Source organism: Saccopteryx leptura, chromosome 8 (assembly GCF_036850995.1).
Source record: "Saccopteryx leptura isolate mSacLep1 chromosome 8, mSacLep1_pri_phased_curated, whole genome shotgun sequence".
NCBI classification, from domain to species: Eukaryota; Metazoa; Chordata; class Mammalia; order Chiroptera; family Emballonuridae; genus Saccopteryx; species Saccopteryx leptura.
This window is the reverse complement of record NC_089510.1, coordinates 16,024,401-16,096,489: the sequence shown is the minus strand read 5'-3', so window position 1 is coordinate 16,096,489 and position 72,089 is coordinate 16,024,401.

Below are 72,089 nucleotides of genomic sequence, written 5' to 3'. Positions count from 1 at the left end.
TGCCAGCCCTGCTGATGAGCAGGAGTATCCCACTGCACAGGGAAGTCGAGTCAGGGACGCCTGATCGACGTAGAGCTTGGGCTTTACTGGGACATTACTAATTTTTGCTTTTGTTGCTTGGCTTTTGGAGTCAAATGCAAATAATCATTGCAAAGATCAATGTCAAGTAACATTTCCCCCCTTTTTTTTCTCAAAGAGTGTTTGTTATCGTTTCAGGTCTTACATTTAAGATTTAAATCCATTTCAAGTTAATTTTTGTGGAGTGATATAAGATAGAGGTCTAGTTTCTTTCTTTTTCATGTGAATATCTATTTCTCCAAACATCATTTATTGAAAAGACTATCTTTTTCTCATTGAGTATTCTTGTCTCCCTTATCAAACATTAGTTCGTTGTACACATGTAGGTTTATTTCTGAGATTTCTATTCTATTCCATTGGTCTATGTGTTTGTTTTTGTACCAACACCATACTGTTCTGAATACTATAGATATTTATGATGTCGATTGAAATCAGGACGTGTGATTGTAAGGCTGGGTGCTGTGGCCAAGCAGGTTCCCATTGGATTCAGGCAGACAGTGAAGGAACTGTAGAGCCAGAAAATGGTGGGCCATTTCGTTTATTAGAGTCTCACAACAGTAGATGAGCAAACAGGCAGGGAAAACTACTTTCCTCTCAGAACTCACTAGCCAAAAACAGGCGGGGTTAGGAGAATCCTTCCCCAGCAAACAATAGCAAACAATGGCCCCTCTGAAGCAGGCAGGCAATCTGCAATCTACAGTGTGCCACCCTGTAGACGAGCACATGCAGCCTTACACAGACTGTACACACAAGGCGCTGCCCCCTGCTCATGCACCAATCAGGAAAAATATAAGAGAGCAAGCCTAACACACTTGTTACACACTTGTTTGCCCAACAGTGATGCCATCAGCGTTGTTCTTTTTCTTTTCTTTCCCTCGATTGTTTTGGCTATTTGGGGGTTTGTTGTGGTTCCATAAGAATTTCAGGATTTTTTTTTCTATTTTTGTGAAAAATGCCATTGAAATTTTGATAGAGATTGCACTCTATCTATACATGGCTTTGTGTAGTATGGATATTTTTAACAATATTAATTCTGCTAATTGTGAGGCCATCTTATTTTATATCAAGTACCCAAATATACATCTTTTTCTTTCCATTTATTTATTTACTTGGTCTTTACTGGAGTGTATCCATGCTTTGTGCTAAGCTTTTTATTCTTTATCAACATTAAGCTCATTTTATATTTAAAATGAATATTACAATTAGTTTTTTAAGTTTAAAACGGTTCATTTTAAATAAGAATATTATTGAATTTGTAGATTTTGAGATACATTTATATATGTACATAAAATTTTTTATATATTAAATTTTTGTTTGTCGTTTAATAGCACTTATACATTTCCTCCAGAGAGATGTTTTAAAATTTTTGACTAAATTGATTTCTAAATGCTTATTCTGTTGATAACAAAATTGTGCCTTATTTTCTAACATAATTTCTATGGCTATTGCTGGTGAGAAAAATATCAATAACTTCAAGGTGATGATATGACCAGAAAACTTAGTGATCACTTTTAATAGTTTCGGTATTTTTGTTTCTGCTGAATATTTTTTGTATGTCTTATTGCATTATCTGAGGTTAGATTCATTGACCAGATAGTTATCATTTCTCTCTTCAGATCAACTCTTATTCTTTACCTTCCTATGTTCCCTGAGAGGCTATATCATAGGATCCAATAACAGGCTTCTTTGTCTTCTGCCTTCTAATTGGATTCAATCAATTAGAGTTTCTGGCAGGAGATCGAAAGGTAACAGTCAAGTCGGTTTATGGAAATGGTTCTCAAACTTTTTAAAGTTGGGGCGCATTTAAAATTCTACAAATAATTGTAGGCACACTATATACAAATTTCTGAAAAATGTGTTATAATAGTTAAGTCAAATATTAAAGGAAAAAAATATAAAATCCGAGAGTGCATTTATGGAAATTAAACAAAATAAATATGACAAAATTAAAATTTATTCTGACATTAAAAAACATTTTTATGTTATAGTTTTTGAGTTATGCTTTTTAGAATTCATAAAAAGAGGGGTTAAAAATAAAAACACAACAAAAAAGTTATCTTTTTATATAAATATATATAGATACGTTCTTAGTAAGATTTAATAAATTTGGCAGGTCACAGCACGAATGTGTTAAGATTTTCATTCTTGTGTTTATGAGAAACACGAGCTTGATGTGTTTTAGTGATTTCTTCAATGTTTGGGCATATATTTGAAAGGAAAACTCTCATTTCCTTATTAATACATTGAAGAATTCGTCTCTTTTAACGCTTAACTGTGTTTAGTGCAGAAAACCCCCATATCATCTTAACTTGACACCAAACAAAGGATAGAAGAAACTTGCCTCCAGTCTTTCTGGGGAACATGGAGGGTAGTGTAAACAATCCAGCACCACAGCTTAACAGCCTTTAGCAACCTAATCAGGCAAGTGAGGTGGGGGGTTGGGCAGACTGTCAGCTTACAGCCAATTCCTCATACCTCTGTGCCCCAAAAATCTAAACTCCAAAAACCCTGTTGGTCTTTTGGTCCCCAACAGGCACATATTTCTCTGGAATACCATAGGGCACACCTGGAAATCTTCTAGGGCGCCCCAGTGCGCCCTGGCACACACTTTGAGAACCACTGGTTTATGGTGTATTTTCTCCTGGTCCTCTCTCAGGCTTTCAGTGGTGGTTGAATTCCTCTACTAATGATTACAGCTCTTTTGGATAGCTCTCTCTCTTATAGCTGTAATTCTTTCTTTGGCTCTTGTAAACATTTATTTTTCTGTTCAGGCTTAGGGGTGGTAATACCTTCCATTATGGCTGGCTCTGAGCTACTGTCCCATCATTTGTTAGTTTCCACTAACCCTGTTTCCAAACAGGAGGGAAAGATTTAGCTTTGGGCAATGTGCCACATTCAGAGGGAATTAATGCCAATTCCAACCAGGCCAGAAAACTCTTACCTCTACTTCTTGCCCCTAATTCAATGTCAGAGATTCTCCAGGCATCCAAGTATAAAGAGGATAAGAAGTAAAAGAACAAGGCATAGGAGAGAGAGGAAGAGGCAAACTTACCATCCTACCCAGTCCTGACTTTAGTGTTAAAAGAAGTAAAGGGTTGGGTGAGAGAGAAGCTTTAAATTATTTGGATGTTTTATCATTTTATTGAGACCGTTGTTATAAATGGGAATGATTAGAATTTAAAAAATTGTCTAAATATATCCAGGAAAATCTGAGCTTGTCTTAAATTGAACATGTAGGCAAAGAAGAATAAAGAACAAATCTGCAGATTGTTTTCTTTGTATCTCATTGAGTCAAGCTCATTTAATGAAAGCGTTACTCATATTTTACAAAGTGTGGATGTTTATTTGCATAGATATTTCTCACGTGTATGTCTAGTCAGAATGAAGGTAATACAATATAACATTTTGGGAAGCATGTTAGGAAGTTGTCATAGGCAAAATTATAATTTATATAAGATTCAGTAAAATTATAAAAGTTAAATATATATAGTTAAAATAGAAAGAAATAAGTGAAACTCTTTCAATAACAATGAACAAAATTTCAGAACCTGGTTATTGTAGACCCAGTGGGACTTATATTTGACCTTTCAATATTTTTAAGTCAAAGACAATCAAGGATAACCGTGTAGTTGAACAAATTTAGTTCATTGCTTCTTGCAATGACAGACAACACAACCCAGGGGATTCATGGGCGCTTTTCAGTAAAAGGGTATCAGAAAGCACTTAGAAGATTTAGGCTTGTATTAGATAATTTTAGAGAGGTCAAGAAAACTAGAGTTTGAGGTCCTGGCTAGTTGGTAGTGTGGTGGCCCGGCTTGTGGAAGTCCTGTGTTCAATTCCCAGTCAGGGCACACAGGTGCTTACCCATCTGCTTCTCCACCCTTCCCCCCTCCTTTCTCTCTGTCTCTCTCTTCCCCTCCTACAGCCCTCCTTCATTGGAGCAAAGTTTGCCTGGGCTTTGAGGACGGATCCATGGCCTCCAACTCATGTGCTAGAATGGCTCCGGCCACAACAGAGCAACACCACAGATAGGCAGAGTATCACCTCCTGGTGGGCATGCTTGTAGAATCCTGGTCGGGTGCATGCGGGAGTCTGTTTGACTGCTTCCCTGTTTCTAACTTTGGAAAATAAAAAAAAAAAAAAAAGTTTGATTTGCATTGACTCAGTATGTCAATAAATCTTACCTAGAAGAAGACAGGATTAGAATGAAGCTAATGCCATAATTAGTAAAGAATAAAGTTGATATATTAAGTATATGTAGAAGTTAGACAAAGGGTGAGGCTGGGTCACCCCTTTAATTAGACTAAGTTCATTTGTCAATACCCAGTGCCCAAACTTGTATTGTCACCACTGTAGTATGATTGTTCAGTTGGCTTTTTTTTAGATTTTATTTATTCATTTTTAGAGAGACAGGAGAGAGAGAGTGAGAGAGACGAGGGGAAGAGCAGAAAGCATCAACTTCTCTATGTGCCTTGGTCAGGCAAGCCCAGGATTTTGAACCAGTGACCTCAGTGATCCAGGTCGATGCTTTAACCCACTGCGCCACCATAGGTCAGGCATCTGATGTTATTAGTATTTGAGCTGGCAGTAGGGTTGGACCAGCAGTTGAGATAGTTTTGTTTTACTACTATATTTAACTAAACTGTACCCTCAAATCCAAGCATGATCTGATACATGTTTTCTCTTCTTTTTAGATCTTTCTCAAGTGCCCTCCTCTTAGCAAATGTCTGGAAGTGGGAGAGTGAGTGAAACAAAATTGACTTTAGTAATTATTACGTTTGCATTTGGTGATTTTCCAATTTCAAATCTATTGCACTTGACAATAGTGTTGACAACACCAAAATGAGTTCTTTTAGCCCACCTTGGTTATTCAGCCTAGTTGCTTGTTATTGTTATAAAACCTACCATTATTCATTATTCATCTGTTCATTGAGCAACTTCTCAGTCTTCCCGCATTTAGTTCCCTAAGGTAGCCTTGCATTTATCACTCTTCAATAATCCATATTAAAGTATACATTTTATTTAATCCATTGATTTTTTCCTCTTGTTATTTCCATAGTAACAGAGGTCTGTGGCCTTCCTCTTCAGCCAAAAATAGAATTTTTTTTTTTTTTTGGTGACAGAGAGTGAGGGACAGATAGGGACAGATAGGAAAGGAGAGAGAAGAGAAGCATCAATTCTTTGTTGGGTGCGGCTTCTTAGTTGTTCATTGATTGCTTTCTCATATGTGCCTTGATTGAGGGGCTACAGCAGACCGAGTAACCCCTTGCTTGAGCCAGTGACCTTGGGCTTCAAGCTGGTGAGCCTTGCTCAAACCAAATGAATCCACAGTCAAGCTGGAGACCTCAGGGTTTCAAACCTGGGTCCTCCGTGTCCCAATCCGACACCCAATACACGACACCACTACCTGGTTAGGCTCCACTGAAAACTTTTATGCAGGTAAGCTACATGTTTATTTTGATTAAACTCTCTCTAGATATGTGAAAATTGAATAAAAAGAAGGAAGACAGCTAGCTGGCAGAAAAGTTAGGAGATGTGGCAGTAAATGTGGAAAGATGTTACTTCAGTTTAGGATTGGTTAGTAGCAAATATAGAATACAGATGTATTTGAGAGAATTATTTCACGGGTAACATAAAAAACACTTGGTTACTCATTAAGTGTTAGGTTGAGACAATAGCAGAATTTTGACTTATTTTTGGATTTGGGTTAGTGGAATGATCTCTAAAATGTAAATTCCATGAAGTCAGGGATTTTTACCTGTTTCATTCACTGATGTTTCACAAGTACTCAGAATAATACCTGACAAATAAATTGTAATCAAAAAGTATCTATTCATGATACTGCAAGAAGAGCAGGTTGGACTTGTAGGGGGCAAGTTGAGTTCATTTATCTTGACTTCGAAGTGAAGTAAGCATTTATGTAAAAATATATGGTAGCTATGTCAATCTGTAATGTAGAAGAGAAAACCCAACTGAATACATTTATGTTGTATAATTTTTACTCAAGCCTTTTTAGATAACTAGCAATGGCTAACAGTTAGATATTAGAAAGTAATGAAAGTATTGCATTTACATGTTTTTTAATAGGTAAGAAAAGGCTATTAATAAAACTTTGGAGTAGGTATGTAATTACTGCTAGTTTTGTTATTCATAAGATATACTTGATTATATTCACAGAACTATTACATTTTTATAATAAACTCAAATGCCTTTTTAAAATCAGTATTATTGTATATCCTTTTGTTATCAGTTCCTGTAAAGATTCCAGTAATGCCTTGAAATGTACTTTAAAGTTTTGATGAGTCATACATATTCATGAAATCAAATATCAAAAGTTGCAGAAGTTGTAGCATTAACTGGTATTTTGTGAAAGTATATGTTTTATAAGTGTATTACTTTTGATTAGATAGTCTAAAAATATGCTGCTGGCTTTAGTGAATATTGAATATTGGAACATAAATCTACATTTTTTGTAATAAAAGATAAAAATAAAGTTGAATTTTTAACTTAATTTGGAGTTTGTCAAGAATTTCATTCTCACTTATCATTCTTTAAAATAACCAGGGATATTATACTGGTTTCTATTCAACTGTCCTAGATTTAAAACTATAAAGCCAAAGATGTATTGAAAATATAAAAATCTTTCAAGTGACCTTAATATTAATTAGAAGGCTTTGTCACTTATTTACTCCTGCTTAAATAAAGTTTCCAAAGTTTCTAGAGTTAATAATGGGTCTGATGAATAGTTTCGTTAATCTTTTGTTTTCAGGAAAAAAAAAATTGTATCACATTATTTTTTCTGTATTTTATTTGCACTACATGTTGGTCATAACACTTCATTATTTACCATTTAAATCCAAGTCTTAATAGTGATAATTAACCGCTTGCATATAGAGGCATTTTTTCCAAGGGATTTTTAGTGTTTTGAATGTTATTAAACTGTAGCTAAATGTGTGTATCTATAGACAGAAAGATTTATTTTTAAATATCCATATTTTATTGATCATTATAAATATAATCTGGAAAATTGTATTTATTTTTGGACAAACAGAACAACAAATTATAGAATAATATTTCTTACTTTTATTTGGTCCCTTGCATGAGTGATGTTTATTTTAATATGGAATAGACACTACAATTATTTGTAGCTGTTGAAATTATCCTTCAACAGATATTCATTGCTGCTATATCTTAAATTTTCCTTTTATTGCTGAAATAAAGTTCTCTTTCTTTTATTTGTAGTGGCAAATAGATTGTATTTACCTGTTTAAATAGAGTTATGTTTTATATTATGTCTAGTTCTAAAAATTATAATTTTATAAAATCTATAAAATATATTTTATTTATAGTCAAATAGAAATTTTTCACAAACTATACTAGAGTTCTTACATAAGTGCATAAAACTTCAGTATGCCTAAATCTCTTATTTTACAACCCACATATTTCATATTATTTAATTGAATGACTTACAGAAATAGAATATGTTTCAATCATCAATCAATAACATTCCTTCAAGCCAGCAGTATTTTTATTGGAGAATGATACCCTTGCTGATATATCTTATTTTCGTGCCTTATTTAGAGAGTTTTTTGGTGGAATATTCCCAGTTGAGAGAGCATGAACTTATGTCCCTTTCCAAATATCAAATTTGACAGTGATAAGTTGACTACCTCAGAGATCCTAAATATCACTTTTAGGTCCTGCTCTTTCATATAACTTATCTATTCTCCTCACCAAATGAACAATCTGCCTTTTATTTTTCTTCACTGATTTTAATCATATTATTTTAAAGATAAAATTTTGATAAAATTAGGTGCAAATAATGAATATGTGGTACCTCACTTTTACATCAGAGCAAAGCGAATGTAATAATTATCTTTTGAAAAAATTACTTGGGAAGTACAATGTCTGTTGGCATGTTTGGCTTTATTATTATTTGACCAAAGAATGTTCATAAAGAAAATCCTTATCTGCTACTTAATTACATTCTAGATGATGACACAGAAGATGAACAAGATAAATGAGTAAAATATATGGTATTTTTTAATATTATTACTGCTATGAAGAAACAAAACAGGAAAATGGTAATGGCAATGTACGTGTATTGAAGAGGGTTGTAACTTTTATTTTATTTTATTTATTCAGTGAGAGGAGGGAGGCATAGAGACAGACTCCCGCATGTGCCATGATGGGGATTCATCCAGCATGCCCACTAGAGGGCGATGCTCTGCCCATTTGAGGCATTGTTCTGTTGCTCAGCAACCAAGCTCTTCTTAGCACTTGAGGTGGAGGCCATGGAGCCATTCTTAGTGCCTGAGGCCAACTCACTCTAATCGAGCCATGGCTTCAGGAAGGAAAGAGAGAGAGAGAGAGAGAGAGAGAGAGAGAGAGAGAAGCAAATGGGAGTTTCTTCTGTGTGCTCTGACTGAGAATTGAACCTGGGACATACACACACCTGTCCAACACCCTCCCACTGAGCCAATTGGCCAGGGTTGGGTCATAACTTTTAATAGTGTAATAGATTTTTGTGACTGCTGCAACAAATTATTGCAGATTGGTAGATTAAAACAACAGAAGTGTCTTCTCCCACAGTTCTGGAGGATGAAGTCTGAAATCATAGGGTTGACAAGACCATACTTTTCCCAGAGGCTACTGGGGAGATTGCACTTCTCACCCCTTCCCAGAGGCTGTCTGTGTTCACATGGCTGTGTCACTCCAATCCTGACTCTGTTTCACATTGCCTTCTCTTCTGTGTTTTCTTATCCTCTCTATGTCTTAAATATTAGCTTTTCTCTTATCAGTATACCAGTTATTGGATTTAGGGCCCACATGGATAATCAAGGATTACCTCATTTCAAGATTCCTGACTTAATCACATCTGCCAAGAACCTTCTTCAATTAAGGAAATAGTCACAGATTTTGATGTGGCTGTCTCTTGGGGACCACATTGTTCAGACTACCACAGTGACAAAACCCAAGTAGATTATGTAGACTCTCAAATGGAGCAAGGCAATGCTTGCAATGAAGAAAAAGGGGAAAAAACCACAATCTTGAGATATACTATTGTGTAGGATGCTGCAGAAATAAAAACTTATGCTTGAACTTTTTAAATTAATTGGGAGATTTGAGAAAACCATGGAAACTGTGTATACCAATTTGTATAATACTAAGAATCAGGCTCTCAGGTCACCATTATTAGTTATTCTATTTTCTTAGGTGAATAGCTAACCCGGAGTCACTAGCATTGCAGAATAGAAGATTGCTTCAGGCCCATCCTTTATAACACCATTACATAAACATGAGTGACTAAGCTGTATCTACTGGAAAGCCTTCAAATAAAGATCAAGCCAAAGGCATTTTGAAATATGATGAGGACTCTTTGATGTTACAACTGAGGGTGAAGCACCACACAGAAGGGTGACAGGGGTCAGAGAAGACACAGAGTACGAATGATTATGTTTAATGATAGTACAATATCGTTAGTGCTATGCTTAAGATAACTATACAGTGTGTGTGAGCATCGAGGGGTTTGCCAGTAAAGAGTACACAATACTAAAGTCAAGTGTCAGTCAGTATCCAGTGGTGGTGAGGACGGTGGTGTGGAATGGCATGACTGTCGTGGAGATGGTAGAAGAAGGAAAGATGGTAGAGTCTATAGGTTTTTGGATCTTCTTCCAGAGATTTGTTGCTGTGCCAAGGCTTTGACTGCAGATAAGCCGCCTTAAGTAAGCACAAGTGACAAAATTGCTTTTAATATGCAAATGCAGTTTCAAAAGAGCTCTACTCTCTCCTTTCCATGCAGAGAGAAATGACGGTAGCTTTCTGCTGCTGATCAAAATTTTTGTTTCTGATTGATTATCGTTCATATTCATTCCAGACAGCTCCATATTGTTGAGTCAAACCCCGGAACTGTGTAGCTACAGATAATGTCCAGCCCAAAAGTTTTGACTGTGCCAAAAGTAACAAGACAAATGAGATATATAAGCTCTATTAGAGCTTATAAATATCACTTCTAAAACTAATCAATATATATCAGGAAAAAAATTTGTGACAAGAAAAAATATCCATATATAGATTCTCTAGGTCTCACCATCCCTCACCTAAATCCAAACATCTACAAGTGTGGATTTAAAAAAAAATACATACATTTTGATGACCAGATAAAAAGTAAAGAAATGTGACTGGACAATATCAAGGCAGGTTTAGAACAGAGGAATGAGGAATAGAGCCAGACAGAAGCAAGGCTCTGAGAGCAAGATCTGTAACTTTAGGAAAGAGTAGTTCTGAGAAACTTTCTTATGCTATATTAAATAAATTTATTTTCACATCAGTCTCCCTCACAAACACGTCATTGACTATTACACAGATTGCATCAACAAGAAATTTTAATATAGATCTACAATGCTTTTGGTGACTTTGTAGTCAGATATATCCTTTCAATGAGCAAACATTAAATTTTGTTCTTTTTGTCCTTTCTTTCTTTCTCTCTCTTTCTTTCATTTTTCCTTCCATTTTTTCCTCCTTCCTTCTTTCCTTCCTTCCTTCCTTCCTTCCTTCCTTCCTTCCTTCCTTCCTTCCTTCCTTCCTTCCTTCCTTCCTCCCTCCCTCCCTCTCACTCTTTTTCTTTCTCTCTTTCTTTCTTTCTTTCTTTCTTTCTTTCTTTCTTTCTTTCTTTCTTTCTTCCTTTCCTTTCCTTTCCTTTCCTTTCCTTCTTTTTTTTCTATTTTCCATCTTTATCTTTTCATATAAACCTAAGAATGTTTGTTGTGTCTTCCCTTGAATATTTTGTATTCTGAGACCTTGTTATTTATATATATTTTGGACTTACAATTACTCTCTTTTATAAAATAATGTTATTAGTGAATGAAAATTTTTATTTTCTACCTGAAAACATTTTAAAAAGTGTTATAATTGGTCCTCAGTTAATCTATGTGTTTATATATAATGTGATATTATAAGTTGGGTTATGAGCTGCAAATATTTGCTCAGATGATTAAGAGAATATGTGAAAACAATTAAAAGTACCAAGATGTAATCAGATTTATTTTTTATAAGTGGACAATGCATAAAAAAGAGGCTGAAGAGGTGATGAAGAAATATTTGTGGATCAGCAAATTAATTAAGAGTTTACAATTGGCTTGACCTGTGGTGATGCAGTGGATAAAGTGTCCACCTAGAACGCTGAGGTCGCTGGTTTGAAACCCTGGGTCTCTCTCTCTCTCTTCTCTCTAAAAATAAATAAATAAAATAAAATAAAATAAATAAAACTTAAAAGTAAAATGTTTATAATTAGCCCTGTCCAGATAGCTCAGTTGGTTAGAGCATCGTCCCAGTTCACAAAGGTGTGGGTTTGATCCCCGCTCAGGGCACAGACAGGACTAGATCAGTATTCCTGTTCTTCTGCCTCGTTCACTTCCTCTATATCTAAAATCAATCAATAATTTTATTTTCAATTTTTAAAGCATTTTGTCTTTTCTTTTTTTTTCTTTATTCCTTTCAGAGAAGTGAGAGAAAGAGAAAGAGAGCGAGGGAGAAGTAAAGTGTGGAGCAGGAAGCATCCACTCCCACATATGCCTTGACCAGGCAAGTTCAGGGTTTCAAACTGGCAAACTCAGCATTCCAGGTCGACACCTCACCTACTGTGCCACCATAAGTCAAGCAATCAATATTTTTTTAAAAAATAGAGGTTAGAGAAAGAGTTTATAATTATAGTTTGGAAGAGTGTTGCTATGGACTAAACTGTAAATAGAAGAAAGGAAAATGTGTATTTGAGGGTGAGGTTGCTGTTGATATTTTTATCAGAATAAACCATGTTTGCTTATAAATTAAAAAGGAATGATAAGAAGAGAGAAGTTGGGATGCTCTCCTCTCAATCTTATATGCATGGATGGATGGAATTGCCATAACCTAAAATAAAAGCTAAAAGAGGAATCTACATTTTGAAAAATAATGATTATTTTGGAAGATTATAGGAGTTCTATAAAACCACTCAGAAAACATTTAAAGATTAAGGAAAAGCTCTCAATGACATGAAATTCTTTGAAAAAAAAAAAAAGGAAAAAAAAAAACTCTTTGAAAATGTTATCTAAATAGCCATTTATCTAATTTTGATGCTAAGTTGTGTTGACACAGCCTACATATATATATTCCTGTTCTGTTAAAAGAAGAGTTTCAAGGCCTGGCTGGGTAGCTCAGGTGGTTAGAGCATCATCCTGAAACATCAAGGTTGTAGCTTCAATCCCCGATCAGAGCAATCAATGAATGCATAAATGAGCAGAACAACAATTGACTCTCTCTCTCTCTCTCTCTCTCTCTCTGTCTCCCTTCCTGTCTCTCTAAAATTAAAAATAAATAAATAAATACATTTAAAGAAAGTGACATTTCACTCTTGATTATAGGCCTGTGTTATTCAGCTAATGTAGTTAATTTGTGTGTGTTTCTATTGTAAGGTTAATTGATTGGCAAACAATTTTATCTACAACCTTAATTCTCCTTTGCATATAATGGTAACATTTTTGCAAGTTCTGTGAATTAATATGTGGATATTTTTGAGAGTTCATTATTATTCCTACTGTGTATATCTACTGAGATTTCAGTTATTTGTCTAGATTCTAATATTTTCTAGAAAATAAGGTTAAACCAACTCCCAATTTCCTTCCATGTTTGCAATAGGCTGCCTCTAAGATGGTTTTCAAAATCTCCACTGTCAGTCATCTAAACTGTTGTATAATCCCATCCACCTTGAGGGTGCGAGAAAATTATTGAATTGCTTTTACTGAAGAATATCGCAGACGTGATGAGGTATCATTTCCGAGACTGTGTTATATAGACGGTGGCTTCTGTCTCGGGCATCCTCTCTTGACCTGCTGCTTCCTTCCTCACATGCTTTGACTTCAATCAACTGCCATATTGTCAGCAGCCTTGTGGAGAGCACCATGTGGCATCTAAAGTTTCTGGCCAAACAGGACTAATATCTGAAGTTTCCAAATGAATACTTAAGTTACCTTGGAAGTGGCTCATTCTCCAATTGGGACATGAGATGATTGTTGCCCAAACACCTTGATTTTTTTTTTTTTTTTTGTATTTTTCTGAAGCTAGAAACGGGGAGAGATAGACAGACTCCCCGCATGCGCCCCACCGGGATCCACCCGGCAGGCCCACCAGGGGGCGATGCTCTGCCCCTCCGGGGAGGCGCTCTGCCGCGACCAGAGCCACTCTAGCGCCTGGGGCAGAGGCCAAGGAGCCATCCCCAGCGCCTGGGCCATCTTTGCTCCAATGGAGCCTCGGCTGCGGGAGGGGAAGAGAGAGACAGAGAGGAAGGAGAGGGGGAGGGGTGGAGAAGCAGATGGGTGCTTCTCCTGTGTGCCCTGGTGGGGAATCAAACCTGGGACTTCTGCACGCCAGGCCGATGCTCTACCACTGAGCCAACCAGCCAGGGCCCAAACACTTTGATTTTTGTTTTGTGAGAGATGGTTTTAATTTTGTCAGTCACTCAATAAGACCATGCCCAGATTTCTTACCCATGAAAACTGAGAGATTAAAAAAAAATTCTCCATTTTAAGTCATTAAGTTTTGATGTTCTTGTTATAAGCAACAGATAAGTAATATACAGTTTTTGGCGCCTGAAAGTAGTAAGCTGCCTTAATAAATACCAAAAATATATAGGCATGGCTTTGGATCTAGACAGTAAGCAAATGCTATAAAAAATTAGAGGAGGGTGTTAGAGAAAGCCTAAATTGTATTGTATTGGATTGGTGCTTGGTAGAAATATAGATTTCAAGCACACTGCTGCTGAAAGCTCAAAAAATGATGTTATTAAAAAACATGTTATTAGAAAATGAAGGAAGGAGGATCCTTGTTTTGTACTGACACAGCTTAGCACCACCACGGTCTACAGGAATGTGCAAAGTGAGAAGTGAATTTGTTACTCTAGTTAAGGATATTTATAAACAAAATGTTGAAGTGCAGTCTGGTTTATTCTCTCTGCTTAAAGTAAAAATGTGACAGGAGAGATATAAATTGAGGGAAAGATTGTTAAAAAGAAAAAAATGACTTTATTGTTTCAACATTCTCAGAATTTCTAGATGGCAAACATGCTAAAGTTAATAAATGACTTCTGAGCAAAGTTCAAATCGAGGGCACTACCACAAAATCTTGCCTGGAGATGAAACTGAGTCTCTGACTTCTGGATTTTCTTAATAAACAATACGGCTTATATAAAGCTAAATGCTTATTGGGAAGGGATTTGTGGGTGCTGCTTTTGTCTAATGGAGGTGAACCCCAATGATATTCATGGGAAGCTTATAACGTTTTTGATAAGATGATATTGAAAGAAACGCTGCCATCTTAAATAGAAACAGGCAAAGATAGTACAAATAAAATAAGCAGATAAAGTCTCAAATTTGTATTTGAAGGGTAACAGACTTAAAAAGCTATTCATTTGCAAACCTGTGCTACCTTTTCAAACTAGAAGGTTTATTTAGAGGGAGAAACCAAGAGAGAGGAACAAAGAGTCATGAAGAATTATCTCAAGATCTAATCAAGAGACGTCCAGGCCCTAGCCAGGTGGCTCAGTTGATAGAACAGTGTCCTGTCCTGCAGAGGTGACAGGTTTGATCTCTGGTCAGGGCACATATGATAAACAACTAATGAGTGCACAAATAAGTGGAACAGTGGTTTGCTGTTTCTCTCCCACTCTTTCCCTTCTCTCCTTCCCTTTCTCTCCCTTTCTCCTGAATCAATGGAAAAATTAAAAAAAAAAACAAAAAACAACAACACATTTTTTTTTTAAACTTTAAGAAACAGCCAGCATTTCTCTGGTTGGATTTAAAAATTACTCTAGACCAGTGATTTTTTTCTGCCTCCCACCCCATTTAATGTCAATAACTGATAATATTACATATGCCTATCTTACTAGGAATGTTGGTTACTTAAAATCAGCTAACTTGTCTTTTTATTTCACAGTTGTACAGATTGAGAGGAATTCTATATATGAAATGATAATTTTGAAATTTTATTTGAGGAGACTCATTCATTCTTGAACTTGATGGATAGATAATGATATTCTCAACTTTGAGCTGAATCTATAGGTGATGAGCCTTCTGAGATATTACTGACCTTTCAAATGATAAGATAATAAAGATTTTCTATTTTAAGCTGCTAAATTTTGAATAATTTATTACACAGCAATGGTAACTAACACAATTCTGTACTGACTTTAATTCTCACCCTCTATTGAAATCCAGCTGAAGAATCACTGGCAATTAAATAGTCTTATGGGAGCTCCCTTGTAGGTAATTAACTGATTCAACTACCTAACAATTAAATTGTTTTTATACCTTTGACATTTGCTAATTATGTTGGCTTTTTAAGTTAGTTTTAAGGACAGTTACCAAATTTTTGAATTATAAAAGTTATATTATGTATGATGCTGAGTATTTAAAGGTACATTTTCCACTTCTATGTCTCTATCACTTAGAAATATCTTGAGCTAGATGGTACTCTATAAATTATATTGAATAAATGAGTGAGAGAACATATTAGTGAAGATAAGATAATTACATATGAATATATGTAAATAATAACCCCAATATATATGCAAAATAACCCCAAATCTTTATAAAAAACTTCTTTAACTTCTTGTCCTAAAGCATAAATGTCCTTGTATTTTAAAATTTTTATTTTCAAGAGAGGTGCATTTTAACAATAATAAGGATTTCTATTTTATTTTTATCTTCTTTAAGTCCTTTTTTTATACATCTATTAAAAATATCTAAGGTTTTCTCCTCTTTGCACTTTTATTTCTAAAACATACTTTTTGGCAAGATTGTCTTTGTCCCATTATAGATGGTTTGCCATTCAATTTTAATTTATTGTTAAAAATTATTTGGCTTATTGGATTATTTGTTTACCTATTCTAAAGTCTGATTTATCTTTACATTTTATATTCAGTATTACATGGATGTCTAAAGAACCTGACACTTTAAAATTATACTTTTCTATTCTTCAGTTCTACAGCCTGGATGCAGATGGGGTTAAAGGAGGACTAAGAAGCGTTACCGCTTTGATGGCTCTTTCCTTAATGATCTTCCCTGCACTTACTAGTTTTTATTCTGAATCTCCGGAGAGGTTCTTTTTTTTTTTTTTCATTTTTCCGAAGCTGGAAACAGGAAGAGACAGTCAGACAGATTCCCGCATGCGCCCGACTGGGATCCACCCGGCACGCCCACCATGAGGCGATGCTCTGCCCACCAGGGGGCGATGCTCTGCCCATCCTGGGCGTCGCCATGTTGCGACCAGAGCCACTCTAGCGCCTGAGGCAGAGGCCACAGAGCCATCCCCAGCGCCCGGGCCATCTTTGCTCCAATGGAGCCTCAGCTGCGGGAGAGGAAGAGAGAGACAGAGAGGAAAGCGTGGCGGAGGGGTGGAGAAGCAAATGGGCGCTTCTCCTGTGTGCCCTGGCCGGGAATCGAACCCGGGTCCTCCGCACGCTAGGCCAACGCTCTACCGCTGAGCCAACCGGCCAGGGCCGGAGAGGTTCTTTATGATACCCTTTATTATTTAGAATGTATTTTTTTAAATGGAAATCTAATCTTTACACATTTTCCTAGTAAATCATGTTTGTTTCTATAAATATATCCTAAAAATTATCCTTCACAGTAAAATTACTAATACCAATCTTACATCATCATAAGACGTAAATAACACAGCTTTTTAGTGTGTGTTCACTCTTTACGGCTCACAATATGGTACACCAGAAAAAATTATATGACAGAAATATGCTGAACACTTCTAAAAACCAAATAAATTTTCTTTGAAATTGGCTTATGATTTTTATAGTGAAGTGCTTCTCTTATGTCTTAAAGCAATAACCTATCTATTAATATATCACTATTATTCCTAATGGATTATATATTCCTATATTAAAGATAAAATATCATCTCTCACTGTTTTCCCTTAACACTTAAATCTTTATAACCTTTTAAAATCAGAACATATTCTACATACAATTACATAACCAATATATTAAATTTAAAAATATGGAATCATTGTATTACTATATTTTCTATATATATTTCACTCCTATACCCACTTTTTATGTGAACACTCATCAAATTAGAAAGTTATTAGAGATAAGTACATTTTCTTTTTCACACTTTTATAGAGTGATTAAATTGACAAATATAAGAATAAAATGAAAATATTACTTAAGAAATTTAAAATATGAGATGTCATTTATTATTTAATTCTCAGTTTCACAAAAATCACAGCTAATTTTTTATTAAAATCAGGTGTATCTTAACTCTAGATAGTCTCCATTTCTTATCTATTTGACTGATAATAGCAAGTAGTTTTATTTCTAGATAAGGCAAGCTTGTAAGGCATAGTTTGTCTGACTCCATGAAATTGCATATCCAATTTTTTTTGTCATTATAATTCATGGCTAATCTTTCTTCCAAAGAAGAATCCTGGGGACTATGGTTCTATGAACAAGGTTAGTTAATAAAATAAAGATAGAGTAACAACTTCAGTAGCTGTAGACTAACAGAATATTTGTAGAACTGCAATAAAGTTAGTATACTTGAAGTTCATGTGAAGATAATGTGGCAAAGTCAGTTTAGGGAGGTAGGCAGAGGCCAGTTTTAAAAGACATTAAGCCTAATAAGAATTTTTTAAAAAGTTTCATATTAAGGAAAATAGAGAAATATATAGTAATACCAAGCAAGAGAGTGCATGTGCGTAGAGACTAGTTTGTTGGAAAGTAACAGTGCAAGAGAGAAAAATATATAAAAAGCTATTTTGTTTGTATTCAAAAGAGATAAAGGCTAGCTTTGAGGCAGTGAAGCTGGAGAGAATAAACGAACTTGAAATTAGTTTGAATTAGAACGAAAGGGATTTCTTGTCAGGTCGAATGAGAGACATGAGAGAGAAGAACGTGTCAAGAATAAATCCCCTGGCTCAGTGGTAGAGCATCGGCCTGGCGTGCGGAAGTCCCGGGTTTGATTCCCGGCCAGGGCACACAGGAGAAGCGCCCATCTGCTTCTCCACCCCTCCCCCTCTCCTTCCTCTCTGTCTCTCTTTTCCCCTCCTGCAGCTGAGGCTCCATTGGAGCAAAGATGGCCCGGGCACTGGGGATGGCTCCTTGGCCTCTGCCCCAGGCGCTAGAGTGGCTCTGGTTGCGACAGAGCGACGCCCGGAATGGGCAGAGTGTGGCCCCCTGGTGGGCGTGCCAGGTGGATCCCGGTCGGGCGCATGTGGGAGTCTGACTGCCTCCCGGTTTCCAGCTTCAGAAAAAAAATAAAATAAAAGAATAAATCCCCATTTTCTGGCTGGAGAACTTGGGTGGGAGAAGGTGTCAGTAACTTAGAAGGGGAATATTAGAGGGAAACCAGGGATCATGAGTAAAATTTTGAAAATATAATTAAGAATCTATGGAAAAGTGAAGTGAAGAGAGGTTTGGATAAAATATTTACCTTGTGAAGTTGGCAAACTAATGGTGTTACAAGTCGTCAGAGATAAATTACTTAGGAAGATGTACAGAGATAGTGAAGTGAATGAGAAGTATGATTCTCAATATATTTTGAGAGTATATGTAATGAGATTCTCAACATGTTTTTACGGTGGAGCCTATAGGATTTACCAACGAAGTGAGTGTGGTGCTGAGAGAAAAGTAGGAGTCAAGGATAACTCACATTTTTAGACTATATAACTGAAGGATGGAAGGTTTTGAGGGGTTCAGATAGAGAATGTGATGATTATGTATTTTCTCATTAACTATAAAATATCTATTAGTTATTTATGATTTTATTGTTTGTTTGCTTTGTTTTCTCTTAAGTGAGAAGTGAGGAGGCAGAGAGACAGACTCCTACATGCACCCTGACCAGGATCCACCTGGCGAACCCACTATGGGGTGATGCTCTGCCCATCTGGGGTTGTTGCTCCTTTGCTCAGCAACCAAGCTATTTGAGCACCTGAGGTGGAAGCCATGGAGGCATCCTCAGTGTCCAGGACCAACTTGCTCCAACTGAGACAAGGTTGCAAGAGGGAAAGACAGGGTAGAGAGAGAGAAGGGAGAGGGAGAGGAGTAGAGAAGCAGATGGTCACTTCTCCTGTGGGATCTGAACCAAACCTGGAACTTCCACACGCTGGGTTGACACTCTATCAATGAGTCAACTTGTCAGGGCTAGTTTTTTTTATATCTATCTATCTATCTATCTATCTATCTTGAAGATTTTATTTATTGATTTCAGAGAGAAGAGAGAGAAGGGGGATTAGTGAGCAGGAAGCATCAACTCCCATATGTGCCTGAACCAGGCAACCCCAAGGTTTCAAACTGGTGACCTCAGAGTTCCTGGTCTATGCTTTATCCACTGAGTCACCACAGGTCAGGCAAGGGATAGTTATTTATGTTAAGATAAAGAGAAGTTTAAGTATTAGCCCAGAGTTTAGAGGAGAGTTTTACCTTGAAAATTGAAATTAATTTCTTAAAATTTATCTAGAGAGAGAGAAAGGAGAAACATTAATTTGCTGCTCCACTTCTTTATGCATTTGTAGGTTGATTCGTTTTTTTAAATTTTTTAAATTTTTATTTTATTTATCCATTTTTAGAGAGGAGAGAGGGAGAGAGACAGAGAAGGAGAGAGAGGATAGAGAGACAGAGAAAGAGATAGAGAGAGAGAAGGGGGAGGAGCTGGAAGCATCAATTCCCATATGTGCCTTGACCAGGCAAGCCCAGGGTTTCGAACCGGCGACCTCAGCATTTCCAGGTCGACGCTTTATCCACTGCGCCACCACAGGTTGGGCTTGTAGGTTGATTCTTGTATGTGCCATGACCCAGGATTGAACAGACAACCTGTCATATGGGGATGAAGCTCTAACAAACTGAGCTACCTGGCAAGTACTGAAAATTGAAATTTTATAAAGCAGCATATACATTACATTTAGAATTGTAAGATTGGATGAGATCATCGAGAAAATGAGTCATATAGAAAGAAGAAAAGTCAAACTGAAATGTAGGGCACTTAAAGTTTATGAGGTCAGGAAAATAAGCAACAAATAATAGAGACTGAGAAGGAGCCATGATTTCAGAAAAGGAAGAAATTAATTCAGTAGAGTGCCCTTGAAACAAACAAAAAAAAAGTGTTTTAAGAAGAAGTGACTGGTCGGCCTAGCGTGCGGAGGACCCGGGTTCGATTCCCGGGTAGGGCACACAGGAGAAGCGCCCATTTGCTTCTCCACCCCTCCGCCGCGCTTTCCTCTCTGTCTCTCTCCCCCTCCCGCAGCCAAGGCTCCATTGGAGCAAAGATGGCCCGGGCGCTGGGGATGGCTCCTTGGCCTCTGCCCCAGGCGCTAGAGTGGCTCTGGTCGCAATATGGCGACGCCCAGGATGGGCAGAGCATCGCCCCCTGGTGGGCAGAGCGTCGCCCCATGGTGGGCGTGCCGGGTGGATCCCGGTCGGGCGCATGCGGGAGTCTGTCTGACTGTCTCTCCCTGTTTCCAGCTTCAGAAAAATGAAAAAAAAAAAAAAAAAAAAAAAGAAGAAGTGACTGACAATGTCAAGTGTTGCTGATAGGTGACATCAGATGCTAACTGGGAAGTGATCCTTAGATTTAACAAAGCAAAAGTAATTGTGGAAAACCTGAATGAATTTGGCTTAGGAGAGAATGAAATTGAAGGAATAAAAGAAAAACTAGTGAAGATTTAACTTTTAAAAATAGATTAAATGGGCCCTGGCCAATTGGTTCAGTGGTTAGAGTGTTGGCACAGCATATTGACGTCTGGGTTTGATCCCAAGTCAGGGCACAGAAGGGAAGTGACCACCTGCTTTTCTCCCCTTTCTTCCCCCCTTCTCTCTCTCTTCCCCCACCCCCTGCAGTCAGTGGTTTGATTGGTCTGAGCATTGGCCCAGGCACTGAGGATAGCTCAGTTGGTTCCAGCAAGTCAGACTCAGGTGCTAAAAATAGCTTGGTTGATTCAAGCATTTGGCTCCAGACAGGGGTTTCTGTGTGGGTTCCAGTCAGGGTGCATACAGGAGTCGGTCTCATTATTTGTCCTCCTCTCACTTAAAAAAATAAAAAAGATAAAGTGGGGTGAAATTGGGCTCACCCTATTTATGCTAATGAAGACATCCAGTGACAAAATACCCAGAGGGTGACAATTGATGATGAGAACAGAGAGTATAGAGGCTAATGCACAAATTACTTATGAAATATGAGGCAAGATTATCTGCTGAGGTGAACAAGGATGTGGGAAAGTTTAGATTTTTATTTATTCATTCATTTTTATTAGAAAGAGAAAGAAGAGAGAGAGAGAGACAGAAAGAGAGAGACAGAGAGAGAGAGAAAAGGGTTAGAGAGAACAAGGGGAAGAACCAGGAAGCATCAACTCCCATATGTGCCTTGACCAGGCAATCCCAAGATTTTGAACCGGTGACCTCAGTATTCCAGGTCAATGCTTCATCCACTGCACCACCACAGGTCAGGTGATATGGGAAAGTTTAAACATAATATCATGGAAAATATTTTACAGATAACAAGAGAAAAATATTACCAGAGAAACGTAATTAGAAAAAAAAAACTAGACAATGTAGAAATCTTAGATGAGGTTAGATGTCATGAGTTAAAGTGACACCAATATTGAATCTTCTTTAATGATGCATATCTTTAGAGATATAATCATGAAAGAGGCAGGCTCCTGGGTTACCTGAAGATTAACTTTTTTGTCGTGAGAAGGAAAGAGGGTGTAGAGAAGCTGACAATGTTTGTTATGTACCAATTGTAATGATTTACTGTGATGTCTTTGCTGAACATTAAGAGAACTAAAGATAGTAGTCATGAGATGAAGGGTGGGTGAAAAAATCAAAGGATCATTGGATTGTATAGAATGGTGATGTTAAACAATTATTGTGGTAGAACTTGATAAAATGAGCAGAATCACCAGAAGGTTTCACCAAAGACAAGGATTATTTAATGAATGGCTGCAGAGATGATAAGAATGATGAAGACTGAGTTCAAGGGGTGACCATGAGACCAAATACAGATAGAGGTAGCTAGAGATGAAAACTCAAGGAATTCCGAGGCCACGGTATCCTGGCATTTTTTTTATTATTTGGCAGGATCAAGAATGGAGATGAAGGCTATCATCACGGCGATAAACTATTCAGCACATGAGAGGACAATATAGTTTAACAATATAAACAGCAGTAAAAGAAAGGAGTTGACTTAAGAGCGTAAGTTCAAAGACAGGGATGGTGATTGTAGACCAAACAAGGCTAAGTGGGAGGAATGCCCAAATATGTTCATATATTTGGACTCACAGTTACTCCATTTCATTGCCAGCTGTTCTCAGTAATGATGCATATTGGATCACCTTGGCAAGTTTTAAAATGCCTCCTAAGCCAAGTCTCACCACCAAGGAGTCTAATTTGACTCCTTTGAAGTGGAGCTCGAGGCAGGGGATTCTAATGTGAGCTAGCGCGAGTCCCTTTGTATCTCCTACTGCGGTACATTGATACATTTTCTCCTCAGATATTAACGCTGTGGTCACTTGGTTGGAAATGTTACCTGAGGGCCATAAATCTACTGAATTAAAAGGCAGATAGGATTAACTCGGCTGTTTTTTCTTCCTAGTTGCTTTTTCCATAATTCTTCATTTCTGATTACTAAACCTTTTTCCGGATGTACTCTCTTTTCTTTCCAATGGATTTTTAAAGTCCTTTATTGACGACATCAAGGAGTGACACATTTATGGCTTTCTATTTCATATTTCATTTTAAATGCACACACTCACAGACTTAATGAAAATCCATGATGAGGATAATTAGGTTCATCTTTGAGTCTCCTAAAAGTCCTAGCACAGTATTTTGTATTTAGAAAGTGCTTATTAAATATATGCTGAGCCCGACCAGGTGGTGGTGCAGTGGATAGAGCATCAGACTGGGATGCGGAAAGACCCATGTTCGATACCCCGAGGTTGCCAGCTTAAGCGCTGGCGCAGGCTCAACTGGTTTGAGCAAAGCTCACCAGCTTGGACCCAAGGTTGCTGGCTCGAGCAAGGGGTTACTCCATCTGCTGAAGGCCCATGGTCAAGGCACATATAAAAAAGCAATCAATGAACAACTAAGGTGTCACAACGAAAAACTGATGATTGATGCTTCTCATCTCTCTCCGTTCCTGTCTGTCCCTATCTATCCCTCTCTCTGACTCTCTCCTGTCTCTGTAAAAAATAATAATAATAATAAATAAATAAATAGATGCTGAATGAGTAAATATATATGAGTCTAATAAGTTGCATTTGCCTGTGTTACAGGTAGTTGCCTTTTTGGGTGAAATTTTATGTATTAAACACTAAATTGTGTCAAAATTGAACTTACAATAACTATGTAGTTTATTTTTAACTACTGTGAAATAAAATAGTAGTCAATAAATGCTTGAATTACCTATTTGAAAAATGCAATACATTTTGCAATACATGGGTTTAGATTACCAAATAAAATCTTTAAACTGAATAAGTTATATATAAGTGTTAGGGTCTATAAAATCTAATGAGCCCCAAAACAGTTCTACTGTAAAATTATTTACCTTTAAAATTTTGGTTCAATGGTCAAAAGCTAGTTTATTTCCAGTTTTCTGAGTTAAGCATTTCAAGATAAAAGTAAAATATTGGAATGTTAGAACTTTGGTCTTTGAAGTGCTAAGCTACCTATGATGCAGGATCTTATGGTAATAGCAGCCACCGAAAACCAATATTCTGCCTCTTTAATAGCAACTCCTTTGTCGGTTTCTAATGAAATTTAAAGAAATGTTATGTCTTTCTTCTATTTGAATTTTTCATATTTAGTTTAACCTTTGAGCCCAGATATCGCTATATCCTTTGCATATAGAGTCAAAGATGGCACTGTCAGGAAAGTATTAAAGATAAAACCAAATTTACTAGCCTTTTATTTTTAATCCTGTTTTGAAAACTCCTTAGAGGCCCTTCAGAAACACTGCTGTTTACAAGATTACCAAATTGGTGGAAAAGACTGAAACATTAAAATGTTAAACTGCTATAATACCTCATAAACACATTCATAAAGAAAAGCAGAGCCAATTAAAAATAAATAAATTCCTCATGTACCATAAGATAAATAGCTGCAAGCCAAACAGTAAAAATAATAGAACTGTCAAAACAGTATAATTTCTGTGCACAAACCAACACATATACAATATAACAGTAAAATAAAGATTTTCTGAATAAATACCTAGTCAGGAATAAACTGCTGAGGAATATACATTTATTTAGAGCTCAGTTAGTTCAAACCAATGCCTAGTTATAAGTTTGTAATATTTGACAAGTGGAAGAGTATATAGTTTGGCCACGGCCTTCAGTAACTTAAAATATTGAGGCTTTAGACCTTGCTCTGTTAAATGAGTTACCCAAATGTTCACCTTTCACAGATTGATAATCTGGCTATAAACTGGGACACTCCACTGTCTGTAAACTGATGAATGATCAAGGCATTTAACTTGATAGATCAGGGTCTTTCGCTCAATAAATTAGAGCAAATAGGAGTAACTGAGCAAGTTGTTGCCTGGTCTAATGGGCATTTGTCAAATTAATCTCAGTCAGTGATTGTGAAGAAATGTGGTCCAATTCCATTTTGTTCATTAAGGGATAGAGTTTGTTCTTGAAGTCTAAATCGTTACACAGAACATTCTCTTAGATTCGTCACATATGTAAGATTACACAGAGCAGTAAACGTGAACTCAAGTAATATACACCAATATCTATAACAAGAAGTTAGTTGTAGAGGCACAGTCACAAAGCCGTCTCTGCCAATCCCTTGATATGTGGCAGAGTGGCTCAGATGTACCTGGTTGAGGCAGACACCAAGTAAGGATTTTTAGAAAATTATTTTTTCTTGAAACGAAGATTACAGGGACTGCTCAGCAGGGGTAATCTCATTAAAGTGTTCAAACCCGCAGTGATATGTCTGAGCATCACAAGTCCTTAGGAGAGACTTGAGAGAGTCAGTTGTGTCAAAAGGATTGTTTCTGGAACCGAAGAAACTTTAGAAGGACCCAGTGTAATTCTGCAGTGAGAAAAGAATATTCAGAGGAATTGTAAGATTTTTTTTTTCTGGAAGCCCGAATGTAAATGAGAAATTGACAGAGTAGAAATCTTGATTTGGGACAATTTAGTGTAAATGAGGTGATCCAAGGTAGCTACCTTACCACCCTTTTCTACAATTAGTAAAAAGTGTCATTATTTTTTCACGGTAGCTAAACCTCAATTGTTTTCTAGGTAGAAGTTTTTAACTCATCTATATTATTTCACTTTGACTTGACCTCATATCCCAACTCTGATTTTAGTCTAAAATACTGTCTCTATAGGCTTACAGCAAAACCTCCAACACCATTCTCCTACAACACCAGAAATCCTAAATGCTAGGCCTCTGCTTTCTAGTACAAATGACCTTTATCAGTGGTAAAAGATATACATTAAGGCATACTAAAATTTTTTGAGTTTATCTGAACAAAAATCAATTTGAATCGGAATATATAAAGGAGCTCTGAAGACCTGTACAAAATGAAAGACCTTTAGAGGAAGAAGGACATAGGAATAAAGAAGTTACATTAAATAAAAAAAAGTGGGTTGGTTATTGCAAGGTTACTTTCATTTGGAGAATGGCAGGGGTCTATCAGGGAGAAGTCCTATTGCTCTGAACATACAATACGTGATTGGTTGGTCTAAGAGTCCATTTCTGTCCACCAGAAATTTTGTGCAGGTCCTTGAAAGAGTTAACCACTCTGATGTTTGAAGATTATGGTCTTAGTTGAATTTACTTATCCTCAAGGTTATTATTGCCTTAGTGGTCCCCAAAATAATTATTTTATTTTTACTAGTTGCCAATTGTAAAGAGGTTAAAAACCACTGCTATCAGCCTGACCTGGTGCAGTGAATAAAGCGTCAACCTGGAACACCGAGGTTGCCGGTTCGAAACCTTGGGCTTGCCTGTTAAGGCACATGTGGGAGTTGGTGCTTCCAGCTCCTCCTATATATACACACTTCTATAAACAAACTTTGGTATATATGAAGCACAGGGTAAACACAAACCAAAAATCTACAAGAGATATAAAGAAATAAAGAGAAATTAATCCAAATATAATATAATTGAAAGTCATCAACATACAAGAGAAGAGGGCAAGAGAATAAAAAATGAACAGAGAACAACAGAAACAATCAGAGAAAATTAATAACATGAGAATAACTATATATCTTTTAATAATTACTTTAAGTGTAAATGTATAAAATGCTTCAATCAAAAGACAAATGAATAAAGAAGATGTGATACATATATGCAATGGAAAATTACTAAGCCATAAAAAAAAATGAGTCTTAAAATTTGCAACAGCATAGATGAACCCAGAAGGTATTATGCTGAGTGAAATAAGCCAGTCAGAGAAAAACAGATGCCATATTATTTTATTATTATGTGAAATCTAAAAGACAAAATAAGTGAGCAGGAAAAAAATGCAGAAACAAAGTCATACCGAGAATAAATTGATGGTTCCCAGATGGGAGAGGGGTACTTAGGGGACTGGGTGATAAAGGTGAAAGAATTAAGAAGTACAAATTGACAGTTACAGAACCATGGGGATGAAAATTAGAATTTAGGAATATAATCAGAATATTATAATCGCTATATATGGTGTCAAGGGTGTGGAAAATAGTAGGGGATTATTACACTGTAAGTTATATACGATATAAATGTCTAAGCACTATTCTTCACACTTGAAACTAATATAATATTGAATATCAACCATATTTAAAAAATTAAAAAGTTAAAACACAAAATTTTAATTTTGTACACTTGTACATTGATTTTGTAATTAATACTTAAAAATTTAAATAAATTTATTCTGATTTAGTCAGTATGACTATACATAAAATTTTTTTCTATGATTCCTTTTCCACAAGCCTTCTATAACTTTTTCAATATTTATTCCTATTTTTAACTATGATTTTTTTCTTTTCTTTTTTCTTATTCTGGAATAACTTGTCATTTTATTTTTCTTACCTACTTTTCATACACAGTTGTTTCCTTTCACTGTTATTATTTGTAAGAAGTTTTAATTACATATATTGATTAAAATTTTCACCCTTATAAACAATTATTTCAGATTAAAATGAAGAAGAATGCAATTGTTTACTGTTTTACATAAAAATTCAGTGGATTGGCAAATTTCTAAATGCATTTCATCATTTTTAGAAGTATATTCTTCTGTGCAGTCAATTTTTCAACATGCCATAAGCTATTTTTACTGGTAGACCAAGATATCTCTAGTTCCTTCATAATAAGAACCTATAAGTAAACAATTTTGTGTTTATTAATTATTGGTTCAGTACTTTATCTTATTTGGAAATGATCTAGATTTTCAATGAATATTTATCATTTAACCATAACTTTAAAGTTATCAAAACTATTTGGAAACTATTTTTAACTAGACAGATCATAAGACATAATTTTTGTTAAAAAGTTTAAGTTTTCTCTTACTTCTACTTAATTTGCTCATTTTTAATAATTATGTTTAGCCTGATCAGGTGATGGCACAGTGGATAGAGTATCAGCTTGGGGCATAGAAGCCCCAGGTTCAAAACCAGAGGTTGCCAGCTTGAGCATAGGATTATAGACCTGACCCCATGATCATTCGTTTGAGCCCAAGGTCGCTGGCTTAAAGTCCAAGGTCGCTGGCTTAAACCCAAGGTCTCTGGCTTGAGCAAGGGGTCACTGGCTTGGAAATAGCATCCTATTCAAGGCACATATGAAAAAACAATCAATGAAAAACTAAGGTGTCACAATGAAGAATTGATGCTTCTCATCTCTTTACCTTTCTGTCTATGTGTCCCTATCTGTCCCTCTCTCTGTCTCTCTCTCTGTCTCTGTTTAAAAATAAATAAATAAATATATATACACACATACATATAAGGTCTACCGGAAAGTTCTCTCCATTTTTGGAATAAAAAAAAATACAAATTTTTTTTACCATCAATAAACTTTATTAAATAATATAATTGCCATTATTATTAATGATTTCTTGCCAGCGTGAGGACAATTTGTATATCCCATTTTTGAAAAATGTTTTATCTTTTGAGGCGAAAAATTGAACCAATGCTTGTTTGATATCTTCTTCACTTTTGAATTTTTTGCCCTTCAAAAAATTTTGTAAGGACAAAAACAAGTGATAGTTGGAAGGTGCTAAGTCCGGGAAATATGGTGGATGCGACAGACATGCTTCTGTAGCATGTCTTCCTTGTTGAAATTCGTAAAAATTACAGTGGCGTAAATGAACTTTATCAGTAGCCATGGGTACACTATCGCTTCACACATAAGACTAACGTGAATCAACTTTGTTTTAGTTAATTTGCTACGTCAGTATGTATACATTAAGTGATAAAAATAGAGAGGCACACATGCACCAAATAAACATGTGCTTACATGTCGAAACTTGTGATAGAAACAGACAGAACTTTCCGGTAGACCTCATATATAAATAAGTTTAGATTAGTTATAAAATTTTATAATTCATTAGTGATACATTTTTATTTTTTGCTGACAAATTCTGTAACATGGATAATATAAGTTTTTTTTTGGCTTTTAGTAAACCTAGGTAGAATAAAAAGAATTATATTTAATGCTCATAATGCTAAAGACATGCCTGTTCTATTTAAACTAACAAATTAGCTTTTATTTACCAAATAGCCTAAATTATATAAACTTCAAAAACATTTGGCTTAGTGTTCATATTTCTGAGAATATATTTTATATAGTACTTGTTTATGCTGAACTGATTACATAAAGCTCTTTTAAAAATAATTTTGACAGTACTATATCAAGAGGTAGAAAAATATCACACATTTATAAGCTACATATATAGACATACATACAAATTCATATCGCTTTTTTTTAAAATTTCAGCCACAAGACAAGTATGATAATTCAAAACTCACATATATATTAAAAGAAAAACAATAACAAAAAAACACTTCAGTTGGATCCAGTTATGTTTTGACAGAAGCAATAAGTAAAAGTTTTATAAGCCTATTTTTAAAATAGTCTTTTTTTTCCTGTTCTTCTAATAAGACTTACTTTGATTTTTAAAAAAAATACCAGGTAGGAGATTTACATCACAAAAGTTACCGAGAAAGAATGCAAGTACCACCAAGAAGGACATTTTTTTCTATAAGTTCTTATTTTTTACAATATCTGCAAGCATTTTGAGATAAGTAGGGGAGGTTTAAAGACTGCCAAATAGAATAGGTGGGGTTTGAATTATTTCTGTAGGGGAAAAGCCCTTCTTTTCTTTTTTATTTTATTTTATTTTATTTTTGCCAGAGAGAGAGAGAGAGTGAGAGAGAGAGAGAGAGAAAGGGAGAGAGAGAGAGAGAGAGAAAGGGAGATAAAAAGCATCAACTTTAAGTTACATTACTTTACTTGTTCACTGATTGTAGCTTATATGTGCCTTGATGGGGGGTGGCTCCAACTGAGCCAGTGACCCCATGCTCAAGCCAGCAACCTTGGGCTCAATCCATCAACTTTGGACTTTAAGCCAGCAACCTTTGGGCTCAAGCTAGCTACCATGGAATGGATCATTTCAATGATTCCATGCTCAAGCCAAAGATCCTGTGCTCAAGCCGGATGAGCCCATGCTCAAGCTGGCAAACTCGGGTTTTGAACCTGGGATCTCGGTGTCCCAGGTCCACACTCTATCCATTGCACCACCTCCACTCAGGCACAGGGAAAGGCATTTTTAAAAGTTTCTATTAGGTCTGTTAGGGTCTGAATATCAGCTTCCAATAAGGCCAGTTTCTAACAAAAGAGCTAATAATATATATGGATACACACACACACACACATCTGGTCAGTTTTCAGCTGGGAAAAATATAAATATTTCTCATAGCAATGAAAAGCCCCATGGGCTGACTCAAGACACATCCCTAAAGAGGATGCAAAAGATATTACCATTGCAAGATCCAGAACCACTTTCAAAATTCACCAAAAGAACAACTTAGGCAATTTTCCTTATAGCTGACACACTTGGTATAACCCTCGTTGTAAATGTGATGCAACTCACTTTTCTGTTCATTCGTATTATGAGACCTCCAGCCTGATGTTGCCAAGAAAAGTTCAGGACACAAAATAAGACAAACAAAAAGGCAATGTGATAGTTTGTCTTCCTCTCTCAACCAGGCACTGCAGATAAAAATATGAGAGCTGACTTGGTGAGATTTCTACCCATTGCCAACATTTGCCAGTTTTCCCAGAATCCTACCTATAGACTGTGGAGCAAATGAAGGTGTCCCAACGGGTCTTATCATTGGCTACTAGGAACTGTAGATGAGGGAAAATAATGTTCCTTCTACACTTTGTGTTGAGTGCTTGGTTGAGAACCCTTTCACTCTAAGACATGCTGTAAATGGGTAAGCTTATTTAGGCTAAAATTCCCCACTGTGGTCACTGTAATTCAACTATTGTATATTGTCTGTAAGGTTAACCTGTTTGTTCAGTCTTAGAGGAGAATTTGATTTACCTAAGGTCTTACCCTGCATCCAGTCCAGTTTCTGAGTTGGACACAGTTCGACCTTAGATATGATTAAGTTTCTAAGTCTAACCCTGTCCAGTTTCTTGTTCTACCTTAAATCTGGCCCACTTTCTATGTCAGACCTACTCTGACCCCACTTGGTTTTCAGACACAGCCCAGAAAAAGAAATGCTCAAAGTCTGAAAGCTCGTAATGCAAAAGCTATAGAGGTAGGATTTGAGGGGGACTTAACCCACCTCCTTCAGGGACAGCAAGCTCCAGGAATTCAACACGTATCTAGACTTGGTTGCTCGTTGCTCTTGGGGGCTTGTAGGTAGAGCGCAGAGCGCATTCCTAACAGCTGTGGCTGATGCAATGCTGTGAGAACACTCCAGCACCTGAAACCCTCCTAGGCACACCCAGGAAGGGAGCTTGCCTGCTATAAGGAAGTGACTCAGCACCAACCACGCAGCTCCCTGATCTTTTCAGCCATTGGCTTTGAGGAACACACTATAACACCGTATAGGCTGAACCTGTATATAAAATAGCTTGCTTCCTGAATAAAGCGGATCTGCATCACTGAACCTGGTCCCTGGAATTGGGTCTCTGCGTCTCTGTCGTCCTCACCCCTGGCAGGACTTGTCCACAGGGGCTGTTGACGGTCTCCATCAGTTCCCTTTTCTGATGCTAAAACTATTAAAAGAAAATCTAGGGAATATTTAAATGTTTAAGTGTTTATTTGAGCAAAAATCAATTTGAATTAGAAAGCATCCAATCTAGCAGACAAAAAGGAGCTTCAAAATGCTGTACAGAATGGAAGACTTCTATAGGCAGAAGAGAGCAGGGACAAGCAGTTTACACCAAGCAGAAAAGTGGGTTGGTTGTAGCAAAGTTGCTTTCCTTTAGGGGATAACAGGGTCTGTCCGGCAGATGACCTAACCAGTGTTGATCAGGCGATTCCTGATTGGCTGGTTTAAGCTTCCATTTCAGGGAGAGCCGAAACTGTAGTTATGTTTGGTTTATTGATGACAGCCTTAGTTTTAAGGACTCCATTTTGGTGCTATTGTCTTGCTTTTTAACACTAGATTAATCCGTAAGAATTAAAGTTTTTTTTCACTCATCTAGACAATATTATTTTTTAAAGTAGTTTAACTGTATCTACTTGCAAAAATCTTTGATCAATGGCAATCTCTAAGATTTCAGATTTAATGTTCATTTAACATGAAAACATGAAAGCTATTTGAGATGAGCAAGAGTCTTAGTTACATAAATATGACCTGCTATCAACTCTGTCTGCTTTGTGCCTTTTTATCATTAATCTGAGTAATATAATGAAATCAGAAGTGGAATAGCTGACTCTAGAGAAAGCTACAATGCTGCCCAATTTGCCACTTCTCTTTGGTTCAACATCTTCTAATCAGCTTCAAGCTGTGAGAGATATTATTATCTCTGAGATTGATAAAAGATAGCCTCCCTCCTGTTGTCTGCTTCTTGTTCATCTCCTTGTCCACATTGAAAGAGCCTGCAGGGAAACTACTGAATGTTCTGCAGGTGTCTACAGAGCAAGCTAATCACTGGAGTGAAACATCCTAATGGCTGAACACATTCCATCATGTGTTTTTAATTAGCATAGACATGCTACTACAGTCTTTTTACCTATCTTTCTCCTCCTAAACTTTCCTGAGTGTGTGTGTGTGTGTGTGTGTGTGTGTGTGTGTGAGGTTTGGTTGACAATCTTACCACTCTGAAATGATTGTTCTTTAACCATATTCTCTGACTGGACACATTTTAGCTCTGTGCTCTAGCCCTGTGCTGATGGTTCTTTACACTTAATAGCTTTGGTTGTTTGTTTATCTTTCACACATCATTGGAAACTTTGTTTCTCTTACTAGTAAGTATTGCTAACCCATTATGCATTTAAAAATGTATAATGGTCACTTTTTGCAAAGAACCATCCTAGATTCTGGGCTTAAACAATGGTAAGTAAATGCAGGTCTTAGTCTTAAACTAATGGAATTTACATTAACCAAATTATTTTAAAAATGTAAAATTATCACAATCACATATGGGTAAAGAGAATTATACGTTGACAAGTCTGTATGAATCAGCAGATTTTACCATACCTGAAGATAAGGAAAGCCTTTATTAAAAAAAGTTATTGTTGCAGTGAACTCGGAAGGCAGAGTAAGAAGTAAGTAGAATGAAGGAGGGACGGGCATGCAGAAATGCTCTGTTGAAGAAAGCATGTGTTATTTGAATTATTTATTGAAAGCCAGAAAAGAATTTTGGAAAGATTGGTAGAAAAGACCATAAAAAATCATCCATGGAGGAATTTGTAATCCCTATTAGAAATTTTGGGCTTTTTCCTCAATCACAGCAAATCAGTGAAGCATTTTATGCTGAACTTGGGGAACATAATCGGAAGATTGTTCTGCCTGCAGCATTGAGATCAGGAGAAAGTAGATACAGGACATCCAGCTATTGCCGTGTGGAAATAGAGGTAGATTAGTATAGAGTAGAATTTATTGGAAACAAAGAGATACTTTCAAGAAATATATGAAAAGTAAAATCACCACACCTGGGCTGAATTGGGAGTGAGTGGGAGGTAGGCTACTTAGGGTCAATCATATCACCTAGTTTTCTGAGCTAAAGCAATCATTATCTGGGGTAGGGAAACCTGAGAGACTACAAAGGTTTTGGCAAAAAAAAAAAAAAAAAAATGAATTCTGTTCTGTAAATGATGAGTTTGAGATACTTTTAGGAAATTTAAGAATAAATAATAAAAAAAATTGAATATGTAGATTTTTAGTTGAGAGAGACAGTATAGGTCATTGCAAAGCAAATGTGAACTATCTGGCCACATGTACATAGTAATTAAAGCTGTTTATTTGTATTAGTGATTTACAAACATGGACTCATTAAGTCCATTTGACAACCCTATAAGTATCATTATAATCTCCATTTTAAAATAGATGGGAAAACTGAGATGAAAAGAGGTTGTGCTCTTGCCATGATCGCAAAGCTAGTAAGTGCCAGAGGGAAAATTTGAACTCCTGCAAGTTGAAAAATGCATTTGTATTCTTAATTACTTTGTTATGCCACTGGTCACAAATAACATTGCTAAGAGAATGAGTGTAAATTGATTAAGGAGCCCATGACTGAGCTTGAAAAAATGCCAACATTTAAAGGCCAGACGATGAGTTTCAAAAAAAAAAAAGAGACTAAGAAGGAGATACCAGAAAGGTAGCAAGAAAACCGGGATGGTATAATGTTTGAAACTTAGAGTGTTGGAAGAAGTAGAGGATAACAAATACTTCCAAGAGCTCAAGTAAGATCATATTCAGGAGAAAACCTAAAATCTAAATTAAAATAACAATAGTATATTGGTGACCTTAGTGAGAGCCTGCATCAAAGCACTCACTAGAGGCTGAATCCAGTTCATCGGGAATTGAGGAGCGAGGGGAAAGGATGGAAGAGAAGAGACGTTTTCTAAAGAGAAGCAGGTGTAGAGTATAGCTGGAGAAGATGGGGAGGAGGGGTGCTTTGCTTTATTTTAACAGAAGGGATTGGAATGTGTTTTAAAGTTGAAGGATCCGGTTAATAGGAAGAGGTTGACCTCCAGGAAGTAAAGAACACATTGTTAACCTGACTTCCATCCTAGAATTTGACCATCCTAGATTTTCAGCCATCTCATCTACCACTCCATTTCAGTCTCTTTTCCCGGCTTCTTATCAGCTCTCTGGCTTTTTAATGCAAGTGTGTCACAGGGGTCAGACCATGAGCAGTTCTGCATCTCCATGCAGTCCCTTGGTAGTCTCACCCAACTTTTCTAACACATCTAAAATTGAAGTTCTGATTCTTTCCTTCATTATGTTCCACCCACATTCTTACTTACAGCAATATGTGATTATTTCAACCTTTTATTTGTTCGGGTCAAAACTTGGAGTCATTCCTAACTTTTTTCTTTGTCTCCCAACTCTTTTGTAATTCATCAGTAAACCCCAAGGTTCTAGATTCAAAATAGATCTAGAACTGTAACAAGTCTACTGATACCATCGTGGTCCAGGCTGAGCCATCTCTTATTCAGCTTACTACAATAGGCTTACTTCTTCCACCTGCCTCCATATGTTCTCCCTGAATTAACTATGAACACTGCAGCCAGAGTGATCTTGTTGAGGTAAGCCAGGTTATACACTTTTGTAAAAGTGAGATCTATTTTAAAGAAAGTGAAATGCATCAATCTTAAGTGCAGAACTTGATCAGTTTTAAAAAAAAATGCGCACAGTTGTGTGCAATCCACACCTTAGAAAGCAATCAAGTTTTTCTATTTATCATGACCTTTGTGGTTTAGTATTCTGATAACGATACAAGGGAACCTTTATGCAAATTTTTGGAGCTCCTTCTCTGAAAAGGTCCATTAATTAATTAATTAATTAATTTGTTTATTTAAGATAAAGGGACAGACAGCAACAGACAGACAGGAAGGGAGAGAGATAAGAAGAGAGAGAGTTGTGGCACCTTATTTGTTCATTGATTGCTTTCTTGGATGTGCCTTGATGAGGTTACTGTAGCCAAGCCAGTGACTCCTTGCTCAGGCCAGTAACCTTGGTCTCATGCCAGCGACCTTGAGCTTCAAGCCAGCAACCTTTAGGCTCAAGTCAGTGACCATGGGGTCATGTCTATTATCCTACACTCAAGCCAGCGACCCCCCACTCAAGCTGATGAGCCTGCACTCAAGCCAGATGAGCCCACACTCAAGCCGGTGACCTCCAAGTTTGTAACCTAGGTCCTCATCATCCCGGGCTTATGCTTTATCCACTGTTTTACTGCCTAATCAGGCTGAAAAGCTCCCTCTTATCTGTTTTCTCAAGTCAGTGCGACTACTTTAAAAGTTTGGTCTCTTCCCTACCCTGTTACCATGATATAGAAAGTTTTTCCAAACAGAAAGAGGATGTAAGACTGGTGGATAGTAAAAATAACCTTATAAGTTTTCCTTTTTCAGTTCTGTGCTGCCTATTGTTTATTATCTGCAAACATACTTTTATATATTTTGTTCAACTTTATGTTGTTTAGAGAACACTTATCTAGTGTCACTTACTTCATCGTGACCAGGAATGGAAAATGCTTCATGTCATTGTTGACAAAGTCAGGTCACTTAACCATCTCATAGACCTACTTATTTAAATGCACTTAATTAAAAATATAAATATTTTTAATAATTTTTTATAAATTATATAAAAAAATTATATTCACATACATTGGTACTTACTTTGGCATATGGGCTTCTGATAACTAGAATTACTGCCTATACTCTGAACCATGGTTTTTCACTCATGCTTTTCTCATGGCATCTAACTCATTTGGATGGTGGTTATGTGTGCTTGGTTTACCCTTCATACATGAATGTAAACTTTTCAACAACTGAAAGCAGCATGCTATAAATATTTATAAGATTGCATTGAATATATCAGAGAACCAAGTGGGTAGGAATGAATTTGATTTTATGGTGAACAGTAGGCCCAGGAGATGAAGCAATCTGTTTAATTTTTAATTACTTTTGGGATGCTGTGGTTATCTGATACATATTTATTGGCTGACAGACAGGACAAGCTCCACAATAAGGAACTCACAATACTTGAGCTAAATATCTAGAAGTTTTGAGTTTTTGCTGATAGCCTATTCCTGTCTTTACAACTAAATCCTATCCAAATACCCTTTCTTCTATAGTGAGTTGAGGTGAAAGTGACTCAACTATTTTAACTGGTGTGTGAAAGACCTTTGTTATATTAATTTTACGGGGACACACAATTACAAAAAAAAAAAAACTCTTTGTTGTTCATATTGTTGCTTTCATTTTGTTTGGAAGCAAAATCTTGCTTGCCATGGAGAGGCTTGATTGGCAGTTGATAGTACATATATGGATAGCCTTTTTTGTGTGGCTTTCTTCAATGGGTTAGGGAACCTTGCAAAAACAAAGAAAACATATTCGCCAATGTGAAACAGAATAAAAGGACATTGATTTTTGACTGTTGATGCTAACCAGCTACTCATAAACTTAACAAAATTGTTTGAGGGACCACCTTCAGAATTGATTCTGTATCTCTATTAGTAATATATGAAATAAACCAAATCAAAACTCTGATCTGAAACACCACAAAATGAGGTTATCTAGAGGCCAGCTCTTATGTGACCTTTATCTCATAGTGAATTTTGCAGTATTGGTGGCTAAACTATTAGTCAATTTTTTAAAAGTTTATACTACTTCATTTCAAATAGCAACGTGCTTGCTTGTTTATCTATCTATCATCTATCTATCTATCTATCTATCTATCTATCTATCTATCTATCTATCTATCTATCTATTATCTATCTATCTATTTTACAATACTGACTAGAAAGGTAATATTGTCATATTAAATGTACCCGCTTTCCAGGTTTAAAAGTTGCATTGAAAATCTTAGATAACAAAACCTACCAGATTTTCAAATGAAAGCTTTCCTGAAAATAGCATTGTTTGAGACATCTTAGAAGCAATAATTAGAGAAATATGTACGTTGCTATTGAGTATGCTCACAAGTTTTTTTTTTTCAAGTTCTGGCGTGGACATAAATGAATAATATTGAGTTTACACAACCCTAGATGTGAATTTTATTTATAATGCACACAACATTGTCCTTTAAGAAATAGAGGTTATTTAGTTATTCGAGGCTTCCTGACCTTACTAAGCTACTCATAATTCTTGAGGTATAAGCAGTAATTTGACCTCTAAAGCAGTAACCCGACATGTAAAAGTCATTTAAGCAACAAAAAGGGGCATATGTTACCAAAAATGTGTATAATTATGACTGTATCTTCTGAGTTGTTGCTAAGGTTGTAGATTTGAACTCTTTTTAGAGTTAATGTGTTTTAGTTGCATTTAAATTTCTATCAGTGCGGGACTCTAAAGATCATTAACTATAGTTGTGTTGTCTTCTAGACAATTATACAGAAATTGGGCCCTTAATAGGCACTTTTATTATTAATGCTATCATGGAGCTCACCCAAAGTGGTTATTATGCCTTGGGAAGGTCGGGAAGTTAATATGTTCTCACACAAGCAAATGCTGGAGATCCCAATGGAAGGGGAAAATGAAGAAGCAAATGTGCTTTCTCGACGTAAGACCCTCATTAACATCGAGTAGTGATTTCAGCAAATTGGGATAGAACAAGGAACAGATGTGGAAGATGAACAAAACGAGGCATCTTAAATATCAATCTAGACAGGTAATTCTGTGGTTCACAGTCTTACAAGCTAGAATACTTCAGGAAGATTTGAACAAATACCTATGCAGAAATTCCATCTCCCAGTCCACCCATGTCTAATTTATTAGGTCTAGGTCCAGTTTAGTCATCACAAAGCCTTAAAATCATATGAGCTGATGCTACTCGGCCCACAGGCTTGAAAATCACCAAGGCAAGTCTCTGATGAGAATGCTATCATAATAGCTAGATCTGAAAATTAGAGAATGATTTTAACTTACTTTAAGTGTGTCCGTTTGTTTGTGATTACAGGAAGAAAGAGGAAAAAATATATCGGTTTTCTCTCTTCCTAGTTAAAATGGTGGGGCTAATTCGGGACTCCTCCTTTTGGTCAATTTCTCCTTAAAGAACAGTGTAAAAATTAAGGATTCAAATATCTGGCTGCTGTGAATAGATTATAGGGTACCATGCCAAGCCAACCCCAAATTACACAAGACGAGGATTTACTGTGTTTATCCTAGCTCTTTTAGTTCATTCTTCTTTCTTCATGGTGAAGCATTGTAGAAAAGGAATTACTCACAATGTTGAGATTTATTGTTTGGTTAGGTAAGTCTATAGTATCACAGATAATTGGGAAAATCATCTTTTTCATGCATTTGTAGTTTGAGAAAAAATTACATACACAAGGCAGACCGAGGTAATGGTCAAATAGAATTTTCCAACTTACATCCTTGAAAAATAACATAACCCCTTAATTGGGCTGTTGGCTGGGGAGACATCCAGTGCATTTATATCTGTGATAGTTAAAAATGAATAGAGACTGACCTGTGGTGGCGCAGTGGATAAAATGTCAACCTGGAAATGCTGAGGTTGCCAGTTCAAAACCCTGGGCTTGCCTGGTCAAGGCACATATGGGAGTTGATGCTTTCTGCTCCTCCCCCTTCTCTCTCTCTCCCCTCTCTATAATGAATAAATAAAATCTTTTAAAAAAATTAAAAAAAAATGAATAGAGACTGTTGACTTACATGTAATGCATCTATTGTTTTCTGTAAACTGGCTTATTTACTAATAGTGCTTAATAGATTAGAACTGGTGCTTGTTGGACTATAATGTTAACTGTCAGCTACTGTCCTTCCCTATTATACCTCTTAAATCAGTCCATCTTACCTCTGTGTAGACAAGAAAAAGTTGTCCTGCTTTGTTACCAAATGTACCTTAAAGGCAGTTAGCAGAGGAGAAAGCGAATGTCATCCAACATTGTATTACCAGACACTGATTCATTTGACATGTTTGTATTTGTCCCCAGGCATGCCAATTAAGAGAGAAGTTCACCTTCTTCTGTTAGAAATTGACTAAGAATGGGCTACTAAAAGTGACCACAATGCCCATGGTCATTGTCTGATAAAATAAATTGTCCAATTATAAAGTAAGTTACAGAAACAATAGGGAGCACTTCATAAAAATACTTTAATTAGTGCTGTCTCACTAATAGACTGGCTTCTTCCCACACTGACTGGACAGGACAATCTTGCTAATCTTTTCATTTCTCTAGAGTGAAGTCTTGGCAGGATTATTGTTATGGGAGGCGTTAGTCCGTCTCACACCTACACAATGGGTACTGTTGTCTGGATCTCTTCTAAACACTAGCTATCTGTTAATGAACTTTATCCTCACAACAACTTGAGAATATGGAAAGTAGTATTGTCCCCATTTTATAGATGAGGAAACTAATTTATTGAGACAAAACTTGCAGAGCATGATAGTTTAATTATTTTAAAATTTAAAATGATTTAAGATAGAGGAATATTTTTCCTTTAGTAAATGTTTATTGTAATGGCTTTAGTTATGTCTCCCCAAAAGATATGTTCAAGTCCTACAACCTGGTAACTATGAATGTGACTTTATTTGGCAATAGGATCTATATAAATAAATGAAGTCATGTTGGTTTAGGTTAGGCCCAACATCCAATCACTGGTGTGTCTATAAAACAAAGGACCATTTGGAGACAGAAGTGTAAACACTTATAGAGGGAAGACAGTCATGTAAAGATACAGAAATTGGAGTGATGTAGCTACATGCCAAGGAATGCCAAGGGTTATAGGCAACCACCAGAAGCTAGGAAGACCCTTCCCCAGTGTCTTTAGAAAGATAATGGCTTTTGGTGACACTTTGACTTTGAATTTCTAATCTCCAGAAGTTAGATAAAATAAAATTCTATTGTTTTGATACACCTAGATATGGCTTTTTGTTATGACAGCCCTAGAAAATCAATACAGTGTTGTTAATGTTGCGTGGTGATGCTTTTTTAATTGAATTATGTGCATCCCAAGGTAAGAAATTGCATAGTATATCCACTCTCATTCTTTTATTTACTCCTGCCTTTTTTCATTCCTCCTATCATTTTTTTCTTTTATTTTGATTTTAAAATAAAAAAACTTGTAAAATATAAACATGCATATAATTTACTTATTGATGTCATTTCTTAATTTTCAAGTGTCTCTCTGAGATAAGTGATGTAAAGGATATTTTGGGAGTATTTGGGACATACACAATCCTATATAACAGTAGAATGAATAGTTGGGTTACAGCTCCCCAAGTGACAATTAGAGCTCTGATAATGTAAGTGCTAGTAGACCAGGAAATCTTAACCTTTCTACTACTCTGATATTTCTACTGCTCGGACAATGGGAGTAGAGGGCATATCTCTTGCCACTGAAAATCAGAACCTACGCAATGCTATCTCTTTCTCCCTCTCTTTCATTTGTCTTCCAACTCATTCGCCTTAGATCAGTTTAGACAATCACTTATAAATTTGAGTGCTCTTTATCAAAATGAAAATCTGATGAGGTTATCTTCACATTTTTAAGTGTTAAAATCGTTCAGCATAACTGGCTTGGAAATAAAACTTAAGCTACATTGCTTACCACAAAAATATATACGTTGCAATTTGGTTCCCGAGTACTTCTAATCTTATTTATATAAATTCTTCCTTCAAGTATTAAGCTCCAGCCATATAAACAACTTCCGGTTTCTGAATTTATCTTGCTGTTTTCTAACTCTGCCCTTAGTCACACTGTTTTCTTTACCGTGAACACCATTCCCGACTTTACCTGCCTACTTAAAGACTACTCAGCCTCAATACTCACCTTTAGCTTTCTTTCCTTCAGTAAGAACTCTTTGCTTCTCCCATGCATTCTGTTAGAGCTCCTTTCCTGTGAAGAAGTATTTCCTTCTACCTCGATTATAACACTTGTCACACAGTTTCCTATTCATTGGTTTTCTTATTTGTCTTTTGTATCAAAATATAAGCACCTTGAGGCTAGGAAATGCAGTCAATTTCATTTTGTGTTTCCAGTGCCTAGATAATTATTTGGAACTTAGTGTTCAAAGGATATTTTTTTGAATAAATGAATAAACAAAATCTGTATCCTGAACTCACTGTTTTCACTTGCTGGCTGCACACCATCTTGTGCATTATTCACTGAGAAACAGAGCCATCATTTCTTCATCTTCCCTTTCACACTCCATGGAATGCCCCTGACTTGACTTGTTTTGGGAAAAAGTAGTATATTAGTTCCTTTCAAAGCTAATAATTTTCACATTGTGTTTTATTTTCTGCTTTAATATAAATATCTTTTCCACTGACTTCCTTCATCTCAACTTTCAAGTATAATGGATATCTCCTGTAAGGCCAGTGTCTGTGGCCATGCAGGTCCCCACTGGATTCAGGCAGATGGTAAAGGAACTGTGGAGCCTCGTGGGCCATTCTGATTATCAGAGTCTTATAACGGCTGCAATTTGTAATCTGCCGCCCTGAGGGCAAGCACCCGCAGCCTTGCACAGACTATACACACATGGTGCTGCCCGTGTTCATGCACCAATCGGGCAAAATACAAGATAGCAAGCCTAACACACTTGTCACACATTTGTTTGCCCAACATCTTCTCTCCAAATGTTTAAAATCTCTGACTTTTTTTTAAATGTTACTTCCACACCTTTGCCTCTTCTTACCAAGAAAGTTATTGAATGATTTATCTGCTGGTATCATCTCCATTTTTTCTAATCTCCTTTATTTTTCAACCAAATGCAATCTAGACCTCTAGTTGATTTGGTCATTATGTAAATTGACATTTTTGTTTTCTCCTTCTCCTTCTCCTTCTCCTTCTCCTTCTCCTTCTCCTTCTCCTTCTCCTTCTCCTTTCTTCTTCTTCTTCTTCTTCTTCTTCTTCTTCTTCTTCTTCTTCTTCTTCTTCTTCTTCTTCTTCCTCTTCTGTGAGAGGAGGGATAGATAGATAGAGAGACACACTCCTGCTTGTGCCCGACTCAGATCTACCCAGAGCCACTGTATAGGGTAAATAATCTGCCCATTTGGGACAATGCTCACAACCGAGCTATTTTTATTGCCTGAGGTGAAGGCTTCATGGAGCTATCCTCAGGACCCAAGCTGATATGCTGGAACCAATCGAATCATGACTGTGGGAGGGGAGGAGAGAGAGAAAAAGATGGAGGGGGAGGGGTGGAGAGGTAGATGGTTACCTCTACTGTGGGCCCTGACCAGAACTGAACCCGGACATTCACATGCCAGGTTTGTGCTCTACCACTGAGTCAGCCATCAATTGACATTTTCAAAATAACTGACCAAACATGGCCCTGGCCAGTTGGCTCAGTGGTAGAGCATCGGCCTGGCATGCAGAAGTCCTGGGTTCGATTCCCGGCCAAGGCACACAGGAGAGGCGCCCATCTGCTTCTCCACCGCCCTCCTTCCTCTCTGTCTCTCTCTTCCCCTCCCGCAGCCAAGGCTCCATTGGAGCAAAAAGATGGCCCAGGTGCTGGGGATGCTCCTTGGCCTCTGCCCCAGGTGCTGGAGTGGCTCTGGTCACGACAGAGCGACGCCCCAGATGGGCAGAGCATCGCCCCCTGGTGGGCGTGCCGGGTGGATCCTGGTCGGGCGCATGCGGGTGTCTGTCTGACTGCCTCCCCGTTTCCAGCTTCAGAAAAATACAAAAAATAAAAAAATAAAAAAAATAACTGACCAAACAAAAATTAATATTAAAAAAAAGCACCTGGTAATTTTGTTGATTATTTCTTCCTTCTTGTCACTCTCATTCTTTGATTTTGTGTTGTTACTGCTCTCCTTTGATGTATTTTCTAAGTCATATACCCAAGTTCCTTTCTTTGCTGTATTTCTTATTAGCTTTCTCTCAGTAATTCACATATACGTTCATTTTGAAATCTTAATCTTTAATCATGGTTTGTTTCTGCTTTCCAGATAATTTTTAACTATCAACAAGGCATGTTACTCATCTAGGAGACTCAAACTTATATACCCATGACTTAAATTACTTATATTCTTGACTATTTAAACCTACATTTTTGCATGTGTTCTCTGCCTGGGTAATACCGAAAATACCTGAACATGGTCTAGCTCATCATTTCATTTTATTTATTTATTTTTTGCCACAGTTGAAGTTAAGTCTCTTATTTCTTGCCTGGACTATATCACAATAACCTCCTAATATAGTCTGTATTTCACATTGATCACTTGTAGGCTCTGAATTTATTACTATAATTAGACTCACTTCAAAGTCTTGTCAATATTTAATGTTCATCTCACCAAACTTTAATTTTCTTTACATTCTAAGAGCACAGGACAAGGCCAACCCTTTGTAGATATTCAATACCATTTTTAAAGTTGTAATTACCTAGGTAATGAGTAGGAAATTAGAGGTTTAGTCTCTAGTCAGTGTAACTCCAAAGTTTCTTGTCTTTTCATTATATAAAAAAAGAAAGTTGTATCAAAGAGTTTTAGAAAGAAAATGATCAGGCTCTGTCTGAGAAAAGAGTAAATATTTAACCAATTTACAATTTCTTATGTTTTGTAACCTCTATAATAAGAAATAAACTTCAGAATGGTAACACTGACATTAATAATAACTTTTTTTTAAAACCTCTGCATGGTAAATTTTACATTATGCCATTTAATCTGCAGTGTGGCTCTGTGTGGTAGGTAGCATTCTATTATCTTGTGGAAGAGACTTCTAGCTAGTCAATAAATCTATATTATTTTATTTTTACCCACATATCCAAACAGTGTCTCACATTCCCTTACAGTTATGTGTAAGCATGGAATTCAATTGTAACCAATGGAAGATGAGCAGAAGTGGTAGGTAATTCACACAAATAAATTTTACACTTGATTCTACATGCTCTTTTCTTCTCCTAAGCAGTATCCAGGCAACACTTGAGTCATATATTGAAGATGGTAGTGAATTTATTCTTCTACCCATGTCTTCCCCTTCTCCTTATCACATACTCCTTGGTGACTGAGAGCATTTACTTTAGACTTTCACTGAGTAAGAAATAAAAATAAAGTGTGTAAAGTCAAACATTGAGTAAAGGGTGAAGACTTAGTTTGGTCTCAAATTTTTCCAACTCTAGAATTTACAACTCATTAATACTACCTTGAGACTGAAGGGAAAGACAAACTATACTGGAAATATTTTTCAACATCAGATTTTAAAGCAAATAAAATTTATTTTTTTATTTCTTTCTTTTTTAATTTTAGTGAGAGAAAGGTAGGCAGAGAGATGGAGTCCCACATGTGACCTGACTGGGATCTACCCAGCAAGCGTGCTAAGGGGCAATGCTCTGACCACCTGGAGCCGTTGCTCAACAGCCGAGTCATTTTTTCAGTGCCTGAGGTGGAGGCCATGGAGCCATCCTCAGTGCCCTGCACCAACTTGCTCCAATCGAGCCATGGCTGTGGGAGGGGAGGAGAAAAGAAAGAGAGAGAGAAGCAAGAGGGGGAGGGGTGGAGAAGCAGATGGGCACTTTTCTTTTGTGTACTGACTGAGAATCTAAGCCAGAACATTCACATGCCAGGTAGATGCTTTACCACTGAGCCAATCGGCCAAGGCAAGGTGTAGATTTTAAATCAAATAGACTTTGAACCTGTGACAAGATTAGAGAATTTAGATAAATTTTACTTGCCACATGGAGTCATTCTGTCCTTTTCCACTGGACACTAATGAAGGGACTAATGCTGTGGTGATGGTTGGGGGGTGGGGGAAGAAGAAAGTTGGAGGATGCTGAGTTGTCAGCAATGGAGGCCAGCGATAATGAGGACATCAATAAGATGGAGGCCTTATGAGAGAAGTGAAATTAATTTTAAAGAATATTTAAAAATAGGTAGTTTTACTTGATGATCAACAGGATGAATTGAAGAAAAGTGCCATAGACTTTAATGTTTCAAATCATAACAGAAACCAATAACAGACTGTTGATAATTTCTAATGGAATACAATTTGTGGGTGGGTTATTAACTGCTTAAGATTTTACGTACTCTTCAGTCAATTATACAGCAGCAGAATCCCCTACTGCTGAAGCCATGGCCTTCATCTCTCCACTGGAATCGCTCCTTGTTCAGTCATACCCGCTGTTACTGTTACTGTTATTGTCCCTCAGTATTAGACTGCCTCCATTTCTGACCCCTACTAAATTCTGCACCTTTTCTTATTCCTCTTCCTAATTCCAGACCTCCTTACCTTTATTTATTTACTCTGGTTCCATGCCTTACATGATGAACATATTCGTAAATAAATACCTAAAACTTTTTATCCACATAGTCGACATATGCTTTACCATCATAGCCACATTAAAAAAAGAAAGACCCTCTCACAATATCCACATGATTTATATATTTAATAAAGGTGAGACTGTAAATAAAATAGCAGAGTTTCTTTTCTGGGATTACTTTGATGAGCAAAATTATATTTTGCATTTACATGTTCTATTGAAAATATGTATTCAGAGGCTCTACCTCCTTCGAATACTCTAAACATGACAATGGATTAATGGAATGAGTGAATCCGTTTTTAAGAGGTTTTAAAAGTAAAGGGTAAGTTTTAAGGAAATTATTTTTCTTAATTACACTAAAATGTCAGAACTTATATATTTGCTATTTGATTGTCTAACTCCTGGAAATACATGAAAGTGACACTCCTGAAAAACTTTGGCATATTTGTATATAGAGTGTTGAATCAGCAGTGAAGAATATCTACCAAATCAGATTGTAGTTGTTTTTGTTCAAGGAAACATTTATTTCATAACTGAAACTTTGTGATTCCTGTTCTAAATTTCTCCTAGCTAAAAAAACATTGGCTAGAACACTGTAATAATTATTTATAAATGTATCCCTACATTTCAAACTCAGTGAGAAAGTTGGATTAGTATTATCTATTGGTAGTGTGATTCTCATTATTTTAATATAAATGGCTCTTGTGTACTGTGCAAATTTAGAAATCACTAATGTTTAGGTTAGCTTTGATTTCCTGTCTTCTGGCCTTCTGAAAAGGCTTTACATTCAAATGGAATAGCTTTTAACTGTTTTCATCTTTAAGAAGACGTCATACTATTTCACTTTATTTCATTTTGTATCTAGACATTCATAGAAAAAAATATGGAAACAAACTAACTTTTACTTAAAATTTCAAGATATGTAGAAAGTTTAATTTGGTGCTGTCCTATAATGATGGTGTTGCTTTATATCGTCAATATCCCATACTGGGACCTGTAGCAGCATGAGGCTATTGATTGCTTGAAATGTTGGTAGTGTAATCAAGAAACTAAACCTTTAATTATATTTAATTTTATTTATTTTTAAATTTAATTTCAGTGGTTTTGATAGTGACCATAATATTAGACAATGCAGATATAAAACATTCGATCAACTTTTAAACCTTGCTGTTCTTTTCCCTTTGGGTGGGGAATACACAATGCAATATACAGATGATGTATCATATAATTTTACACCTGAAACCCTGTATAACTTTATTATCCAATGTAACCTCAATAAATTTAATAAAAAGTAAAAAAAAAACTGAAAAAACTTTGTTTTTCTTAATATTTTACTAAATTTATGCCAATATTTTTCTAATTAATACATCAAACATTACTGTGGCATATATGTATACAATAACTGTCACTACTATAATTTTAAAAGCTTTTAGAGTTCAAACTATATGCCACAAAACTTTCCAATAGTTTTTCTTTAATATTTGATGGAGAACCAAAGCTCTCTTTTCAAATAAGTGACTCAAACGATGATGACTATAGAAAGACATATAATTATGTTACCCAAAATAGTTTTCTCCCATAATTGTTTCTTTTATATGATCACTACTTTCAACTTTTAATGGCATTCCTTTTTTAAAATTAATGCCTTTTCATAAAGATAACCATTAAAATTTCTAGGACCAATTGACGTCTTGCTGAATGCCTGATTTTAAAAACACACTTTTCAAGTATTTATTTCAAGGCTTTTAATGATGAAGTCTTCACTTGATTAAAGTACACATTTCGTTTACTTTGAGATTTTGAGAGTGACAAGCACAGTTTTATATAGCTTAAATAATTTATAAAACCTGTCCCAAAATTGAGACATGTATTATTGTGTATCTAAGGAAACTCCTACCACAGAAATGATTGCGAAGTGCCTCTGAACTGTGGGTAGAGTAAGTGACATGCTATTATTTTGAGCATATTTCTAATATTAGTGAGTGATGGTGTAACTTACATATAATAAAAGCAATGTAAATTTTCACTTTTAGAGCTTTTAGTTTATATTGTCTCTGTTTTGTGGTTTATTGTAGTTATGTTACAATACGCTGTTGTTACCCCCACTTTATTTCACTGACACCTTCTAAGAATATAGAAACACTAGGAAAAATAAAATAAACTTATTGACTTGAAGGTGGAAAAATATAAAGAATCACATTTTTTATTCATGTTAAAGATGAAATTGCTGTTTCTGGCCACATTATATATATATAATGTTTATATATTTTGTTATATGATTGTATTTGCCTTAAAGAAATATAAAATTGAGTCTAATATTGGAAGCATTTATATTATTTTTAAAAATGCATATTTTCTAAGGAGGTATTTTTTAAAATAAAAATTGGATGTATGTTGCACAATATGGTGATTTGCTAGACATGTGCATAATAAGATGATTACTATAGTCAAGCTATATATTTTAAAGTCAAGCACACAAGTATATAAACTATGTTATATACATGTTATTTGGGACACAAATGGGATGGAAAATATTGATACACTTTGATATAATGTGTGTAAGAATCAGTAAAAATACTGTACCCTGTACTGTGTTACTTAACACTGAGTATTTTCAGGTGGGTTAGTAGATATCTCTTAGCATTCAAGGCTAAATCTTTCATGTTTAATTCTACAATGACAAATATGAGAATTTCCCACTGCTGTAACATGACATACTTTTATAAAATTCAATATATTAACATTAATAAATAAAAAGCAGTCACTGATCCAGAAAAGTAAGCCATATTAAGTTGGACACACACTGATATTTTAAAATAATTATCTGTATTCACAGGTTTATATTAACTTTCTTCTAATTAAAAACATACACTATGCAATCATAAGGAAAGGTCAGTCTTATTTTTAATTATTTTCCCCATGTAATTAGACATTTTTTCTCTGCAGATTGGAGTTTGCAAGATTAAAATACTTATTATTTAAAGGTCATGTATTAAGTATAATTGAAGGGCATTACACACTAGATTATATTTCTAATATAGGCTATACATATATTTATGTTGTATATAAAAGATAAGAAATACGAATAAATACACTAAAACTACTGAAAAAAATAGACATTTGAATGCCTATGTTTTTCTTTACCTCTACATTTGTCAAAAAAAGGAAATAAATAAAATCAGACAAAGAAGAAAGAGCCAAACCAACCTGTAAAGTGCTATGATAAAAGATATTTTAATAAAATATATAACACCTGATTGACATAATATTTTAGTTATATATGTGTTTTAAAATATTCTTATATATGTGATTTTTATTTTATTCTATTTTTAATTGAATTTTATTAGGGTAACACTGGTTAACATAATTATACAGCTTACAGGTGCCCAATTCTTCTCTGCCCTTCTTACCTCCTTGATGTGGCTTCTTCTGTGAATCTTTGGTTATATGACTCTTCTTCATTTAGTCTTATGTTTGTTTTTCAGGATAATTTTTTTAAATTTAGTTGTAACTACAGTTTGGGCGCTGGAAGAGATAAGTGTAACATCCACCTACACTGGCACCATTTTGGATCTTCTGTGATTTTTAAGCCATGCAATTTATGCTGGTTACCTGTTGAGCCTGAAGTTACATGCTTATAAATTTACTTCCTCTATCTGAAATATTTACCACAATGTGAAATGTGTGTTCATATGGGCAATATTTACAGTGTGAATCCTCATGCTTCTGCAGTGCAGTTAGATTAATCCTCTCCTGAATCCAGGATGTTGGATGTAGTATATTGTGGAGTGTATTGATTTTGATGCATCTTTACTAAAGCATGACTTTATCTGTTGTCTTAAGTGTTAAAACCATTTTATAGACAATGATGGGAAGCAAAAAATTTTAAAAGCATGGTTAACAACTGTCTATGGGGAAAGTGAGCGAATAGTATAGATTAAATACCAAAAGAAGAATCAAGAATCTAAATGCTAGAGTAGTGTTGGGAAGATAAAATATATTTATTATGCTCACTTTGTTAAAGATGGCGCTGCCCACGTGGAAGCCCATCACCCAGATGATGGTATTGGTTGCCCTTCTTGCTTGGGATGGGTGTGATTATATTAACGTGTGTTGGGGGTGGGCTATGGGCAGGCAGGATCCTTGTAGCCTGAGGCTTGGTTTTGGGACTAAGCCTTTCCTACCCTTTTTGTTGTGGGGTGGTGCACTCTCATAAGAAATCCCATTATGCCTCAGATAAGTGACTTTGTATCAAAGACTTCCTTGTTTGTATATTGGATTAAAGGTTTTAGTTTGTACACTATAAAGTGGGGCAGACCAGGAGCCTGCTCTCTCTCAGTTCCTCTCCTCATTAGAAAGGAGAGCAGAGAAAGGCCACATGGAGGAGGCCAGGAGAAGCAGCCAAGATGGTGGAGTGCTGAGTGAGAAGCCAGTTTGTGCAGAGTTTGTGCAGGGAGAAGGAAGGAGATGGGGAACAGAGGTGAATAAGTCTGATGAACTAGAAACCTTTGATTCTAGGAAACTCAGATAAGTCAGTAGCTTTGTGAGTACTGAATGAGTGGGTTTTGGAGCCCAGTGTGTGTTTTTACTTGCTGCCAAATGCAAGCTAGGATTAAAGATGATGGCCCATGAGTTCTTGGCTCCGTTGTTTCATTACCAACTGTCCGAATCTAATGCGAACCTGCATGGGCCAGGCGGCTATGATGGTGCCCGTGGCTACTGGCCTTACAAGTAGAAAATTTAACTTATTAGGAGTACACATGAAAACAAAAATAGAAAAAAAGGAAAGGCCAACACTTTAGGAGAATAAGATTGGATTAAGCTGACTATGATAAATTGGAGAAGTTTTGAAAAGCAAATGAAACTGACATTCAATGGGAACAAATATATCATGAGCAATTAAAACAAAGAAAGGAGCTACCTGAAAACTACGGGCAGTAATATAGTTTGCAGTGTGTGATGCCCACAGCATTCTCAAGTAAGAAGGGGAGGTGAAGGTCGTGTTAAAGAGGGATATAGAGGGAGTGGGAGCCTTCACAACTCATCACCAAAAGAGCTGGGGATCTTGTAACTGTAATCTATCAGCTCAGTAATTTCCCTCAACACCGTATTTTCCCCGAATCTAACAGGAAATTGTCCAGAGTTCATGATAATTGATGAACTGAGCTGACTCTTCACTCCCCAATAGCCAAACTGTCAGCAAATATTTCTTCAGCACCACTAAAAATGTATTTTGAATTTCTTTACTTCTCTTGTTTTTAATACAGATTTCTGTATTAGTGCAAGATACTATGACATCATCCTGTCATAATATCCATTTTCTATATGGCAGACCAAGTGATTTTTTTCACCAAATGAGTCATACTGTGCTATTGGGTTTAGAAGACCGACAGTGGCTAAGAGCATTGGGACGAAAAACAAAGCCCTGAGCACTGGTCACAGTGCCTCCTCTGCTCTTGTCCCTCACTTCTGACTCTCTGAATTTAGTACCATCTTTCCTTCTTGCTGTTCCTAGAATGCTCAAATCTGCCTTATGACAATATATGTCTGTTCCCTAATTAAAAAAAAAATCTTTAAAAGGCAGGAAAAATATCCAGTATGGCCTAGGAGTCTAATAACATCTTCAAAGTTTTGCTTTTTTTTTTTTTTTGTATTTTTCTGAAGCTGGAAACGGGGAGAGACAGTCAGACTCCCGCATGCGCCTGACCGGGATCCACCCGGCATGCCCACCAGGGGCGACGCTCTGCCCACCAGGGGGCGATGCTCTGCCCCTTTGGGGCATCCCTCTGTTGCGACCAGAGCCACTCTAGCGCCTGGGGCAGAGGTCAAGGAGCCATCCCCAGTGCCCGGGCCATCTTTGCTCCAATGGATCCTCGGCTGCAGGAGGGGAAGAGAGAGACAGAGAGAAAGGAGAGGGGGAGGGGTGGAGAAGCAGATGGGCGCTTCTTCTGTGTGCCCTGGCCTGGAATCGAACCCGGGACTTCTGCATGCCAGGCCGACGCTCTACCACTGAGCCAACCGGCCAGGGCAGTTTTGCATATTTTGATGCAAAATATTCAAGTTTGATGTAAAAAAAATAATGTGCCCAAAATCCTTTACATATTGAAACTTTAAACTCAGTTTATAAGAGAGCACATTCCCCGTGTAACAAAGCTAATATGTGAATGACTGAGAAGAGAGGGCAGTTGTTTTCCCCAATATAAATGCATCTGTATTCAAGCTCGAGCTTTGTCACTTTTCACAGGAAATTAATTTTTCTTTGCTGGCTGTTGTTATAATAATTGGCTATCCGTTCCATGGAAAGCAATTCTCTGATGTCCCAGTCAGATCTCTCCATTCAAGTAAACACTAACAAAGCAGAGAACAGAAGGAAACCATGTACACTGAAATGGAGCTGCGTGTTACCCTGACTCTGGGTGAGTGTGTTCTACGGAGTAGAGTCAGCGATGCCTGCTGTCCCTTTTGTCTGCTGCCAAAGGTGGCAATTATTGCTAAGCATTTATTTTTTTTCCGCCTCACGCTATATTTTGGCTTAAACTTCCCAAAGGCTTGCAAGCTACTCAAGGTAGTCCAGGTCTGGGTGCGCTCAGTGGTATTCATTATATAACCAAAATAGTTCATTAAATATATACTGAATGTGGCATGGTGGCTGCAGGCGGCTGTCTGGTCATGCTTTTTCATGCGGGTTCTTTTGAAGTTAGTGTAAGTGAAGTTCTCTTTGTGGCAGTATCTTCTTGGCTCAGGCATATTTCAAGAGGGCAGGAAAGTAATTAATTTTGGATTCTTACATATTCAGTATACCTGTGAGCACTGCTTTGGAAACATTTATTGAAATAAATCCTTTCATTATATGCAATTGGACAGGTGAGGAACATTGCTGTAGTTCTAGAATTCTCAGCAATGAATACAAACATAATTTATATGCATTTTGAAAAAGTGTATAAAATATATCACTAATTAGTAGAATAGGATACATAGTGTTTGGTAACTGTACCAATATGTTAACACTAGAAAATGTGTTTATGTACTAAAAATATATGTTAAGTAAAATTGGTGAGTACATGAATACAAAGAAAGTTTGAATTCTGTTTTTCAACAAAAATTCAAAGAGAAAACTGTTTTTTTTTCTATTTTTATGTTACAAGAGAGAACATGCTCTTTTGCTTAGTCTATAGAATGCTAGAATGTTGATCAGTGTAAAAAAATTGTGTCATTTGTGATGAAAAATTATTGTGACATAACTTCTTTCCTCAGAAGGATTTATGTAATAATCTTATATTGTATGCTTGGAAGAGACATTACATAGCATTTAGCCCAGTGAAATGTATTCTGTGAAGTCTCAGACTTTGAGGAAAAATAAACACAAAACTGTCTATTATCAAACAGGTTTTGAATGTTTGGAATTAAACCACTTAAACTGGTTCATCTAATGCATTATTGCACACAGTGTTTAGTATTGATACCATGATGCTCATGGGTCAGCAGAATCTCCTAAACTGATATGGGTTAATGCTGCCATTAGCATCCTGAGGGGCCCAACTTTCTTTCAAGCAAAGCTCAGTCAGTTAAATATTGATAAACTACAAAGCCTTCAGAGAATAAAGGAAATAAGGTGCAAGGAGGTTTGTAAATGGCTCAGCTAAAGCCTCAGAAGAGTCATACCAGGTCTTCTGTGGACAGAGCTCTACTCTTTCTACTGGACCATTTTACTAATTATTTACTGAGGGGAGCAGCGCTTTGCCTTAGTATACACACAACCCCTTTCCCACTAAACTTAAATACTGTGCTACTAGGTAGCAAGAATCATCAACATGAGCCAGTCTCTCCAAGGTTCTGTTTTGGACAGCACAGTAGACATGCTTGTCAACTGCCCTAGCTGTCTGATCAGTTATCTCTCTAACAACAAACTTTTCACATAAGCTTAGAATGCCGCTACGAGCCAGACAGAAAAATTTTATTTACGAGGAAAAGATTGAACTTCTATGACAATCCTAGAACGTGTCTTTCTGTACTCTATATTTATACACGAACATCGCATGCGTGCACATAAATCTTCTGCAAGGAAGTGGGGCGTCTGAGTCTCAACAAATGGCACAAGGACATTAAGAAGATTCTACAGAGATGTTCCAGAGATGCTCTTTTACTCTTTTGAAATACTGATTGCTTACTGCTACAAACCATATAACAAGATTGAACTGTCTTATTTCCTTGCAAATGCATCTATCAGAGTCAAACCCACTAGCTTGAGAGTTTTGCTAGTGTTCTATACTGTTCAATTGGAGGTAGGAAAATGATTTATTGTTTTCTTTATCAACATTATATAGGCTGTTCTAAATATAAACATAATTTTTATGCCAATGAAGTTAGATGCATTTATTTTGGGGGCTTTTAAAACAATTTCTGGTAAAATGATGATTTCCTACTATAAGGCAATATTTAAATGAGCCCCTTCACTAACTATATATACATAATTAAATCAATGTGATGCTGTTCTTTGATAATAATTAACCTGACCACTATTGTTATGTAGTATTTAAGTTACTATAAATAATCAGTGATTTTCTTTATATAATTACTATCAATTTATTTATGGACTATTCTTGACAATTTAAATTTTTGTAGTTTTATAAAAATATTTCTGAAAGTGGTATATATGGGTCATGATAGTACAAGGACTATCACTTTTTCATTACATATATTTCAATATATGTTTATTTACTTACTTTTACAGGAGGTTTTTATTTGATGCCTTGAAATCACAAAAGCAATACATATAAAAGAGTGTAAAACAATATAAAAGCATGTAGGAAAAAGGCAAATCCTATTTTTTTGTCCTTACCAACACCAACAGCATGTTATAAGTCATATAGATATAGTTCAGCTTTTTCAATGGTGATAGAAAAGGTTGATATTTAAGCCAATAGAATTTGATTTTTTTTTTGCATACTCACACACATATCATTGTAGATGAATGGGATTATATATATATATATATATATATATATATATATATATATATATATATATATATATATATATATATATATAAAGGAGTTTTGAATAATTTATTTTTATTAAGTACTAGCCCTTTCTCTTCTCTCTAATCAATACTTTCTGCTTACCCAGGAATAATGCATGTTAAGAGATCTTTCCATTTTTCTCTCTGCGTTTGATAATTTTTCCTTTTCTAAAAAAATTTTGTCTATTAACAAAAAATATGTGTATATGTGTTTATAAACACACACATATACTTATGTTCATATTACTGTTTTATTATTAATGTCCATCTTTGTATTCTTTTGTTAATTTTTGTTAAATCCCATCTTGTTTGTTGTTGATATTTATTAATACCTGCTTTGTATTTGTGATCACTTAATGTCCCTTTTCTGTCCATTTATTTTCAAACTATTGATAAAATCTCAGTATAAGAAGATGACGTGTGAACACAGAGCTGCACAGAGAGAACCCCGCTGGATGACGAAGGCAGAGAGGGGCTGTGCAGCTGCAAGCCACAGAAAGTCAAGGACTGCTGGTCCCCACCAGAAACTAGAAAGAGGAGAGCAAGACTTCCCTACACTTTTCAGAGGGAGCATGGCCCTGCTACCACTTTGTACTCAGACTTGTCGTCTCCTGAACTGTGAGACAATAAAATTCTGTTTTTTTTTAAAAAATCTCAATATGATGATTTTCAACTTTTGGTGGAGCATAGTAATAACCTATATACTTGATATTACTTCTTCTACCTAAACATATTTATGTTGTCTTTCTCTTAATTTGTATGATCTAATAATATAGATCTTTCTTTTATTCCCCAATGTTAATTTGGACATTTTTTTTTCTTATTCCCCCCTCTTTGTTATTGTCTGCTTATCAGTGTTCATGATAAAGCACACGACTCTGTACTATTGTATGAAAACAAAACTCCAGCCACTTGTCCCAGCAGTATACTTTATACTCCCTCTTCTTCCCTCTTACCACCCTATCAGTCCTTTACACCATTTTCTCTTTCTCTCCTTCTTTCTTTTCCTTCCTTCCTTCCTTCCTTCCTTCCTTCCTTCCTTCCTTCCTTCCTTCCTTCCTTCCTTCCTTCCTTCCTTCCTTCCTCCCTCCCTCCCTCCCTTCTTCCTTCCTTCCTTCCTTCCTTCCTTCCTTCCTTCCTTCCTTCCTTCCTTCCTTCCTTCCTTCCTTCCTCCCTCCCTCCCTCCCTCCCTCCCTCCCTCCCTCCCTCCCTCCCTCCCTCCTTCCTTCCTTCCTTCCTTCCTTCCTTCCTTCCTTCCTTCCTTCCTTCCTTCCTTCCTTCCTTCTTCCCTTCCTCCCTCCCTCCCTCCCTCCCTCCCCCTTTCTTTCTTTCTTTCTTTCTTTCTTTCTTTCTTTCTTTCTTTCTTTCTTTCTTTCTTTCTTTCTTTCTTTCTTTCTTTCTTTCTTTCTTTCTTTCTTTCTTTCTTTCTTTTTCTTTTTCTTTCTTTTGTGAAAGGAGGGAACATAGTGAGATAGACTTCTGCATGTGCCCTGACTAGGATCTACCTGGCAATCCCATATGAAGCTGATGCTCAAATCAACCTAGCTATTTTTAGTGCCTGAAATTGATGCACTCGAACCAACTGAGCTATCCTTAGAACCTGGGGCCATGTTCAAACCAACTGAATCACTGGCTGTGGGAAGTGAAGAGCAGATATTTGCTTCTCATGTGTGCCTTGACCAGGGACCAAACTTGGGGTGTCCATATGCTGGGTCAACACACTATGGCCTACAACATTTTTATGTCTCAATACTTTCACTGTTTTATCTCTCCCCCACTTGGATTGCTTTTCTTCTCCTTTACTGAAGTTTTGTCCTAGAATTTATATTTTTCTCCTAAGCTAGAATTAGCTTCTTTTTTTTTTCCTAAAGTGAGAAGTGGGGAGGCAGAGAGACAGACTTCCACATACACACCACCCAACATACCCACCAGGGGCAGTGCTGTACCCATTTGGCCATTGCTCCATTGTAACCAGATCCATTCTAGCACCTAAAGCGGAGGCCATGGAGCCATCTTCAGTGCCTGGGCCAACTTTGCTCCAGTGAAGCCTTGGCTGCAGGGGGGGAAGAGAGAGACAGAGAGAAAGGAGAGGGGGAGCAATGGAGAAGCAGATGGGAGCTTTTTCTGTGTTCTCTGGCCAGAAATCAAACCTGAGACTTCCACACACTGGGTCAATGCTCTACTGCTGAGCCATCTGGCCAGGGCTAGAATTAGTTTTTTTTGTTGTTGTTGTTTACTGTCTTGGCTCTTTCATTGCAGGGATCTTTCAGTACTTGTGTTACATATACAGAGATAGCATATTTTATCCATTTAAATTATATCTGAAGTTATAAAGAAAGGTCTATTATTTAGTGGGGTTCTTTTTATTGCTCCTTTAACTTGACTTTATTAAGAGCTCTGTGATTATTTATTTTGCTATATTACTAGGGTCATTCTTTTCTCAGATAGAATGTGTGAGCGGAATTTTTTTCTCTTTGTATAGACAGAGTCTTTCTGTTTGTAGTATAATTTGTTCATGCTTATAGCCCATGAATTAAAAAAATAGTCAATAATAACTAGAACTCCATGAGTTCGTTCCTTGTCTAAGATCAGGTCTCCATAGCACTTTCCTTTATCTTTTTGTTTTTATATTTTAAAGTTTTTTTATTAATTTGATTTTTGTCTTCTATATCTGTCATCTGATATACAATTTATAATTTTATCTGTTTATTTTGGTACTATTTTTTGATGTATTTCTTGAATAGAATTTTCCAAACCTTTAATTTGTACTTCACCTCTGCTAATCAACTGATTATTTTTTTTCATTTAATAAACTTTTTGTTTTATTTTCATCAAGTTTAATTTCAATGTTATCTATTCTCCTTAGGTGCTTTTATTACTTTTAGTACAATTTTCCGTTTCTTTCTTTATGTATTTTTAAACCCATTGACAATGCATTTTGCATAGTGTATTACTTGCAAATTCTATAGTCTGAGGCCTGACTCGGTCTCTTGACTACATAAACTATGACATAAGTTCTTTGCATTTTTGGCTATCAGATATTAGCAAGTCCGTTGTTATTATCTTAGAGAGGTGTCAAAAGGCCCTCATCCTGCTCCCTGTTTCCACTACTTTTTTTCTCATAGTATTAGAGAGAATTTAGATCTTCTTTTAAGGTCTCTTCAGTAATGTTGATGCTAGAAAGAGGTTGATGTTTCTTTAGAGTCCTGCAGATTTGTGATCTAATATCTCCCCAAATTTATTCACAATGTCTTCAGTATCTCCTCCTGATCAAAAGGAGAAGGTAGTAATATTTTTTTTCCTTTGGGATTCAGAATAGGACTTTGAGGCTTCACTAACACATTCTTGAACCACTTGTCTTCCAAGCTCAGCCTTAGCTTGGCTCAGAAGAGACTAATGGTTTGGAATTGGCAGTAGAAAGATACTAATAGGAATTTAAACTTTTTAAAAAATGTTGTATCACTTAATAAGTAAGGAAGTACACACATACATATATAAATACATACATACATATACATACAATATATATATTACATAATTTTGAAGGATTTCTCATTAATTTTCCATTATTACTTTCTATACCATTATATTTTTGTTTGTTTTGTGATTCCTAAACCACATTAGTTCTTTTTCATACCAATATTATTAAAATATAAGATTTTAAAAAGGTAATTTTCATGGAGAAAATGTTTAAAACTACTCTCATTTGCAGTCAATAGAATCGATATCTTTTTTTTTTTTTTTTTTTTTTTTTGTATTTTTCTGAAGTGAGAAGCGGGAAGGCAGAGAGACAGACTCTTATATGCGCCCAACCGGGATCCACCGGAAATGCCTACCAGGGGGCGATGCTCTGCCCATCTGGGCCTTTGCTTGGTTGCAACGAGAGCCATTTTAGTGCCTGAGGCTGAGGCCATGGAGCTGTCCTCAGAGCCCAGGCCAACTTTGCTCCAGTGGAGCCTCAGCTGCGGGAGGGGAAGAGAGAGACAAAGAGAATGGAGAGGGGATAGGGTGGAGAAGCAGATGGGTGCTTCTCCTGTGTGCCCTGAGAATTGCAACTGGGACTTCCACACACCAGGTCGACGCTCTACAACTGAGCCAACTGGAAGGGACAATCTTCTTTTTTTTATAATATTTTTTCATGTGTGATGGAGAAAAAATGCTTCCCTGTCACTTTTTCATAGTAACAAAAGCTTTAAAAAAGTTATTGTGTTCAGTTTTATTCATAAAACAACCCATTGAAATAAACCTGGAGAAAACAGTATTTTTATAATAAATATTTTAAAGATGTGTATGGGTTACTCTATCTTCATAGATAATATGTTACTAAAATTGGATGTCTTGTTAAAAAAATAGACTTGTGGTCCAAGTAGAACTTACATTATGATCTTTACTTTGCCTTGCAAATCAAAACATTACTTAACAGTTCTAGACTAAATATTTTCCCTTTAATGTGTAAATTTGCTGTTTCTCAGAAGAGGTAATCAGCCATCAGTACCATTTTTGAAGGTTATGAACTGAAGATAAACCCAGTTATTTGTCAAAACACAATAAATGGTTTGAACAATTTCTGATTATTATTGCATAGAAGAAATTATTGTTAGAACAATGTATTTAGAATAGCTTTGCTTTTCTGATAAGATGAAATGTGTTTTATTGATGGTAGTATTTTTGTTTGTTTGTTTTTGTTTGCTTATTGGTTTGTTTTTGATTGATAGTATTTTCTTGCCAGTTTGGTCAAAGTGTTGCTAAGATCCAAAGCATGGATCAATTTTAGAAGCCATGTTGGCCTTTAGGTCTTGCACATTTGTGTATTATGACTCCTCTCATTGACAACACTTCTTTTTTTTTCCTCACCAATTTTGATTTTGACTTCGGAGCTGAGTTTATACTTTTTCTGATAATCGGTCTCCCTTTTCTTGTGGGACTAACAGGGATATAAAAACAACTAAATAGTTAACTAATGTGGTTATTGAAAAGGAAAAATCAAGACCAAATATGTTTTGAAAATATTTCCACCTATAATTTATTCTTTTTTTTTTTTTTAAGAGAGACAGACAGCCAGGAAAGAAAAGAGATGAGAAGCATAAATTCTTTGTTGAAGTTACTTAGTTGTTCAGTAATTGCTATCTCATATGTGCCTTGACCAGGGGGCTACAATAGAGCAAGTGACCCCTTGCTCAAGCCAGTGACCTTGGGCTCAAGTCAGCGACCTTGGGCTTCAAGTCAGCAACCATTGGGCTCAAACCAGCAACTTTGGGGTCATGTTTATGATCCCACACTCAAGCCAGTGACCCCATGCTCAAGCTGGTGAGCCCATGCTCAAGCCAGATGAGCCCTTGCTCAAACTGGTCCGGGTTTCAAACCTGGGTCCTCCACATCCCAGTCCATCACTCTATTCACTGTGTCAGAGCCTGGTCTGGACCCTATAAGCTATTATTTATGTTCACATCCATTAAATAAAACTCCAATACTATATTAAGAATTGAAAGCTTTTAGAATAGCTAGAGAACATTTCTTCAATCCTTAGTCACTCTCTATTGGAAGATTACTGATTAGATGTCTGTCAGAAAAAGGATGCAGACACTTGTCTGATGATGTAGATAAAGTCTAAAGTCAGGGTATTAGATTGACTGGAAAATTACAACAAAACACACACACACACACAAAGTCATTGACTACGATTGCATGGATTTTGCTATGGATATTCTTTATTATTGTGACACATAGTCATAGATCCATATAATTCTATCTAACAAGATCATTATAAGATGATAAATAAGACAAATTATATTCTTTTAGAATTTATTCACTTCAATATGAGGTAATTCCATCTTTATATGTTATAAACTACTCTTGATTATTTCTTACTATTGAGTGAGAGTGATCTTTTGAAATTACATTTAAATTATGCATGTTTTCTGCTTAAAATGATTTATTGTATATTCTCATATATTGCTTAAAATCCACACTTCTTTGCATAGTACAAAGTCCTCCATTTGTGGATACTTGTCACCTGTCTGAGTTAATTTTTTAAACTCACTTCAGCAATCATAAATTATGTGCCATTCCCAAAACACAACACATTCTGTCTTACTTTTGCAAACAAATGTCATTTTATCTTCTGGATGTGCCTGTCCTTCTTTGCCTTACAGCTTGATAGACTCATTCTTAGCTTCAAGGGGAAGACTTTCTGCATTTCACAAAGAATTTTAGTTGTCTGTACCTTTCTTTTACCATAGGTTTGTGTTGGGTAATGGTTAATGAACCAAACATGTGTCAATCTACCTTTATTTTATTTTAAGATAACTTTAGTCTTCTTGCCTTCCATAACTTCTTTGTTTTAGGTTACAATAGATATAAAAGTATTTCATAAAGTTTTTAGCTGCCTGGAATATGAATACAGATAAGACAAACATTCTCTGAAAAGAGAAGATAGCCTTGGTTAAAAGAGTGTGGGGGAGGAGAAGGAACTTGGTGGTGAGAGAACGGCTTAGAACATGTCTTCTGTGCACAGAACATTACATAACAACTCGAAGTACATTAAACATTACCACTATTGCTATGCCCCCAGAAGGAACAGAAAAGGAACAACAGGGAACCTGTATAAGATCAGGAATACAGATGGAGATATATATTTTGAACTTTTTTTTTTTTTTTTTTTGTATAACAGACCTACTATCCTGAACCATGCAATGACATGGAAACAACAATAACAAATGCCATGGACTCTATCAAGTTTGTATCTAAAAGTACTGAATTTTTTTTCATGCAGAGATGGGTCTATACCTGAGGAAATGCAACAGCTGAGAGACTCATCTTGCCTCTATTATAACTCATTACTTTGTATGAAAATTAATAATTTGCATCTCCCTTTATCTAATACCATGAGTGAGAATGATATGAATGTTTATTTTTACATCTTTAGAATCTTGAGTAATATTGAGATATTGAGTGAATGTATGAATGACTGAAAGAATAAATACACAAATAATTTAATAAACATATTGGAATGCTAATTATTTCTACCAATGGAGTAGAATAAAAAGCCTTTGCTAAAAATTGAAGCACTACAGTATTTGACTGGTAGGTTGTACTGCAGAAGGAATGTGGAGCTCATTCAGAGAAGCAGAATGTAGCGGAGCAAATAATCACTAAAGTAACATAAGGGATTTAGTAATTATTTGCTCCACTACATTCTGCCTTTCTGAATCGGTAGGGGGAGTTAGAAGATGGAATGGGGGCATAAATGGTGATTGCTGAAAACTTGACTTCTTTAAGATACTTACTATGAAAAAATATGAACATATATATATATAATAGTAGAGAAAAAGTTTAATACATATACATATAATTCATAATGTATCTAAAAATTGTTAACATTTGGACTTATTTTGTTATTTTTTGCTGATGTATTTATAAGTAAAGATAACATGGCAGGCCCTGGCAGGTTGGCTCAGTGGTAGAGTGTGGAAGTGCTGGGTTTGGTTCCTAGCCAGGGCACACAGGAGAAGCGCTCATCTGCTTCTCCCCCTCCTCCTTTTATTTCTCTCTGACTCTCTCTTCCCCTCCTGTAGACAAGGCTCCATTGGAGCAAAGTTGTCTGGGTGCTGAGGATGGCTCCATGGCCTCCACTTCAGGTGCTAGAATGGCTCCTGTTGCAATGGAACAATGCTCCAGGTGGGCAGAGCATCGCCCCTTGTGGGCGTGCCAGATGAATCCTGGTTGAGTGCATGCGGGAGTCTGTCTCTCTGCTTCTCTGCTTCTTACTTCAGAAAAATACCCCCCCCCCCCCAAATAAAGGTAACATGGCATTTTATCCATAAATATGAACATTTCTTATTCAAAGAAAAAGTAAAAAACACTTTCTAAAATATACTATTCTTCCCAGATTCAGATGTTATCAAATATCATTTATAGCAGTTTATTTTTTATTCTTATAGCTGTTTTATTAAGACCAGTATGCAAATAGGGAAGATACATTACCTTTTCTTATGTTTCCTAAATTCCTTTTAATCTTGAACAGTCCTAATATGGGATTTTATAATGATACTATTGAAATGTAGGCAGTGGAAATACTTCACAATGGCATTTCCATCCTTCAGTAGTCATGGTGGAAGATTGTAGCAGTGGCAGGAGGGCATTGCTCAGATTTCCCTGGTGCAGGAGCCATGCTGTGGAGTGTGGTTAACTGACAGCCCCCATTGTACCTTCAGAATTCATCTCCTCATTCACTCGGAGCCTTCACTCTCCCTAGGTTACTCTCAGCCTATAATTCTGTTTCAGTGGCTTTTGGAGGACCTAAAATGATTTAAGAAAATAATGAAGTGGTACAGGGAATGTAGAAAAAAAATTTTTACATTCATCTAGGTATTTAGCAAGGACTGTCAGAATATATACATAGAAAATATGTAGAAATAACAAGCAATATATGCATTCTAAGCAAATGTACATATTACTTTACATTTTTTTATTTTATATGTAATGCCTTCTATTTTTGTGTATGTGTGTATGACAGAAACAGAGAGAGGGACAGACAGAGACAGTCATACAGGAAGAGAGAGATGAGAAGCATCAATTCTTTGTTGCGGCACCTTAGTTGTTCATTGATTGCTTTCTCATATGTGCCTTGACCAGGGGGCTACAGCAGATTGAGAGACCCCTTGCTCAAGCCAGTGACCTTGGACTCAAGCTGATGAGTCCGTGCTCAAGCTGGCAACCTCAGGGTTTCAAACCTGGGTCCTCCGCATCCCAGTCCAATTCTCCATCCACCGCAGCACCACCTGGTCAGGCTAATGCTTTCCATTTTCATTGCCACAGGACACTGGAGTGATGGATAGTAGTTTAGTAAATTATTCTCAACTGTGAGTATGGCCTCTCTTTGCCGAGGGGTTCTAGATATATGTTTTCACCCACCCTATTAAAAAGCACTGATAAATAGGAATAAAAAATTGAATAACACTTGCCACTATTAGAGGAATGCTATTTTTAATTGTTGAATTTGGGTCCCGTTTATTTTTTCACTGATGAGAACAAAGTTATATTGTTATTATTTAAACTTCAATTTTTGTTATAGAAAGACAAAATGTGGGAGATTCCAATGGGCTTCTGTTTCCTCATGGGATTCATTTGTTTATTCACTCATTCCTAAATTGAGTTTATGATGAATTCCTGGATTGAAAAGATTTTCAGTTTTTGATATCTATCCCAATCTTCACGTTGTTACATGGAACAAATAGGCATAAAAAATACTCTAAGTGGCCCTGGCCGGTTGGCTCAGTGGTAGAGCGTCGGCCTGGCGTGCGAAAGTCCTGAGTTCGATTCCCGGCCAGGGCACACAGGAGAGGCGCTTCTCCACCCCTTCCCTTCTCCTTCCTCTCTGTCTCTTTCTTCCCCTCCTGCAGCTGAAGCTCCATTGGAGCAAAAGATGGCCCGGGCACTGGGGATGGCTCTGTGGCTTCTGTCCCAGGCACTAGAGTGGCTCTGGTCGCAACAGAGGGACGCCCCGGACGGGCAGAGCATCGCCCACTGGTGGGCGTGCTGGGTGGATCCTGGTCGGGCACATGCGGGAGTCTGTCTCACTGCCTCCCCATTTCCAGCTTCAGAAAAATACAAAAAAACCCCAAAAACAAACAAACAAAAAACCCGCTAAGTACTAAAGAGAAGAATGAACAAGCTTTGGAAACTCAGAAGAGGTGTATGGGAGTGAAAATTAGAGATCTGTAAAAGCATCTAGCTTTTTGCTAAACTATGCTCCTATTTGATGCCTCCCTAACACCCAAGGCACCTGTAAATAGATGCTTCCTGGATTCTACAACAACTAATCCAACCAAACAAAATTCTAAGGTTAATTTCAGGTGGATATGTTGTTGAATAGGGTAGTGAACACACATAGTAATCTACACCAAAGAAGGCATTATACTCTTCACAATAATTTCATGTTATAAATTGGCTACAGTTTCAAAAACAGAAACAGTACTTAGACAACAGAAGGTTCTAGTTTTGAAGAGGGTTGTGTCTTATTAAAAAAAAAAAAAAGTGGCACTGGGTAGATCATCTATTGAATGCCTCAAATTAATTTAACTGTCCTGATGTAACCCTAAAGTGTGGCCTGTGCAGCCAGAACATAAAAGACCACAAGTCACACCTGTTACCTGGTGTTCACTCTTACCAGAACCTTAAGCATTTTGCCTAGGAAACAGAATAGCCTTCTCAGATTTGGCCATGTCTTTATAAACCAATTAATCAAGGGAGAACATCTTACTCCAGGCAATTAGTTTTGACAATGGAAGAGTAAAAGACCTTAATTAATGATGTTTTGTAATTATTCTTTCCTATGTGGACCTTAACTGGCGTTCAGGCATTAATTGTAACATCAACATGATTACCTATCAATAAGAAGACCATTTTGCAGCTTAATTATGTATTTCAGGCACACATATATCTTGTAGCTTTCAGAATCACTTTACTCAGACTTCAAGTCTTGAAAAGGACTAAGAAGTCCGAAACAACAGGTCTCTTCTGACTTCTTCTTTCCTTGTTCATTTTAATTAATGCCATCTTCATACAACTCCCCTTGATATCCCACCATGCCTGTAAACACACATAAAAACATCAGGCACTACAGAACCTTTTAACCTCACATGGCGATTTAAATTTAAGAATCTTTTTTTAAAAAAAATAGATAGAAATTTAATAGAAATTTAATCTTTAAGTCTATCCACATATGTATGGCTGGTGGTCACTAGCTACTGTATTGGGAATGCAGATATAGAGCATTTGCATTAGCATACAAAGTTCTATAGGCCAGCACAACGTATAGAGAAAGCTTCATAAAGACTGAGTTTTTGTCTATATTTTTCACTGATGTCTTGTCAGGCACAGAATAGGAGCTCAAAAACTACTGGTCAGTTAATTGAATGATTACTCTCTCCCCGTTAATGTTCTCTGTTGCTTTTAGATTACACCTAGAGGTAGAAATCTCAGGAATGCCTGGAGACAAGTGAAAGGCACTCTTTGAGAGGGATAAGAATGAGCAAGTACTTACTCATTTGAACTCTCTTCTGTAAGGTACCAGAGAGAGTACGCGACAGGTTTGACAAACGAGTGCTTCCAGAAGAAAATAGTACTGACTACTTTAGCAATTAAGAGATACTCATTGAAGTGAAAAGGCACAAAATATTAGCTATCAAAAAAGTTCAGCAGAGATTTTATTCAATAAAACCAAAGAAAAATCAGTATTCTTCACATTTTTAGAAATAAATATCAAATAAACTTTGTATAAATTTAAGTTGTACATGTTAATTTGATGTATTTGTAAATTATTATATGATTGCCATTACAGCATTAACTAATGCCACCATCATGTTACATAATTATTTTATATAACATATTTTATCACATCTTGGAAACGTTCTTGAGAAAACAAACTTAAAAAATGAGTACCATCCATATAGCAAATACAGCTAGTGCTCGACTTACGACCACAATTGGTTCCAACAGGCCAATCGTAACACAATTTGGTTGTAAATTGAGTAGGTTATATGTACGGTACTGTGAAATGATGTTATAAAAATCTTTAAGTCATATTTTATCATAATTTTTTATTATTGTCATATATCATAATTTTCTTTGTTCATTTTATGCCATTTGTATCATCTCTACACCATTTTGTTTCTTATTTTTACATTTAAGTCAGGTTTAAGTAAAATACTGCATTACCAGTACAATTGGTTTAATATTTGCAAAACATACAAAATTACAAAATACAGGTGCATACAAAAATACAAAATACAGGTGTAAAAAATACCATAGGAAACATTTTCCCAATTGCAAAACATATCAAAATATATAAACATGTACGAAATATTTTATTGGCTGCTGGTGCTTGGCTGCGGATTGTTGATGTTGTCATCTGAGGCAGCAGTTGGGGTTACCGGAGTTGGTTTTTTCATAAACATGTGCGATCACATTCACTTTCTTTTCTCCTTCGTACTTGTTCATTGATTGCTTTTTCATGTGTGCCTTGACCAGCGGGTTACAGCAGAGCGAGTGGCCCCTTGCTCAAGCCAGTGACCTTGGGCTTAAACCAGCGACCATGGGGTCATGTCTATGATCCCTTGCTCAAGCCAACACCCCTGCACTCAAGCTGGTGAACCCATGCTCAAGTTGGATGAGCCCGTGCTCTTTTTCGTGTCGAGATTGATGGCCTTTCTTTCCTTCTTGGCAGGCTGAGGCATAGACAAAGACAATTTCCTCTTGGTAGACATCTTGGGAAGGGTTTGATGAAAAATATACAAGACACAAAACACAAATTGCTGTACTGAATCTTAGGGATAACAGTTGAAATGGTGCATGCAGAGATGGTAGTGCTGCCGGAAGCTGGTCCGCACTGCCATTCACCCAGCTGGGCAATGCTTGTGCTGCCAGATGCAGAGTAGTCATGGCTAGCGATTGTGGTCATAAAGTCGAATGGTCGTAAGTTGCATAGGTCGTAAACTAAAATAGCTGAACATGGCATTTTGCTAATTTTGACTATCAAAAGACTTAGACATAAATATTATTTAATGAAGCATAATAAAAACTTATAGTAGAATTCAAATAAGTAAGGCAAGATTTATAAAGTGACAAAATAAGTGTTATCCAAAAACCAATAGTTATTTTATTCCAATTAGTATTTTAGGGTATGATTAGCAATTTTATAATAATATCTTTAAAGCAAAATTATTTAGAGAAAGTATGATCTCCATCAATCGATCATTTAATGTAATCTTCATACCTCAGAGAAAGGTCAGATCAGATGCTCTTTTTCTATGCCACATAAAAATCATGTAACATTGACAAGTAATAGATTAATATACAAAACCATATCTAAATACTAAACAGACGAAGCTTAAATGTTTCGGAATTAAAAAATGATGTCCCATATCTATGGTTTAAGGATATACAATATTTAGCTTTGAGTAAATATCAATCTGTAGTTGCCCAAAGTTTAGGTGCAAGAGTTGATACTATCATGAATGGTTTGGGTTTAAAAGAAGGCTACACTGGCCCTGGCCGGTTGGCTCAGTGGTAGAGCGTCGGCCTGGCGTGCAGGGGAACCGGGTTCGATTCCCGGCCAGGGCACATAGGAGAAGCGCCCATTTGCTTCTCCACCCCCACCTTCCTCTCTGTCTCTCTCTTCCCCTCCTGCAGCCAAGGCTCCAAGGCTCCATTGGAGAAAAGATGGCCCGGGCGCTGGGGATGGCTCCTTGGCCTCTGCCCCAGGCGCTGGAGTGGCTCTGGTCGTGGCAGAGCGACGCCCCGGAGGGGCAGAACATCGCCCCCTGGTGGGCAGAGCGTCACCCCTGGTGGGCGTGCCGGGTGGATCCCGGTCGGGTGCATGCGGGAGTCTGTCTGACTGTCTCTCCCCGTTTCCAGCTTCAGAAAAATACAAAAAAAAAAAAAAGAAGAAGGCTACACTGGCCCTGGCCGGTTGGCTCAGTGGTAGAGTGTCGGCCTGGAGTGCAAGAGTTCTGGGTTTGATTCCGGCCAGGGCACACAGGAGAAGCGCCCATTTGCTTCTCCACCCCTCCCCCTCTCCCTCCTCTCTGTCTCTTTCTTCCCCTCCTGCAGCCAAGGCTCCATTGGAGCAGCGTTTGCCTGGGTGCTGAGGATGGCTTTGTGGCCTCTGCCTCAGGCGCTAGTATGGCTCTGGATGCAACAGAGCGACGCCCCAAATGGGAAGAGCCCCCCCCCCCCCCCCCCCCCGTGGGCATGCTGGGTGGATCCCGGTTGGGCGCATGAGGGAGTCTGTCTGCCTCCCCGTTTCCAACTTCAGAGAAATACAAAAAAAAAGAAAAAGAAAAAAAAAAAGAAGACTACACTAGAAACAAAAATTGTTTCTGGGTCTTCTGGTTGGACTGCTTCCATGACTATGCTTAAGTTAATTCATGAAACAGTTATTGAATATCTACTTGCTTCCAGAGGCTGTGCTATGTCCTAGGTACACAACATTGTACAGGTAGAATTGGATGGTCCTTGTCCTCATGGAACTTAGAATCTACTGAGGAGAACAGACTCAACATATTCTAAAGGTAATTGTACTACTATTTCTTTTTTTTTTTTTTTTTACTTTTTCTGAAGCTTGAAATGGGGAGAGACAGTCAGACAGACTCCCGCATGCGCCAGACAGGGATCCACCCGGCACGCCCACCAGGGGGGATGCTCCGCCCCTCCAGGGGGTTGCTCTGCCGCGACCAGAGCCACTCTAGCACCTGGGGCAGAGGCCAAGGAGCCATCCCCAGCGCCTGGGCCATCTTTGCTCCAATGGAGCCTTGGCTATGGGAGGGGAAGAGAGAGACAGAGAGTAAGGAGGGGGTGGGGGTGAAGCAAATGGGCGCTTCTCCTATGTGCCCTGGCCGGGAATCGAACCCGGGTCCCCAGCACACCAGGCCGACGCTCTACCGCTGAGCCAAGCGGCCAGGGCTGTACTACTATTTCTAAGAGAGATTGGTATAGTTTGGATTAGTGGAGTGGTTTGATTGATGTATAATTAAGATAATGAGAGCCCACTGCTTACATAAAAATATTTTGACAGTGTATCAGAATTTACTTAATGATATCTGAACACTAATTCTTTACATTAAACAACCTGTTTTGTGATGGTAGCCCATGAGCTACTTATTAAATGTAAGCTTGAGAAGTAAAGATCAGGTTCCAAATTAATTTATTTGAATATTTTGAGATGATAATAATAAAAATATTTATCTAAATTCTCAAAATAGAGTTTGACCTACCAATTAAATACTAGATTGCAATGAAAAAAATATATTAAATTTCATAGGTCTGCTAATTTTTAATATTTAAAAAAATTCATGATTAGTTGAGAATTATTTCCTCAAACAGAAACATTAGAAGGTATACTTATTTTTTATTGCTTATTAATTTAATGTGAAGTTTCTGATGTTACCATTGAGTTAATTTTTTTATAGTGTTTGATCAATGTAGCATACTGGAAAATTCATATACTCTAAGAATATCCCATTGGGCTCTGAGGTGAGCAGAAACCTGAAAAGTTTACATTGTACTCCACAGTGTTAGCTCTTTTACAGCTCTTCCCAATGGATAAACCCAGCATTGCGCTTTAGAAGCATACTAATGCTCTAACACTTTAGGGATGAGCTACTCACTCTGATTAAATTAAGAGCTGACCTCAGCCCTTTCCCAAGGTTGCGTCGAAGCATTTGGGATGAGTGATTTCACTGTTAAACACTTGCAACTCTAATTATCTTCTGGTTCTATCCAATGCCAATGCTGCAAATCTCTGGAGGAAACATTTTTTTTTTTTCCAGAGTCAAGCTAGCTGGAATAGAAAAGCTTTAGAATCATGAACTGAGGCTTTATAACAAAAGCAAAAACTGTTAAAAAAAAAAAACAAAACAAAAACTTTGTGAATGATTCTAGAAGCAACACTACTTCCATGTCAATTATATCAATAATTATATGTGAGACCTCAGTTGGTGAATCTAACAAAATTTTCAGTTTCCCTCTGAGAATAAGCAAAGTTTATTTTTTGTAATTAAATGACTTAAATCTAAAATATGTAGAACAAATGTTGTCTTCTATTATCTTGACTAATTTAAAATATCTGTGAGTAAGACAGCTCAATAAGAGGGGACAAACCTACTTTTGCTCACACCCATAATCTAGAGATGTGTCTCAGGTTTGCACTTATTTCTTTTGAAAGTAAACACCTAGAAAGATAGCATCTGTCCCCTAGCACTTGGGAGCTTAACATAAGGACATAGGATATTATTTTACTATTTTGGGGAGAGGAAAGAATGGTTAGCATCATTACAAATCAGAGCAACTAACTATATAAATAACGGCATTAATGTCAGAAAAAAAAATTCAAAATGTCATATTGGTCTATATAATTTTCCTTGACCTTAACCATTCCTTTAAATGAAATATATACATCTTAGGTTAGTGAATTTGTTAGTCAGCATTTGATTTGAGAGGATGGCTAGAAGTATTTTGTTTTCTAGGTAATAGATACTAAAGTGATTTTGAAAGTGGTTATCTACTATTTCCTTAACTTATAAGCAATTTCTGGACAGATAATTCAAGATTTTTTTTAAAAAATGGAGATTTGGTAAATTAAATATATTTATATAATATCATAAAATAGTACATTTAGTTTTATTGAAAAGAAAAAAATAGTTTAATAAATCATATTAGAAATAACTTGAACTCACCATTTATTTTAAGTGGTAATTTTTCATAACAATTGGGTTTCCGGAATCATTTTCTCTCATGAAACAATCTGAAATACAACATCGGGGGCCTGGATTTTGGCTTTTAGTGCTCTAATGCTGTTCTTCACTAAAAGAACCAGGCTGCTCAGTGGATTGACTGATTCAATATTTGAGAAAGAAAAAAATGAGGGCGAGCCTTGCCAGAAAGAAAATAGGTTTGATGGGTACTAGAGATCGTATTCAGTGGGATCAGATAGAAATTTCAACCTACAGGGAAGAAAGCTAGAGGACAAGAGGGACAAATGGAACATCAAAACAACATAAAGCTCTTGCTTTTGAGTTAGGTGTAGTTAGTCTTGGCAGAAAAATGCTTCCTCTGACAACTACTAGAGAAGCCTGAATAAATTCCCCAAACTGTATTTTCAAAGTGTCCAAGAGCAGCAGGCGCATCATCGGAAGGACTACAATGAACAGAAACCCTGGAGAAGGAAGAATTGTTCCAATGTGAGCTGACGGTGGGTAGGTGCCATTTCTCCCTGTAAGCGTTTGCTGGTGCTGGGCACGGGCTGCAGACATGAGCACAGCCCCGGCCGAGGTGTTCCGCTGAGTCAAGAGCTAAATCATGGGCAGATTTAGTGGCGGTGTCGATAGCTCAAGTGAGACTTGAGGATCTTGAATGTACGGTTAGCTTCTGTAGCAGACATTTCCTGAATCTGAAAGGGCGAATGGCGTGATTCATCGTCTCCGTGGTTAGGACCAAAAAGGTCCACCCACTGGAGGAGGGACCAGGAGAACAAGAAAGGCTAGATAAGATAGCATTAAAGGGATGAGTAAGGTCACACTGGGGGGTTAGAGTTAATATTCTTCTGTGCATATTTATTTTTAGGCTATTTAGGGTTTGAAGACCCAAGAATGTTTCCGGTCAAAAAATAAAGCCAAGGAACAGAAAATGAGAAGGCATTTTTAGCCGCCGTATAGGGCTAAAGTGGAGTAATAGAAACCTCAAATACATACCTATTCTTTACCTCAAGGCATTTACCAAATTTTGAATCTGTGTGTGTAGGGGGGGGGTAAAATATTAAAGAACTGAACTAAAAACCTCCGAAGGACAAGACTGAATATCCCTCAGTCTTGCAGTGATGAGATGATAGAGACATAGAAGATCTCAATGTACGTGGATACAGACTTATGGGATAATCACATAGTAAGATATGCAACTGTTTAATCACTATATTGTAACCCGGAACCATTACAATATTGTAGGTCAACTGTAAGGAAATTTATTAAAAGACCCTGAAAGAAGCTAATGCCTTAGGGCCAGAGTATGCCAGAAATTGATGAAGTCTTGCCAATATAGAGCCCTGCCCTATATTCTAAAGAAG